This window comes from Caretta caretta, chromosome 2 (assembly GCF_965140235.1).
Source record: "Caretta caretta isolate rCarCar2 chromosome 2, rCarCar1.hap1, whole genome shotgun sequence".
Taxonomy (NCBI): domain Eukaryota; kingdom Metazoa; phylum Chordata; order Testudines; family Cheloniidae; genus Caretta; species Caretta caretta.
The window spans coordinates 212,188,216-212,260,304 of NC_134207.1; the positions used below are offsets into that span (position 1 = coordinate 212,188,216).

The window sequence follows — 72,089 nt, forward strand, 5'->3', positions numbered from 1 at the left end:
GTTTGGTTTTTAAACCTGCTTCCTATTAATTTCATTGGGTGACCCTTAGTTCTTGTGCTATGTGAAGGGGTAAATAACACTTCCTTATGCACTTTCTCAACACCATTCATGATTTTATAGACTTCTATCATATCTCTCCCCTTAGTCATCTCTTTTCCAAGCTGAACAGTCTGTCTTTTTAATCTCTCCTCGTATGGAACGGCTTCTGTATTCCTAATTATTTTTGTTACTCTTCTCTGAACCTTTTCCATTTCTAATATGTCTTTGTTGAGATGGGGTAACCAGAACTGCATGCACTATTCAAGATGTGGGCATACCATGGATTTATATAGTGGCATTATGATAGTTACTATCTTATTATCTAACGCTTTTCTAATGGTTCCTAACATAGTTAGCTTTTTTTGACTGCTGCTGCCCATTGAGTGGATGTTTTCAGAGAACTATCCACAATAACTTTACAATTTCTTTCTTGAGTGGTAACAGCTAATTTCGACCCCATGTTGTATGTTGGGATTATGTTTTCCAATATGCATTACTTCGCATTTATCAACATTTAGTTTCATCTGCTATTGTGTTGCCCACTCACCTAGTTTTGTAAGATCCTTTTGTAACTCTTTGCAGCCTGCTTTAGACTTAACTATCTTGAATAACTTAGTATCATCTACAAACTTTGCCACCTCACTGTTTACTTCCTTTTCAAGATCATTTATCAATATGTTGAAAGCACTAGTCCCAGTACAGACCCTTGGTGAACCCCCCCAATTTACCTCTCTCCATTGTGAAAACTGACCATTTGTTCCTACCCTTTGTTTCCTGTTTTTTAAACCAGTTACTGATCCATGAGAGGACCTTCCATTGTATTGCATGACTCCTTGCTTTGCTTAAGACGTGTTGGTGTGGCACCTTGTCAAAGGTTTTCTGAAAGTTCAGGTACACTATATTGACTGGATCACTCTTGTTCATGTGCTTATTGAACCCCCACCCCACCCCCCAAAAAGAATTTTAATAGATTGGTGAACCATGATTTTCTTTTATAAAAGCCATGTTGAATTTTTCCAACATATCCTGTTCATCTCATGGTGTTTTTAAAATTTCTATGCAGTTTACAGGCATTTCACTTGTGACTGTTCCTTTTAATTTCCACTTAACTAGTTTCTTCACTTACATGTAGTTCCCCTTTTTGAAGTTAAATGCTACTCTGGTGGGCTTCTCCCCTCCTCCAGTGTTAAAATTTTATTATATTAGGGTTGCTATTACCAAGTGGTTCAGCTAGATTCATCTCTTGGACCAGGTCCTGGACTAAAAGTGACTTCAGGCATATCCAAGCCTTGACACACAAAATGGTGAGTGATACCTATCTATCAATGCCACATAGGGTACTTGCTTGTATCTCTGAGAAATGGCATCTCAACAAATGGAACCAGGAGGGCAACAAGGAAATGTGACACGTTACTGAAAGGAAAGAAGCAGCACATGGATGCAGAAGAATATGCATTATGTACTTGCTAGCAATCAACAACTGATAACATTCTAGTGTTGTACAGAAATTAGAGAAAGTGATTTGAAGTTGGTGCATCATTGTGGATGAGAGGAAAAGGAGAAGTTGCCAACAGGAACAAAACAGCCTAATCCCCTCTCTTCAAACCCTCCTCCTTCTCAGTTGAGATGAGCCAAATCTATTAACTAGGGAAGTCTTATGCCTCCAACTCCCTTCTTCCATCAAGTACCTTGTAAGCACTTCTCTATTTCTAAAAATGCATTATTTTGTGTCTTTGTGCATTAATTTAATGAGCTAGTTTAGATATACTGGCCTTGTCTAGACTAGACCTCCCACCCACCCCCTTCAGCTTTCCCTGCCATTAGTTCAGCACCATCATTATTAATATCAGTGGAAACAAACCTTGAGACATGTAGGACTTAATATTTTGAGGTACACAGGATCTGCAGCTCTTAACAACTTCCCTCTACAGTTCTCTGCACTTCTGAAATAATCTCGCATTGCACACCCTCAAACTGAGATATTACAGATTAAAAGCCACCCTTGAAAATGTGGACCAGAGTGCCTTCTCTCTCAAGATACAACCTGGGCAATAAATAAGACTCTAATCTTCTGGTTCTTAACCCCATTCACTACCCACAGGACTGTTCTAGCCCAATTTTTTCATATAAAAGTCAGTAACCAATTATGTGGGTGTTTAGTAAAATGACCAGTCCTCCATTTGATAAACACAATGCCATTTTTATTTTCACTTTAATTTTTAAAATATATCTCAAAATATACGGCATTAAAAACAAAGTATGTGGAAAGAGGACTAGACAGAGGAGAAATATATTCAGTTTAGATTTGATAAGAATAAAAAAATTTGATAAAAATTTCAGATGGAGAAATACAGAAAGTCTGTTCCAGTAATGAGAGCTAATGACATGCTCTTGTCTAACTTTATTAGCATCAGTGAGAACTGTTTCTGTTGAAGAGGGGAAGAGGCCCCTTATAAACAAATACAGGCCTGAGTAAAGCTGGGATTAAAACCAGAGTAAAAAACTCAATTTGGCTCTTTTGGTAGGAATTCAGCAGTGATTTGTGGTTTATGGTGGAGAGGAAGGACTGGATGCAATTAGAGAAGGAAATGCACCTGTTCAAACACTAAACTCGCTAGTAACATATTCTATTTAGAATTCATTTACATAGTTAAAAGGGAGTAAACAAAACAGATACCTTTCTGTACTTACACCAAGTTACACACATCCGGTAAAGCACACTAACCAAGGAGTTTACTGTGAATATAGTCCCTCCCTACCTTAGTGCAGTTAAGAGAAAATCCTGTGAACTGTCTCTGTGGCAGTAAAATTCATGTTAATATGGGGTGCTCTTTGTCTCCTTCTAGTGCCTAGAGTTCAGGAGTCTGTTACTGAACCACCGGTCCCAGGTTCGGTCACAAAGATCAATAATCAAAATATACTCCACTTGTGCTCCCAAAATTGTGCTCATGCAAGCTAAAGAATAACCTCTCCAGAGATTTGAGCCCTGTAATTGGCAGATTGAACAGGGCACAAGACAAATGTGTAGAAAATATGCCACGTGCCATTGCTTAGCTTAGCTTTAGCCAAAGTACAATAAATTCTGATTTTACAGGGCACTCTAAGGACAACCAAGATTTTCATAAAACCAAGGGCTGAAATAATCAGGAGTTTCAGTCCTGCAGAGCTGCTAAACTCCACAGGGCAGGACCCTGAAAGACTTCCACAGAAAATTAGCTTCAGACCTGCAGAATTTAGGAAAGGTCAGATTATGACAGGACACTAGAAAACTCACTAGTTTCACTAGAAAACTGAGATGACATCTTGGTCGTAGGATTGTTACTCTCTTCTCTTTCACCACTTCCTGTAATTAAATTTGCAAGAAGGGTTGAGTGTTTACTACAGTGGCAAAATTCCACCAGAGGGCGGGGGGGGGATGAGAAGAAGAGGGAAACAGACACACCAGTACAACTGAGAACAGAATTATTAATTTCTATGCTGTTGCCTCAGTATAGCAAAGAGCAGAATTTGGCTGTATTTGAGGGGATTTTTTTCCCAAAAAAGCCATGTTCTCTATTTGTTGAGAAAGAAGAGATGCAACCCTACAGTGACAGAACAATAGGTGTGAGATAAAGGAAACAGTATGTTGGGAAGAAAACATGTTTTAGTTTTGAGTTGCCACAAGTTTATTAAAAATAAGTGAAAAAAAACAATTATGAAAGATGCTGACAGTGACCTTTTAATTACCTCTTACCATATGGAAGTAACAGCTTCTAAACAAAATTTGATTACTTCCCCCTACAGTTTTAAGTCAAAGGCATCTTCATTGAAAGTGTAATAATCCCTCTGTAGCTTGCATAAAAAAAACCTACTACATCTACTAAATCAAGATGGCTTATAAATAAATCTGTTATGGGTCAACTTTGCACTGACCTGTACCTGAGTTTTTCCCCAGTTATTTTTCAAATATTAGCAAAATACTAAGCTAGAGGCCCAGTGAAGACATTAAAATTGAAATAATTGGGCCAAACCATCCCCAGCAAGGAGTCAAAACTGCTCTATGGGTCCAGTTATAGAAGTATTCCTCCTGGGCAGGAGATTGCTTAGGTGGCATAGAGTCACAACAGCAACTCCTGTGCCATGCCTTTGTTCTTGGTGCAGACACATTACCCATAGGAGTAGGAAATTGTACTCAAGCAATCCTGGGGTACTGTGGTGACCCTTTGGCAGAAAAGGCAAATTAGAGCAGCTTTTTAGGGTCTTACATGTGCAGAGTGGCTTGTCAGGAGCAAGTGGGCATAAATATGTTATTTAAACCCACCGTTGCATTCATCCACTGCATCTGTTTTCAGTAGAGTTTGGTGAATTCCCTAAAGAAAATGGCTATAAAATTTCACCACAGTAAGTGTCTGAATTTTCTTCACTGTTTTTTGCCTTTCCTTCTCCTTTGTGTGCCATTTCTATGCCATTTTAGCAAATTTTGAACTGAACCGGTACTGCACCAGAAATGTGACTTTAAGAGAGCCACTCAGGGAAGGGGAACAGCCCACAGGAGTTATTTGACTAGAATTGTGGGCATTAAATACTTACGATGAACTACTCGCAAGTTATATAGAGATGAAGAGTTAGTTGCAGGAACTATCCAGCACATAAATTTGAATAGTGAATAAGTTTGGAAAAATGAAGCATTTTGTGAACACTTTATGGAGAGTAAGATAGAGTTTAAATTCTACGAATAATTTATTCACTCAATTATTTGTTCACCTGAAGCCTCAAGCCATTTGGTATACATGTGGCAGCGACTTTCAATTCAGTGAGCATGGATGTAGGGCACATATCTATGGAGAGGTAGACTTTCATACACAAGTTCACTTTTCCGTGGATAAGAGCAGACATAAATTAAAAATTATGGTAGCATGCATTAGAAAGCAACTGTTGGGCCAGAGTTTCTCCTGCCCCATACTTTGTCACCCTGTACACCTGTGTGAAGTGGGGACAAAATGCCCTTGTTCTGGTTATTTGGTAACATTTTACACCCATTTCGTGCCCACTTTGCACAGGTGATGATGCCAGGTTCAGGGCAGCGCAGAATCAGGCCCTGAACATATCTTGTGCCACCAGGCATCTCCCTTGTGTTTCTGCTTGAACATTTGAAGGCCAAAATGCAGCTTGCTGTACATAAATGTTGCACATTGAGGGGATCTGGGCTATACTCTCATTCCCCAAAATATAAATATTTAGCATCCCACTGTGTTAATCATAAAATGCTTAAGCAGATTTTGAATGAGATGCAAGGCTTGTAAAAAATCAGATGCATCTTTAAAGAACAGAAAACTACAGAACTGACGAGGCAAAGGCCTCCAACTAGACTATTTAAACCACTTATCTGTGTGGGTTTATAAGAAACTACCCAAGGTTCATTTTAAAAAAATTCTGTTATAATTTCCACGATCATTAAACTTCTATAGGTTTCTCAGCTAGAGAGATTTCCTGAGTTAGTTATTGCTCAGAGCTAAATGGCTACACTGTAAGCTATTTTATAGTGTGAACACAGAATGCTGTCTGAAACTGTAGCAGAGCTAGCTCCAAAACCATGTGCATTGGCATGACTTTAAGATGTACATGTGCATTTGGGAGCGTTAGACCACTTTATGCTCTGATGTTGAGTTTTGCTTTGAGACCTCTAAAAGCCTGAGTCTAACTGTGGATGAACCACTGAATTCCAGTCAACAGCTGAACCAACAATAAGGAACTACATTACAATACATGGTATTTGTTGGTTGCATGCCACCTCAGGTATACACAAAGTTCAAGGACCAAATTCCATCCTAAAATGACTATGCCCAGCACATGCTGAAGTCAGTGTGATCAGCTTGCCTGCATTCTGTGGCCGGCTTTGACAAGGAAAGAAGCAAAGACATGTCTGTAAAGAAATCCTTCTATAAATGTCATACAAAGATTATTCACCTGTCATTATAAACTCCAGACATTTAGAACCATTAAAATGATTTGTGTGTAACAGACATTGGAAAAATCCTGGCTTCATTCAAGTCAGCGGCAGAACCATCAGGGGTCTAGCTTGGGGCCAGGATTTCATCCCTTGCAAGGTTCCATATTTATTGTCAGTGACATCCAGAGAAGATGTGCTCATCTTACAAATCAAAACATGGTTTTTCTAACTGCCAGCTCAGTCAACTCAACCGTATCTGAAATACAAGCTGTGCTCTTCTCTGCTTCTTACATCATTACCTGTCAAAGCATCTGAAATTAGAATTCATCTGGCAATTTTGCTGATACTTGAGGCAGATAAAAATCCAGCTTGTTCTTCCAGATCAGTTTTGGCACTATATTGCCAACATAGCATGTTTGTCAGTAAAAGTAAGTAGATTCGACTTAAATCCACTTGAAGTCAAACAGGCCGGACTTCCAACAGTGTAAGTTCGTGTGACCGATTCACGCTGATGACACTTGATTTTTGTAAACCTGCATTTAGCCTTACTGCATTAGCTATTCCAATTTATAATCTGCCCAGTGGGAGTTCTTCCACAGCATTCAGTGAGCTTTGGATCAAACCCAAAATCCCTGATACCAAGAGAATCTGAAGACCAGATGCATAGAGACAGCAGTTACGTTAAGTACAAAGCTGACTTTTTCTGAACAAAGTCATACTTTAGAGAGACTAAAGTAGTACATCCATATATTTGTAAATATAAGCATTCACCAGATACCACAGGAGTCTTTGAGGGACCTTTGTATTGTTTATCGAACAGAGATGGAGGATCAGAGATGACCAATGAGCGACATCATGGTAAGCGAGTCAAAAAATATGAAATCCAGAAGAAAGACCAGATGGCCTGAATCCTGCCACGTTCCATGGTTTGGAGAGCAGGAAGAACCTTTCATCTTTTTCAGATAGTTCTGTAAATGTCAGTGGAGCTATGCTCATTTACACTGTTGGAGGATCTGGTCCCAGGACTTTTTTGGAGATCATAAAGTGAAGTGTATTCTAAAAAAGTCTTGTAAGACATTTACTAGGGTCTTATTACCTGACACTGGTTGTAAGTAGGTAGTGCAGAGTAGATAAAAATAGTTAATTTTCAGCCCGGTGATGCCTAAGAGCATCAGTTTGGTCCTGGATAGATTCCTCTGGAAAATGGCATTTGCATTCAATGGAAAATTTCTGACATCACATTTTGATTTTGTTCCAATTTGGAACAAAATCAAAACATTGAAATTTACCACAGAATGGAACTGTCAAGTTGTTATAATATTGTGGCCCTGATAGCATCCCAATGCAAGAGGGCAAGGGGCTCACTGGTCTCTGGTGGAGAGTTTCAGCTGGCCTGACCAGTTCAATTTACCCAAATTCCTTAATGTCATAAACTGTATTTGGCATACAGCATGTAAGGTATCACTGGAAAACTGATCACTAATATTCTTGTGTTGTGTATGTTCCGTAAACGCCCAAGGGAACACACAAATATGAAGAAAATGTGGGACTAAAATATGTTTACTAGACAAGCCTGAGGAGTGGATAAATAGGTTTCCCCAAGACAAAGTACAAGCTGATGCCTCCGGCCAGGTTTCAGAGCAATCACATGTCAAGAGGCCATTCATTTGCATCAGAGAGGGCAGCCACAAATCATTTTGCATTTTCGCAAACCTCATTAGGGGAAGAAACCAACATGGAACTTCCTTCACTAGCAGACTCCATGTCTCCTTCACAGTTTGAAATGGATTCTTCTGAAGTTCATTCAAAGATTCACTGGCCTGTAAAAGAGAGGGGCAAAGAACCCCAAATTATCTTTCACTTGGGTATCAGCACTGTGTACTTGTGTTGCAGATTCTAACAGAGACAACCAGCCTCATAGGCCAGAGTGATTGGTGAGAAACCATCAAACAAATACCTTGCTAGATTTTTAGATGCATGTTTTTCACTTTTATTTGCTTGTAACTATCTCTACCTTTATCTCTTTTTCCTTGGCATTGCTTAACCTATATCCTGCTATAAACTTGTTTTATTTTAATAAAAAAAATAAAAAACCCAGTGCTGTATTTGAAATGAAGTGATTTTCAACTCCAGTTAAGGTAGCAAGCTGATAATTGTTGTCCCTTTAAAGGGGAAAACAAACATTATTCCTCTGAATGGCCTAGGGAAGGGCTGGATATTGCAGACCACATGTTTCTGGGGGGAAAATAGAACTGGGGTGTGTGTTGAAGTCATCAGGCTAGTAGTAACCAAGGCTGGTGGATACAAGAGTGGGACAGGGGTGTAAGAAGCAGGGTGCTGGAATCAGAGTTGCTGAACTAGAGCTGCTTAACAGACACTCAGTGCATGCTGTCTGGCTGCTGCACACATAAAGAACAGTCTGAAAACTTGACAACCACTGAAATTGGGCTCTGAAGGATTCTTAATAGGTGGACAAAGATAAGTTGTTTTTTTAGTGTGAATATCTCCAAGTTCTTTAGAAAATGGGAGCTAGGAAAAAAAATGAAAACAGCTCATTTCTGGAGAAAGAAACATGGATTTAATTATTTGTATTTACATTCTACTATGTCATTTATTTGTATTATGATAGTATGTGGAGGACCCAACTGAGATCAGCACCCCATTGCAGGAGGTGCTGTACAGGCACATGAAACAGTAGTTCCCAGAGGCTTGATCTAAGTATACAGGTCAGACAGAGGGTAGGATAACAGAAGTATCTCCATTGAACATACATGAATGTTCAATGACTTAATGGGAGCCCAAGGGCCTGATTCTCTTTTACACAAAGACTTCTTTAGACTGCTCTGCAAATTTAGAAGTTATGCATGAAGCTGTAAGTTAGACATCACTTCCTTTCTCCCAGGCATGGTTCTTCGCTCTTACACCTGTTTGTACCACTGTAGTTTCAGCTAAGTTACGTCATCATAAATTAGGACTAAGAGGAGAAGGAGACTCCCTTCGACATCCGATGTCAACATATTTAAGTACAACTGTCTGCATAAAAGATCTTGCATCACCTCTGAATTTGCCTGTTTTTGTTAGCAGTGCCGCCAAGCTATCCAGCGTTTAATCTTTTGGAGGGTTTCACCTACCTACAGGAGACAAACTATGCTCATTTTAGCACTAATACAATTTGTGTAGTTATTAAACAATTCAAAAGGCTTGTTAGCTGAATTGCATGTAAGTGGCCTGTCACATAGCTGGGACATTAACAGATCCTTTTGGAATTGGACAGGTGTTCATTCTAAACCAATATCCAGAAAGAAAAAAAAATCTCAAACAATTTGAAACAAAGTTCAAAACAGATTCAAAACAAAAGACAGGCTGGCTTAAACAACAGCCAGCAATGTTGACATCCCATTAATTCCCCCATTGTGTGGTGACATCTTTACACCAAAAAGGAGAGGGAACTATAAATGACCAGAATACACATCCTCTCAGATGCAGTGCCATCCCCAGGGGACTAATGCTCTGACAGGCTGTTGGGAATGAAGGATTTATAGGATGTGGTGAGCCAGATAAAAGCTACAGATATACTGTAGCTAAAACCTAGGTTCAGCTGAGAACATTTTTTCAGGATCCGTTCTCATGACCCAGATCCTCAGCTGGTTTCAATTGGTGTAGCTCCATACATTGAAGGTACCCATATGTTCAGCGTTTAACCTAAGTCTCTTCTGGATTCTGAGAAATTAGAGTAAATTTGTTTACTTGATGCTGAAATAGGTGTGTTTAAGTACCTAGACATCTGACCACCCAAGACTTGCTCTTATCTACTCCTCATCTGTTTTGTGCATCTGTTGCATCTTGTCATGAACAAGATGAACTCTTCAGGGCAGGAACTATGCTTCTGGTCTATACAGCTATTATAGACCAGGCTCAGTCTCTCCCTGCACCCACCCCAGGCTGTTATAACCTAACCCAAATTTTGGATTCCCATGTGCTTTCAAACCCGCTGGTCTCGGCAGTGTCCACATACTCTCCCTAGCTTTGGGCTCTTAGGCACGTTCCCAGGGTGTGGACTCCTTGGGATGGTGGGGACCCCTGCCCCAAAGTCCAGATGATCTTGGCCTCAAGGCTGGTATGGAACACTCAAGTTTCCCCCGTAGCTTATGCACTTATTTCCTCAGAGATCCACCCACATGGGCACCCCCATGTGTAGCTCAACACTTCAGAGACTGTTAAAGTAAGGGGAGTACAGGTTTTGCAGAGGAACTTCTTAGACACACTTTACTCAGACAGCAAAAGAGATTTACAGATGTTGGGGGGTGGGAAGAAGGGGGGAAATAACATCTAAATGCAATTCCCTTCCTCTGAATCCTCAGCACTCCTTGGAGGTTGAGTCAACATACTTCCATGGGGCCAGGTCCATCCCTCCATCCTTCCACTTCTCCTGCTCAGTCTTCTCATGATGGAGTGACCCACTCTTTCTAGAGTCCCTGACCATTTTAAACACAGAGTTTGACACCTCTTCTTGATGCTGCCTCCATCCTTCCTGCCACTGAATGGAGTGGGTAGCAGAGGATCATTTATGCTCAGCCTGTCACCTCCACAGAACCATCAAAGTAAGATTATTCAATTTGTCGGTGGCCCTGTTTCCAGTCCACAGACATGTCTGTCTTCTGCCATAAAAATGGGTGTTTAGTGCCACACTGAATGTTAGTCACAATTAGAGTTCATAAAACTAAATGGAATTCATAAGTTTACATACTGTCACAACAGCATCTAGCACAATGAGGCCCTGATCCCTGACTAAGGCATCAAGCTTCTACTTTGATATAAATAATATCAACTTGCTAATGTTCTTGAACTAAAAGCTTTATCCCCAAGGGAGGCAGCAGTAGGTAAATATGACTGGCCAAAAGCAATCTGTGCTCTTCCTCCAGAGCAGTGTTGCGAAAGGGCCACTGGGCACCATTCCTAAGGCTGGTTGAAATGTCAGTTTCTTAAAAAAAAAAAAAATGCTTTGCCCTCCTTCTCCCCACCCCCCAAAAAAAGTTTCCAAAAAAAAAAGTGTTCAACACAAATGTCAGTTTTTCTGCAATTCTTAACACTTTTATGTAACTCATTTTTGAAATTGACATTTTATGTTTAACCCCCTTTTTTGGTAAGAAAACACTGCTTTTGGAAAATGAAAAATTTCAATAATGATACTAATATTCTGATAAAAATGTTGATAAAAAGCTCAATTAAAAGTATCAATAACAAAGTTGCAAAAAGTGGGTCTATTTCAAATGCAGAGGAAGAGGAAACTTGAAAATGTTGGCATTTTTCATAATCTCAATTTTTCAGCCAGCTCTCACTATAGTAGGCACAAAATAGCAATCAGGGTGCAATGCACAGCCACTTCTTACTGCGCTGTTAAGATATTGAGAACCTGGAAGCCATAATATAGGCACTTGTGCTGCTCTTATGAATAACAGTCCATGAAATAAGAAATGTAAAACTAATATGGGAAAGCACCTGGCTCATGCCAATGGAACTCATTTTACATGCAGATTTTAGAGTAACAGCCGTCTTAGTCTGTATTCGCAAAAAGAAAAGGAGTACTTGTGGCACCTTAGAGACTAACCAATTTATTTGAGCATAAGATTCCCATGAAGTGAGCTGTAGCTCACGAAAGCTTATGCTCAAATAAATCGGTTAGTCTCTAAGGTGTGACAAGTACTCTTTTTCATTTTACATGCAGTTCCTTCCATACCAAACCTCTGATGCATATCATCTTGCAGCAGTCACTGTTCATTTGCAATTTTAAAAGAAGAGAGCTAGATGCAAGACTAATTGTTCAGATCATTTGTAGGAAAGGCAATAGGGGTTCTTTTGAGGTGGAAACTTGTCTCTTAGAAGCCAATCTATTTTACTTTTAGGTAACTTGATTACCCATCTCCATGTATCAGAGTAGCAGCTGTGTTAGTCTGTATCTGCAAAAAGAAAAGGAGTACTTGTGGCACCTTAGAGACTAACAAATTTATCTGAGCATAAGCTTTCGTGAACTACAGCTCACTTCATCGGATGCATGCAGTGGAAAATACAGTGGGGAGGAAGCAGCCACTGTGCTATAATATACAGTTTTTGAGACGTTCTATATAATATCTAGTTTAGAGCTGGCCTGTATCAAAAGCCCCAAGCTTTGGGGAGTGGGTTTCACAATCCAAGGCCAGAGCTCAGTTTTGTGACTGTCTTGTTTAGATGGACCCATGCTAATGAAATAAATGGAGACTAAGTGAAGGAGAGAAGATTACTGTCACTTGATTGCTGGAGACTCTCTCTCTCTCTGTAACACACACACATGCAAATCAGTTGTTTCCTGCTAGTTGGTACTCACTGTTTTACCAGTGGAGCTAGGTATGTTATTTTTCATATATGGTAATTACTGCCAGATAGATGCAATTTAGAATCCATTGTTTGCAATGCTTCTCATGTCCTCAATATTGAATCCTGAAACAATTGAAGGTAAAATGCTTGCTCAGTTATTTTTCCAAAGTTGTACTTTTCCTATGGTTAAAACACTGGAGCTGATAAATCCAATCACTGTACCATTGACCTAAGGAGTGTAGCTCTTACCTCCACAGTGCCTGGGCATTTCTAATGTTTAAAGTTTGGTAAGAACGAATGAAGGAGAGATCATGAAAATTCAGCTCATTAACACCATCCTTCTGTAGCACAGATGGAAGTAGTATCTTGCTTCAGTATATTAGGGCCCCATTCTACTCTCACTTATACAGGGGAAAGCCACTGAGGTCAATGAGAGCAGCACCTGAACAAGGCTACATGGTCCAGTTCTTCTTTCAGAGGCATGAGAGCTGTTGCTGTAATCAGTGGGAGTCACAGGCATTGGGTCAGAATTTTTCCACTGACTACAGCCAATGATCCAGAACACCAAACAAGTAAAATTCAACAGGGCAATTCTACCGGTGAATGTTTCAGCTACATGGGCAGTGAACTATCCCTATCTTGTAAAGGGCGGGGAAGTATAGAAAACACGAACATTAATATACTGACCATTACATATATTCATACACAGTACCCACCATTAAAGAGTCCACACTGACCAAAAGGTGGCTTTAGATAAGTAGTTGGGTTATTGCAGTATTTACTAGTCTAGCAGAATATTTTGTGGTATCTCAACCACCACCTTGTAGAAGTGGTTAGTAAATGCTGAGATTTTAATGGCAGACACTGTATGCCTCCAGGGCTTAGTCCAGCTCACATTAAAATCAGTGGAAAGATTCCCATTGAATTGGACCAGGTCTCTGGATTTTTAATGAAACCATATGCTACAAAGGCTGACATTTTGCTGCATTAGTCCAAGATTTTCAAGCCAGTTTCACAAATCACTCTTCCAGCTCTATGCCCTGTGAGCTCACCATTTCGGTCTCCTTTTTCCACTTCTTCCAACATTCTCTGTACTGTGTGGCTTCCATAAAAATGATCACTTTCAGTTTGGCAGAACAGAAGACTGACCCGGGCACATACAGTTAAAGGTTTTTATTAGCCATTAATTCTCTTCTCTTGCCCCAAGTTAAGGCTGGGAAAAAACAGGAGTTGTGTCCTTTTTTCTTTACATTTGTCCTCCCACCACACATCACTCCCTTTTTTGCCTGGCTGCTTGCTGTACCCTGCTTTGGTCACACAATCACATCCTTCCTGTTTTATAATTGTGCACAATTATAATACCACAAAACAAATCAACATCCTATTTTAAATCTTCCCACCTGATCAACAGTTAAATTTATCCTTTGGGTTTTAGCATGTTAAGGACCCAAAGTCCCAGCCTGGCTGAGCTGTGCTTAACACAGTTCATCAAACCCAGCAGAAAGAATTCCTCATGATTCTGATCCAGACTATGTACCTTCACAGGAGCGACAGGGAAAATAACCCACCTTGTTCCACTGCACAAGCTACCTAGACCTTGAGCCAGGGTGCACAAGGATCAAGGGCTCTGCATTCATTTACTTCCCCCCACCCCTGAGTAGGTGGGCAGGGAATCATTGTAGCCTTGGCTCAGGCCTGTTCCCCACAATGCACCAGGGACCAATGGTTTTCTACTGCCCCATCAATCAAGATGGGAGCAGAGCAGAAACTGCGATTCTCAGAGAGCCATATTTCCGTCTCTACACTACTCCTGGTATGTTGCAGCAACACAAACCACCTTACTATAGGTTTGGGACACAACCTTAACCCCATGAGAGTACTTTCCCATACTTATCATCCCTTACAGATTCTGTTCAAAGTATGGAGCCAAATTCTCTCCTAATGTAAACAAGTGCAACTCTATTTTGACCTCAGTGAGGATGTTTTTTTATATATTGCTGTGAGACTTCCAGTAGCAAGTACACCTTGGGATGAATTCATTATGAACAGGAAACGGACACTGCACCCTTTAGAAACAATCAGATTTGCTAATTGTTCATATAGCGTACACCTTCTTTGTTGATGGCAATGCATTTGACTTCAGTAAAGGGAGCAAGTCCAGGAGAAAAAGGCCCAATGAGTTTGTATTTACCAAAGTAGATTAGTTGAGCTGATGTCAGCCAGATTACAAGGTAAAGGGATGTGCCACAGAGCTGTCAATGGGCATGTAAATACAGAGAAACAAAATAGCATAATATTATATAAATCAGCTCACTTGAAAAAAAAATATTCCTAGTTATTATACTTGACACTTCTGCAATATTCTAGCTTTTGAATATAAAGACATTAGTTGAAACTGTCCTGAATTATCTTGTCCATCTGATTTCAATCAATAACCCTTAAAACAAAATAAAAAAGATTTAGTCAATTACCTGAATGATCCTGACAAAGCTGAGGTGTTAATAGACTACTAACCTGAAGGCAAAAATAGTCTGATAATGCAAATAGTGGTGAGCGTACTAGGGCCTGATTTTATTTGACACTAAGGCCCCTCTACACCATTCTGGCAATGGTAAGTGGCTTGAAAGAATGTGTAAATTACATTTATGCCCACTTCAAGCCCCTTCAGACTTCCAAACTGAGAAACAGGCCCTTAGAATTCAGAGCTGTTTATTCAAAGCCCATCTCCCATTCCATGTCTTCCCAATAGGCTCAGCCACCAACCCCCCAGTGATAGCTGAGTAAGGGCCAATCCCTGGAATTTAGCACCTAGTCTAAGTAGCAGTCTGTGTGCTGTCTAATTTCTGGCAGGAGAGGAAGTAATTCTCTGCCAAGGCCATTGAACATATGGAGGCCCAAACCAATAGTACCTACTCCTACTGCATAATTTAGTCCTTATTCAGACAACACTACTACTTAAATAAATGTGAGCTTTGCTTGAGTAATGTCTGCATGATAAAACTCATAATGGCCCTGAATCAACACAGCTCTTAAGCATATGCTTAACTCTGAAAGTTTATTTTCTTCAATCTATTCCTATTTAGCAAAGCACATAAGCATGTGCTGAACTTTAAGCACGATTAAGTGTTTTTCTGAATTAAGGCCAATATTACTAAAACGTTAATAGAATATCATCCTTTCACCTGAATGCACTACTGGACTCCAAAATATCAAGGCAGCTCTACAATTTAGTGAGACTCCACATAGACACTTTTTTCATGGCACATTAGGTTTCAAACTGCTTTCTTATAGCATGTACCAATACAGAAAGCTCTGTACTGCATTCAGATTGGAAGAGTTCAATTAAACCTTGACTTAGTGAACTTGTGGGATATAAAGTTTATTTCCAGAAATAAAGTGAAGGCCACAGAACTCGAGAATGGCAGAGTGTCAAACGGGTTATCTAAATCATCTCTTTCTATAGGGAATTGAATTTAATGTTCTGATTGTTTATGCAACAAGACAGTAATCATATTCTCATTTTTGCTTTCCTTTTGCACATTCAAGGTTAATGTATGATAAAAAGTCAGGTTTCTGAAGATTACATTGAATAAATGGATCAGAATTTATGCTTGTGTCCTGTCTTATTTTAGATCCGTAGAGTAAGAGTTTGTGTCAGGTCAGCAGAGTAAATGGACTAGTTCTCTGCTTGCTAGAATCATGCTAACTCTCTTTTGAGAACTGCTCATTTTACCACAGAGGGCAACATGAAAAGGAGACTTCACCTTATGAAAATATAGATAGGCACTGGGTATCATAGGCACTGTGGGGCTTAGTTTCTTACCAGTTTCTGACTCAACATGTAATTGCCTCTCAAATTGCAATATGTTGTGTATGATACAAAAGCAGAAGTACTGTGGTCAAAATATGTTTGCCTGGCCATCCTCAGTCACAACCCAACACCCACTATGCCATCTGCAGACTATTCCAGCCAGAAGTCTGAGTGACCTTTGGGTACATGCTTGTACAGGCACTGCCTGGTAAGGGAGTATTTGTGTCAAAGCATTAGCTCCATGCTGTTTAGATCCAGAATGCCGCTTTATGGCTCCAGTCATGAGCGACCCTGTGGAATAGTTCTTCTACTGATTTGGAATCAGTGAGAGTTTTGCACAAAACACGCTAAGATAGGACTCATAATGTAAGTGTATCTCCACAGTTACAAAGAAGAGAAGTTAGAGCATAAAAGAGATTTACCACCTCCAGCAACAGATTCTGTCCTTCCTACAGTGTTTCCCTTTTTCAAAGGAACAAGCCACCCCACTGGTGCTTTTTCTTTGGGTTATTAACAAAATAACAGCTTAGCTCAAAACTTCAAGTTCCTGGCCCTCTTCTCTAGGTTCAGCAGTCCATTAGGCCCCTAAAGGGTTTTACTCCTACCACTCAGTGCAGGTGCTCTAGTCAGGCATTTTCCCCCAGCTGGCAGGGAGACCTTCTTCTCCAGTCCTTTCTGACCCAGGGTCCCCTCTGAGTCCAAGGCAGGGATCTCCCCTTTTTACCCTTGTATCAGGGCAAGAGGTTCCAGAGCACGCACACTCTCTCAGCAGGTTCACACTACAATACAGACATCACCCAAAGCCATTCCTGGTTTCCCTTCTCTCTCAGACAATAGACTCACTCAAACAAGAAGCCACACCTCAAAGATACCTACACATGATGCCTGATAAACTGCCCTGGCCCAAGCCCTAGCCCATCATCTGGGAAGTTGTTAATTAGGCACAGGTGGGGCTGAGCCTAACTTCCCATTAAGGGCCAGTCCACCCTGCAAGAGAGGGTGAATATATACCATGCTAAGTTGATGTATATAGAATGACTGTATACAGAGACCAAATATTTAGATGCCTAGTTTAGAAGATTACCTTGTAACCAATTGATGGCAGAGCAATCAGAAACACATCTTGGACTGCAGCAGCCAGAGCTGCACTCAGCACAACTGAGGACAGGGATAGTAAAGATTATCTCCCTGGAACTGCCAGAGGCCAATCATCTAATGTATGGCTCTGGGCTGCTCTAATTTACACCAACTGGAACAGACCCCAAGGCAGTACCGCATTTACCCTGATGCCATTTGCCGGGCCCAAGCTCAGAAGGGGCCCAGAGCACTCCCTTCCTCCCCTCTCGCAGAGCTGCAGAGGCTCTGAGAGCAGCAGGGATCCAGCCTGGGAGCTGAGAACCCACGGGGCCCTGGGAGCTGTAGTTCCTCGGCCAGCTCCCTGCCTAGAGAGCCAGCCCTTGAGCAGGGATGGAACTACATTTCCCAGCATTCCCTTGGCCGCTATCCACTGGAAAGGGAGCAGGAAAGAGTGGGGAAGCTGTTATGTGCTCCAGCTCTTTGCGAATGGGGAGCTGGTTGCTAGCTGGAGGTAGCACTGTGAATGGGGAACAAGTATGCCCAAGGAACAGAAGGCTTTGGCCCAGATATCACCCTTAGAAGACTTCCCCAGACTGGCTGGTGTGACCTCGCCTGGCAGCCCCCAAAGAAGGAACTGAGTGGAATGAATGGACAGTGCACCTCTCTGTCTGAAGCCTAGCAGGGGAGGTATGTGGACCCCACAGGAGAAGTTAAAACGAAAAGTAAGGGAGGGGTGGCTCTACTAGAGGTCCTGGGCAGCTTTAGGTACAGTACCAGGCACAAAGGAGGATTTCCACTTCTGAGCCATGGAAGCAGAAATTGACTTTTCCTTTTCAGATTTATCCAATATTCAGAAAGGGAATCTAGCACATGCCTTCCAGATTTGAACACCCTCAAAATTCAGGAGTGATCAAGCTCAATTTGGGCAGCTGTTACTTCATTTCTCCGAAATCAAATATACTGATCCACTGTAATTTGCTGTAGAAAAAGTAGGATAAAATTGAGCAACAATTGCTGGGGTCTTCCTAGTGCTAACTAGGACTGGAATTGTTATTTTCAATAGCCATTGCCTTTTTTTTTTAGTTTTGTTTGTTTAAAAAGAAGACCGTGATATTGCTTTGGCAAATTCCCCACAGAAATGAAGAGTGGAAGAAAAGAATAACAAAGGCACCTCAACTTTTCCTCATTTATGTAGGACAGTCTTTCAATATGGATCAGATATCCTCCAATCACACAAGCTGAAAATTGTTCCACTTCACTGCAATTCTGTAACCATGCGGGAACCCGTCCTGTCTGTGTTCTGTGCACATCCAAAATTTCTGCTGAATTCAGAAGTGCCTTGCTTTTGTAACTATACTACCTGATATTTTCAGCTGTGGTAAGCTAAGGACGAGGCCTCTCAGAAAAATTTAAGTGCTGTAGGAAGTATTGCTTATTTACTAGGTAATGTGAGACCTTCCTGTTACAATAGTAAACCAGTGCAGCATAGAATGCACTTTACTCCTAGAGTCTAGAACGGGGTCCTTTGCTTCTATGCGCAGCCTATTAAAGACAATGAAAAGAACTTACTTCAACAGACTTTGGACAGAATTGGTTATACACAGGGTAACTCCACTGTCTTCACAGGGTCTGGGTCCCACAGCAGAGAGGGGGGCCATCTGAGCTTGTTGCAGAGCGGCTGCTCAGGGATGGGAACCTCCTGGCACTCCAACCTCCAAAATCATTCATGCTTTCTGCATGACTATGTGCTAGCTGAGAGTGCGTGGAAATTGGTGGCCTCTGCTGCAGGTGATGGGCATCTCAGGTACTTAAAGCCATGGCCTAGAGGAGGGAAGTGCCTAACTCCAGAGTCTACAGCTGCCTAGGGCCAGCACTGAGAATTTAGAACCCCTAGTGCTGCCATTGCACGGTTCAAGCATGCTCAACCTTGGAATTGCCACCCCTCCCTTGTTAGCAGCTGCAGCTATAGCTATCAAAGGCTGGACTCTGGCAATTAGCCCATGGCTGTAGCCAGAGAAGCTGCAGGTCGCTCTGTGACTACTGGGGGGCCATTAAGCTAAGAGCAGATAAAGAAACTGGAGTTAACCTCAAGGAACAGAGGTCACCTGTAGGAAAGGAATGTCAAGGGGAGCAGGGAAAGAGGAAGCAGATCAGACTTGCAGGGGGAGAATAGCTCCAGTTGGCTAGGGAGCATGTCAAAGGTAGAAGGGAAACAAGCACAGGGAGAGGTGGTGGTGACCAAGTAGTAGACTAGCATGTAGATGGGAGGAGAGGGAGAAAGGCTTGTGACTTCAGGTTCCCAGGGGCCAAGTACTCACTTTGGGGAAATGGTGTTTGCAAGTGGCTTGCTCAAATGGCAGGGTGGGCGCTGAGGGAGGGATTTGTCAGAATTGTTCAGGTATCTGCTGGCTGTGAAACTTTATTGAGCTGGGGCCAGAACCACATACAGTGACTGGTGACGTAGGGTGGTACTGGAGACATGGCTACAGAAGTTCTGAATGAGGAAGGAGATAAATCTGGGGGGGAGTTTCCCCTGATCACTGTAAAATTACTGCTCACTGGGGACACTGGTAAACCCACATGGATATACAGCTTAATGAGAAAAACTGGGGGCTGAGGGAGCTGGGTAGGGCAATGCAGATAGTCATGCAGAGCTGTGTGATCAAAATGAAAAATGTCTCTCTGAGATTCAGCACCGGGTATACTATGGTACCCATGGCACTGCCGCACCAGGCCCACACTCAGAGCCCACAACGACTACATGGGGGCCCACAAATATGTTTGGCGCCAGGGCCCACAAAAGGTTACTCCGGCCCTGCCCCAAGGAGATGTTCGTCAGTGGGGAGCATCCTTTAGAATGGGTCCTCCAGGGCAGCCACTGCCTGCAGAAACTAGGTTGCCAAGGAGTAGTCTAGTGAGGAGCTGGGAACCAAGAGCTAGTGTGGAGGCAAAGGGCCTCTGTGGGGATCACACTTTCCGGCTGATCCCACAAGAACCATGCGGCTAGGAAAGACAGTCGAATTGACAGGACACTGGAGTCAGATCTGAAAAACCAGGGTTTGATTCTTGGCAAAACTACAGCCTTCCTGTGTGACCTTAGGCAAGCCATTTAAACTATCCTGTGCCTCATTTCCCTATGGTAATGTGAGGGTACTATCAAGGGTGTTATTGTAAAGATAAAAGCTATTCGTGACTGTGAGTTACTCAAGTATTACAGCAATGAAGGCCATATGAGTGCCAGGGAGACAGAGAACACATGAGATTAGTATAATCTCCCACTAGGCAGGCACCCCCACCCCAAAAGAGCAATTAGCAAAACTTTCCACCGAAGGAACAGTTTTTCCCATGGTTTAGGGCATCAGTTCTTTAAGCATCATTAAAATAGAAGCACATACAATCACAATCCCTCTAGCTTCTATTAGAATAAAATGCATGCCAAGTAATTTCATATTATGTTATCAACATAAATCTTTGCTATAAACCAGTACTTTAAGGGCTTGATCCTACCAAAATAGTTGTGACCTACTGGGCTTTGCAGGTCACAAAAATGTCACAGCTCCTGGCTTTGCTGGAAGCTGAACTACCTACTCAGCAGAAAGTCTGGCTGGCTGTGGAGTTTTAAAAAAATCAATCACAAAAAAAGCACTGCTGTATTCTTTCTGATTGTTTTTTGTTTCACACATTAGAAAGCAACACATGCTAATATGAATCAAGAATATGTTAAGGGGTACATTATGCCATGCCCTGAATGGGTGTGAAATAGAGAGAAGAAGGTTTTCCCTCCCCACCCATTGCACCTAAATAAACGGGCCAGGCCCAATGTTGGCTGTTTTGGGGATAAAATCAGTGGAGAGCTCTCCTTAACGTGATGGCATCATATCACCCTCTGAGCTTAGAGGCTGCCATTGGGGTGTTTCTTTAGGCTGTTTTTGCCTAGGCAAAACTTGGTCAAAATGTTCCAGGGGCAAACTAGTGAAACGTGGTGAGGTCAGCAAACTAAAAGCCAGTCCATTTAGTGCTCGTGGAAGGTGCCAGGTTCATTGACGGCCCTTGCAGGTCAATTTTTCCATTTAGCAATAGAATAAGTTCAGTAGGGGCTGCAACAGTGTCAGCTGCCTCATGCTTGCCCAGCCAACGTGCCCTAACCCGGACCATGAGGAAGCACCTTTAAGGGTGAGAGAGTAGTTCAGTTTCCAGGACCACTTGTTTTTCCATCTCTTCTCTTGAGACTACCACTTCACATCCTATCCATTCCTGGCAGAGATGTTCGCAATGAGAATTCCTGTCCATTAGGAACTGGGATGACTCATTTCTCATTTGTCACTAAGCAACCATGAGATTGTTATGTATTTTCATTTTTTATTCACTACTTACCTGGACTGGACAAGAATCAATGGCCTAAATATTACAGGCCTGATTCTCATTTACACTGTGGGCCCTTTATAGAACTCTGTCAGTGTTAAGTGCAATTAGAATGGGACTAAATTACATTTCATGCACTCTAAGGGTATGTCTACACTACGGAATAAGGTCGAATTTATAGAACTCGTTTTTTTAGAAATCGGTTTTATATATTCGAGTGTGTGTGTCCCCACAGAAAATGCTCTAAGTGCATTAAGTGCATTAACTCGGCGGAGCGCTTCCACAGTACCGAGGCTAGAGTCGACTTCCGGAGCGTTGCACTGTGGGTAGCTATCCCACAGTTCCCGCAGTCTCCGCTGCCCATTGAAATTCTGGGTTAAGATCCCAATGCCTGATGGGGCTAAAACATTGTCGCGGGTGGTTCTGGGTACATATCGTCAGGCCCCCGTTCCCTCCTTCCCTCCGTGAAAGCAAGGGCAGACAATCATTTCGCGCCTTTTTTCCTGAGTTACCTGTGCAGACGCCATACCACTGCAAGCATGGAGCCCGCTCAGGTAACCGTCACCCTATGTCTCCTGGGTGCTGGCAGACGCGGTACGGCATTGCTACACAGTAGCAGCAACCCCTTGCCTTGTGGCAGCAGACGGTACAGTACGACTGGTAGCCGTCATCGTCATGTCCGAGGTGCTCCTGGCCACGTCGGCTGGGAGCGCCTGGGCAGACATGGGTGCAGGGACTAAATTTGGAGTGACTTGACCAGGTCATTCTCTTTAGTCCTGCCTGCAGTCAGTCCTATTGAACCGTCTTATGGTGAGCGGGCAGGCGATACGGACTGCTAGCAGTCGTACTGTACCATCTTCTGCCGAGCAGCCATGAGATGTGGATGGCATGCAGTCCTTCTGCACCGTCTGCTGCCAGCCAAAGATGTAAAAGATAGATGGAGTGGGTCAGAACAAGAAATAGACCAGATTTGTTTTGTACTCATTTGCTTCCCCCCCTCCCCTGTCTAGGGGACTCATTCTTCTAGATCACACTGCAGTCACTCACAGAGAAGGTGCAGCGAGGTAAATCTAGCCATGTATCAATCAGAGGCCAGGCTAACCTTCTTGTTCCAATAAGGACAATAACTTAGGTGCACCATTTCTTATTGGAACCCTCCGTGAAGTCCTGCCTGAAATACTCCTAGATGTAAAGCCACCCCCTTTGTTGATTTTAGCTCCCTGAAGCCAACCCTGTAAGCGCCCCTCCCGGCGTCAGAGCAACAGCAAACAATCGGGCATCTGAGAGTGCTGTCCAGAGCAGTCACAATGGAGCACTCTGATGGGGCTAAAACATTGTCGCGGGTGGTTCTGGGTACGTATCGTCAGGCCCCCGTTCCCTCCCTCCCTCCGTGAAAGCAAGGGCAGACAATCATTTCGTGCCTTTTTTCCTGAGTTACCTGTGCAGACGCCATACCACGGCAAGCATGGAGCCCGCTCAGGTAACCGTCACCCTATGTCTCCTGGGTGCTGGCAGACGCGGTACGGCTTTGCTGCACAGTAGCAGCAACCCATTGCCTTCTGGCAGCAGACGGTGCAATACGATTGGTAGTCGTCCTCGTCGTGTCCGAGGTGCTCCTGGCCACGTCGGCTGGGAGCGCCTGGGCAGACATGGGCGCAGGGACTAAATTTGGAGTGACTTGACCAGGTCATTCTCTTTAGTCCCGCAGTCAGTCCTATTGAACCATCTTATGGTGAGCGGGCAGGCGATATGGACTGCTAGCAGTCGTACTGTACCATCTTCTGCCAGGCAGGCAAGAGATGAGGATTGCTAGCAGTCGTATTGTACCATCTTCTGCCAGGCAGGCAAGAGATGGGGATGGCTAGCAGTCGTACTGTACCATCTTCTGCCGAGCAGCCATGAGATGTGGATGGCATGCAGTCCTTCTGCACCGTCTGCTGCCAGCCAAAGATGTAAAAGATAGATGGAGTGGGTCAAAACAAGAAATAGACCAGATTTGTTTTGTACTCATTTGCCTCCTCCCCTGTCTAGGGGACTCATTCCTCTAGGTCACACTGCAGTCACTCACAGAGAAGGTGCAGCGAGGTAAATCTAGGCATGTATCAGTCAGAGGCCAGGCTAACCTCCTTGTTCCAATAAGAACAATAACTTAGGTGCACCATTTCTTATTGGAACCCTCCGTGAAGTCCTGCCTGAAATACTCCTTGATGTACAGGCACCCCCTTTGTTGATTTTAGCTCCCTGAAGCCAACCCTGTAAGCCGTGTCGTCAGTCGCCCCTCCCTCCATCAGAGCAACGGCAGACAATCGTTCCACGCCTTTTTTCTGTGCGGACGCCATACCAAGGCAAGCATGGAGGCCGCTCAGCTCACTTTGGCAATTAGGAGCACATCAAACACCACACGCATTATCCAGCAGTATATGCAGCACCAGAACCTGGCAAAGCGATACCGGGCGAGGAGGCGACGTCAGCGCGGTCACGTGAGTGATCAGGACATGGACACAGATTTCTCTGAAAGCATGGGCCCTGCCAATGCATGCATCATGGTGCTAATGGGGCAGGTTCATGCTGTGGAACACCGATTCTGGGCTCGGGAAACAAGCACAGACTGGTGGGACCGCATAGTGTTGCAGGTCTGGGACGATTCCCAGTGGCTGCGAAACTTTCGCATGCGTAAGGGCACTTTCATGGAACTTTGTGACTTGCTTTCCCCTGCCCTGAGGCGCATGAATACCAAGATGAGAGCAGCCCTCACAGTTGAGAAGCGAGTGGCGATAGCCCTGTGGAAGCTTGCAACGCCAGACAGCTACCGGTCAGTTGGGAATCAATTTGGAGTGGGCAAATCTACTGTGGGGGCTGCTGTGATGCAAGTAGCCCACGCAATCAAAGATCTGCTGATATCAAGGGTAGTGACCCTGGGAAATGTGCAGGTCATAGTGGATGGCTTTGCTGCAATGGGATTCCCTAACTGTGGTGGGGCTATGGACGGAACCCATATCCCTATCTTGGCACCGGAGCACCAAGCCGCCGAGTACATAAACCGCAAGGGGTACTTTTCGATAGTGCTGCAAGCTCTGGTGGATCACAAGGGACGTTTCACCAACATCAACGTGGGATGGCTGGGAAAGGTGCATGATGTTTGCATCTTCAGGAACTCTGGTCTGTTTCTAAAGCTGCAGGAAGAGACTTTATTCCCAGACCAGAAAATAACTGTTGGGGATGTTGAAATGCCTATAGTTATCCTTGGGGACCCAGCCTACCCCTTAATGCCATGGCTCATGAAGCCGTACACAGGCAGCCTGGACAGTAGTCAGGAGCTGTTCAACTACAGGCTGAGCAAGTGCAGAATGGTGGTAGAATGTGCATTTGGACGTTTAAAGGCGCGCTGGCGCAGTTTACTGACTCGCTTAGACCTCAGCGAAACCAATATTCCCACTGTTATTACTGCTTGCTGTGTGCTCCACAATATCTGTGAGAGTAAGGGGGAGACGTTTATGGCGGGGTGGGAGGTTGAGGCAAATCGCCTGGCTGCTGGTTACGCGCAGCCAGACACCAGGGCGGTTAGAAGAGCACAGGAGGGCGCGGTACGCATCAGAGAAGCTTTGAAAACCAGTTTCATGACTGGCCAGGCTACGGTGTGAAAGTTCTGTTTGTTTCTCCTTGATGAAACCCCCCGCCCCTTGGTTCACTCTACTTCCCTGTAAGCTAACCACCCGCCCCTCCTCCCTTCAATCACCGCTTGCAGAGGCAATAAAGTCATTGTTGCTTCACATTCATGCATTCTTTATTCATTCATCACACAAATAGGGGGATGACTACCAAGGTAGCCCAGGAGGGGTGGTGGAGGAGGGAAGGAAAATGCCACACAGCACTTTAAGCACAGCACTTTAAAAGTTTACAACTTTAAAATTTATTGAATGACAGCCTTCTTTTTTTTGGGCAATCCTCTGTGGTGGAGTGGCTGGTTGGCCGGAGGCCCCCCCACCGCGTTCTTGGGCGTCTGGGTGTGGAGGCTATGGAACTTGGGGAGGAGGGCGGTTGGTTACAGAGGGGCTGCAGTGGCAGTCTGTGCTCCAGCTGCCTTTGCTGCAGCTCAACCATACACTGGAGCATACTGGTTTGGTCCTGCAGCAGCCTCAGCATTGAATCCTGCCTCCTCTCATCACGCTGCCGCCACATTTGAGCTTCAGCCCTGTCTTCAGCCCGCCACTTACTCTCTTCAGCCCACCACCTCTCCTCCCGGTCATTTTGTGCTTTCCTGCACTCTGACATTATTTGCCTCCACGCATTCGTCTGTGCTCTGTCAGTGTGGGAGGACAGCATGAGCTCGGAGAACATTTCATCGCGAGTGCGTTTTTTTTTCTTTCTAAGCTTCACTAGCCTCTGGGAAGGAGAAGATCCTGTGATCATTGAAACACATGCAGCTGGTGGAGAAAAAAAAAGGGACAGCGGTATTTAAAAAGACACATTTTATAAAACAGTGGCTACACTCTTTCAGGGTAAACCTTGCTGTTAACATTACATACATAGCACATGTGCTTTCGTTACAAGGTCGCATTTTGCCTCCTCCCACCGCGTGACTACCCCCTCAACCTTCCCCCCTCCCTGTGGCTAACAGCGGGGAACATTTCTGTTTAGCCACAGGCAAACAGCCCAGCAGGAATGGGCTCCTCTGAGTGTACCCTGAAGAAAAGCACTCTATTTCAACCAGGTGACCATGAATTATATCTCACTCTCCTGAGGATAACACAGAGAGATAAAGAACGGATGTTGTTTGAATGCCAGCAAACATACACTGCAATGCTTTGTTCTACAATGATTCCCGAGTACGTGTTACTGGCCTGGAGTGGTAAAGTGTCCTACCATGAAGGACGCAATAAGGCTGCCCTCCCCAGAAACCTTTTGCAAAGGCTTTAGGACTACATCTAGGAGAACCGCAAATGCCAGGGCAAAGTAATCCTTTCACATGCTTGCTTTTAAACCATGTATAGCATTTTAAAAGGTACACTCACCAGAGGTCCCTTCTCCGCCTGCTGGGTCCAGGAGGCAGCCTTGGGTGGGTTCGGGGGGTACTGGCTCCAGGTCTAGGGTGAGAAACAGTTCCTGGCTGTCGGGAAAACCGGTTTCTCCGCTTGCTTGCTGTGAGCTATCTACAACCTCCTCATCATCATCATCTTCTTCGTCCCCAAAACCTGCTGCCGTATTGCCTCCATCTCCATTGAAGGAGTCAAACAACACGGCTGGGGTAGTGGTGGCTGAACCCCCTAAAATGGCATGCAGCTCATCATAGAAGCGGCATGTTTGGGGCTCTGACCCAGAGCGGCTGTTCGCCTCTCTGGTTTTCTGGTAGGCTTGCCTCAGCTCCTTCAGTTTCACGTGGCACTGCTTCGGGTCCCTGTTATGGCCTCTGTCCTTCATGCCCTGGGAGATTTTCACAAAGGTTTTGGCATTTCGAAAACTGGAACGGAGTTCTGATAGCACGGATTCCTCTCCCCAAACAGCGATCAGATCCCGTACCTCCCGTTCGGTCCATGCTGGAGCTCTTTTGCGATTCTGGGACACCATCATGGTCACCTGTGCTGATGAGCTCTGCATGGTCACCTGCAGCTTGCCACGCTGGCCAAACAGGAAATGAGATTCAAAAGTTCGCGGTTCTTTTCCTGTCTACCTGGCCAGTGCATCTGAGTTGAGAGTGCTGTCCAGAGCGGTCACAATGGAGCACTCTGGGATAGCTCCCGGAGGCCAATACCATCGAATTGTGTCCACAATACCCCAAATTTGAGCCGGCAACGTCGATTTAAGCGCTAATCCACTTGTCAGGGGTGGAGTAAGGAAATCGATTTTAAGAGCCCTTTAAGTCGAAATAAAGGGCTTCATTGTGTGGACGGGTGCAGGTTTACATCGATTTAACGCTGCTAAATTCGACCTAAAGTCCTAGTGTAGACCAGGGCTAAGAATCCTTTACACAGAGTGGTGTAAAGATGCCTGACTGAAAATATGGCCCACAAGCTTTTATTTCTCAGTGTAACAAAAAAAAAAAAGAAGACATTATTTATTAGGGAGTCTCATGGACTGTAGACTTTAAGGCCAGAAGGGACCATCATGATCATCTAGTTTGACCTCCTGCACATTGCAGGCCACAGAACCTTACCCACCCACTCCTATGGAAGGTCCATAACTTCTGTCTGATTTACTGAAGTCAGCAAATCTTAACTTAAAGACTTCAAGTTACAGAGTATCTGCATTTACTCTAGCTCAAACCAACAAGTGATCCATGCTCCACACTGCAGAGGAAGGCAAAAACCCGCAGGGTCTCTGCCAATCTCACCTGGGTGAAAATTTCTTCCTGAGCCCAAATATGGTGACCAGTTAAACCCTGAGCATGTGGGCAAGACCCACTACTCAGGGGAAAAACACCTGGGAAAGAAACCTCTGTAGTAACTTAGAACCTCCCCCATAGTGTCCCATCTTCAGCCATTGGAGATACTTGCTAATAGCTGTCATGGATGGTCCATATGCCATTCTAGGCAACCTCATCAAACCATCCCCTCCATACAATTATCAAGCTCAGCCTTAAAGAAGTTAGGTTTTTCCCCACATTACTCCCCTTGGAAGGCTGTTCCAGACCTCCGCTCCTCTGATGTTTAGAAACGTTGCCTAATTTTAAGCCTAAACTTATTGATGGTCAGTTTATATCCATTTGTTCTCATGCTAACATTGGCTCTTAACTTAAATAACGCCTCTCCCTCCCTGGTGTTTATCCTTCTGATTTATTTAGAGAGCAATCATATCTCTCGTGAACCTTCATTTTCTTAGGTTAAACAATCCAAGCTCCTTATGTCTCCTTATGTCAAGTAGGTTCTTCCTTCCTTTGATCATTCTAGTAGCCTTTCTCTGCACCAGCTCCAGTTTGAATCATCTTTCTTAAACATGGGAGACCAGAATTGCACACAGTATTCCAGGTGAGGTCTCATCACTTCCTGGTATAATGGTCAAATTACTTTTTGAAAATAAGCTTTGAATTATTTCAAGAAGAACAATTATATAAGATTGATGGTTTTTGAACAGAAAACACCACATCTTGATTATTTTACTGGTATATAAAAATCAGTTAAAATGGAAGACTATCACTTGGTATCTAATTGTATTTTGGGGTTCTGCTTCAGGTCTTGGCGAAGCCACGTGTGCTAGTTTTTGAGTTACAATTAAAAATTGTATTAGTATATTATTGTATTATTCTGCTGTGGAAAATACATATAGGAAAACCACAATAAAACATAGAAATATCCAAACAGTAAACAGTTAGATACATCCAAACTTGAATGCCCTGATGCTTCAATAATCTATACATATGCTTACATTTATGCGGGGGAAATAATGTAAAATTAATCTCAGGGATCAGGGCCTAAATAATGATGCAGCACTGTTGTACAAATAAATGAAAGCAGCTAAGAATATCTTTGTTTGAAAAAGGTAATGATTGAAATATATTTCCTTCCTTTCTTCATTTTAAAGGGTGGAAAACAGCGATTGCTCACTCAGCTCCAAGGGGGCACTGTTATGAACTCTGTTTCAGGTCTTGCCCCATTCTTTACTTCTCTGCATATGAGAGACCATGTACCTAAGGCTCCTCCCATTATGCCATTGAGCTCCCGCGTATATCCGGAGTCATATCAAGCAATCTCCAGCTAGGAATCACTTCTTACAAGGCCTCTTTCCCCCTCTTTTTCTGACAGCTTATTAAGACTGATGTGGAAATGTTATGTAAAGCAAGCTGTTCACCAGAAACGTTATTTATGTCATACAAGTGCTGTCCTGACATGACACATTCTGTATCTGGCTGTATGCATTAAACATATTAATTAAATACCTCATTATCCAATTCTCATCTTATCACCATCAGTTCTGATATATATATATATATATATATATATATATATATATATATATATATATATATATATGGAGAGGAAAATCACCTGCACCTTAGCAACACTGTCAAATGTATAATAATTTGACATGAGAAAGGCACCAGTATAGCAGAAATATCTTCCTACACCCGTGTGGGTGCTTTAAAATCTGTGCTTGCACCATCCTCCCACATAAGTATAGTAGTTTAAGAGCTTTTATATGTGCCTTGATTTTTATGATAACAGATGTCAGGTTCTATTTAAGACAGAAGATATGAGAAGCAGCAAGGGGACAATTTTGATTTTGCCTGCAATGTAGTTTTCCTTTAGGAAAGTGACACAAAATATTAGCTTGTCTGCTATTGTTTATTTGGGCAAGTGTGAAAAGATTTGCGGCAAGTGCTGTTCTAAGTGACGAGGTGATAAGATCTTATCAATCCTATAGCTATATATTCTTTCCTTTTCTCACTCTCTCTTTCTCTCTCTCTCTCGCATATGTCCTATTTAGATTGCATCTAGGTATAATCTGATCGCAGTGCAAATCTGGAGCAATTCCACCCATGTCAATATATATGTGAGATCTAGAATGTGGCCCATAGATGCTGGATCTGATCTTCTCCCATGTATATTAGATAGATAGATTAGATAGATGCATCCTGTTTTCACAGTGGGCATCCCGCCTCATCTCATGGCCATAGCATTATATCTCTTTTTTTCAGAAGAAAGTTTTGGAGTCTGAAAAAAGCAGGGTCTACCTGGTTCCTACTAATTTTTGGACTCTTGTCTCCAAATTGTATCATTTAAAAAAAGGAACAAGTCTAGGTTCTCCTCCTGCACCAAAAAACCTGGACCTGATGCATCTTGGCATTGTAGTGTTGGGACATGGATAATTCTGGTGGCTAGGAGAAGCTGCATATGAACTAATTTTATACAGTAAAAGAGAGAGTATGCAGCCAACAATTAGCTGATCCAGCAAAATACTGGTACAGATTAAGAGTATTTGCAACTATCTTGTACCAAGATGTGTTGGGGTCCACATTTTTGGGTGGAATTGTAAACACAACACTTAATGTCTGATTTGTTGGTACAATTTCCAGGGTCTAGATGCCAGCTCTGAATTTTTGCAGCACTGTTACACTGAGGCACATCAGGGTGTGGATTTTTAAGGTGCAATAGGAGTGGGTGAACATGCTCTTTATTTAAGCAGCAAAATGACTGGTACTAAAAACTAGAAGGATCCAGCAACATTCAGCTCTGAGTAGTTGTGGCTCATTTGCTCTGGGTTGCATTGAGATCTGGATTGCACTGGTATAACAGGAGCATTTATCCTAGTGCTCTATTTGGGCATGAGCACTAGGGAAGTAGGGGTCCAAAAAATGCCAGGATCCTGGTGCTGGATCTGAGTTTTTGCAGTGCTCTTGCTCTGAGGTCTGGATTTGATTGGTGCAACTGGAAGATTTACACTTGTTCTATATTGTGACAGCGTTGAGGGGGGCGGGGGAGAACCTTCAGCAGAATCCAGCTTTTGCCTTCCCCAAAAGTTTTTCATCAAGGGACTCTGCTGCCAGCACCACCACTTTCCTGCTCCCTTGGCAGCTGGGGCGTGGGGGTAGGGATGTAGGAGGTGTGTGTTGGGGGAATGGGGAGGGAGGGGGGGAGGGTTGCCTTGTGTTTGGACCCTGGGGCGGGGCTGCTATAGAGGCTCGCCTGGATATTGGTCCCAGATTCATACATAAATATAGCCAGGGTGGATTTTCCCCACTTCCCTCCCCCAAAAGAACCCACCCCAGTGAGGTCATTTCAATGGGAGTGAAGGAGGCGATCAGACAAGGTCGACTTTTCTGGAGGAGACACAGCCTGCGAGTGGAGCGTGGTGCTGAATTTAATCTGCGTTCCCCAGCCTCTGGGAGAGCGGGGGAGAGGCGCCGGAGTACAGCTCCAGCCCGGGGACAGCCGAGGGAGCCTGGGCCGGGCCCGTCAGAAGCCCCACTCCATCCCTGGGCGAGCCGAGCGCTCCGGTAGAGGCTGCTGGAGACGCCGGCGCGTGACCCCGGGGTGGGATCGGAAGAGGCGGCGGTACCTTGGAGAGCTCCGAGCCTGCCGCCTTGCCAGGCGCGCCGGAGGATTGGCCCAGCTGGCCGCAGCTGCGGCGGGCGGCGACTTGCCGGGCTCCGGGCATCTGCCAACGGGAGGATCCCTGTGTGCGAGGCTGCCTGGTGGGGAGGTGCGGAGGGGGGGGGGGGGGGTTCTCCTGTCCGGTGGCGGAGGAGAGCCGCCTTTGCCTTGGGGATGCCCGGCCCCCCAGCTGCGGATCTGACGCTGTGCCGCTAAGGAGGGGGAAGAAAAGTTTGGGGGAGCCCGAGGGAGGGAGGCGCCGGAGAGAAGGCGGATGGTTTGTTTTCCGGGCTGAGCTGGAAGGAACGATGACCCAGCGAGGATGTGCACCAGCAGCCACACCATTGGGAGCCTCTTGGTGCTCTCCGTGCTGGAGATAGGACTGGGGGTCTCCAGCGTGGCCGTGGGGGCGGTCAGTTTCAGCCTGGTCCTTGCGGAGCATAAGCCTCAGCTGGGAGACTCTTCTCCGGTATGGAGCGGGGTGTGTGTACGTTAGCCATTTCACTCTCTCTTTAACTCTGTGTGGTGATGATCCGTTTGTGTGAACAAACCCCCTCATGCAACCCTCCCCCCCCCCCCATGCATGCCGGGCTGGAAGCCTCGCTCTGTGCACTGGTCACGCACATGGGTAGGATTTGCACTTTCGGAGAGGTCCCCCCCTTTTTTTTTCTTTTCTCTTTGTTTGTATGCAAGTAATTGAACTTTCTCTGACCCTCCCCCCCCCCCCCCACGCCGTGTGAACTCCCTGGACGCTTGTGTGATTCCAGTGTTCGGAAGGTTGGGCCATAGCTTGCAAACCTGAAACCAACGGGGAGTTTTGCTTGTAAAAGCCAAAAGTCCCTGTCATTGGGCAGGAAGGGCTAAGGGCCCCTTTAGAATAATGGCCAGGGCGTTCCAGAGCTGCTGGGGGACCCAAAAAAAAAATGAAAGAGTTTTTGGAGCTTTACAACATTTTCTTAGGATCAGGGACAATCTGAGCTTCTAGGAAGCATTTAGCTAGAAAAATAAAAAAATCTGGGCAAGCACAATTACCATCCCCCCGTGTTCCCCCAATCCCTCCGACAGCTTTTTTATTGTAAGCGCCACCTCTCAGAACATATCTGATATATTTTATTTTCAATTTGAGCCTTTTGTCTAGTAAGTGCCCACCTCCAAAAACAGTATGATAACTGATGAAGCCAAGACTTGCAAATAAGGACTATCCAGGGTAAACATAAGTGAGCATGTTTAAACTCTAAAGGGCTATTTGATTATGATTAAACAACTATATTGCTAAAGGGACTGTTTACTTTTTACTTCATAAGAAGCAGGAAAACTCTTGATTACTCACCACTGATGAAGCCTCAGGTAATCTTTACAGGTCTCTTCTACCAAAAGGATTAATGTAATATTATCCTTGGCACTAATAATTATAAATAAATGTATGTACATAGTGCTGTAAATATTCCTGATATTGTACAAACATAGTAAGCCACAGTTCCTGCCCCAGACAGGAACAATCAAAAGACAATACAACACACCCGAAAACAGGTAAGAGAGTTACCAACAATAGCGCAGCTAAAGGGGGATTTCTGATTTAAAAAAAAATAGAGTGGCCAAGATTGCTCAAAGAGCTGTGGTTAAGGAGAAATTTGAAGACAGAGGGTGAAGTCAATGGGAGTTGTGACATCGATTTATATGGGGGCCAGGATTTCACCTCAAGTAATAAAAAATTACAATTGAAAATCATTTCAAAATAATGTATATTGCCTATACAATTGTCTTCTTTTAAATAGACTGTTTTTGCTTCTTTATAATATGCCTTTCAGCAAATTATTCTGCTGTCTGTAATGGCTAAAGGATTGTATTTATATTGCTTTTAATTGGAATGTAAAAGTAGAAATCTTGGGCCGGATCCTCCCGCTCAACTGCACCCCTTTAAGGCCCTCTGTAAAGATGGCTTAGCCAGCCTACTGAGGATTCCCAGGTCTAGGGGACGTAGCGAGGCATAGGGAAATGCCAGCAGTGTGGCAGATGAAAAGGGAGTGGCCAGAGTGCCACTCCTCTCTAAAAATCTCTGGCTGATAGAACATCACAAAGAGATGTTCTATCCTAACTAGACACAAACTAGGGCAACTGTAGTGGGTTTAGCCCTGGCAGCTGACCTGCCTTCTTGCCAGCTTCCGGACTGTGGTGCTCCAAAAGTGGTGTAGAGCTGTCTGTCCTCCCCATTGGGTCTCCTACTACGCATATCTTGGCTGGACCAGAGGTTCAGGCTCTTTGTATGTCACACAAAGTAACTGTGTTCTGATTCAGTGCTCGGGAATCAAGATTTTCCCTTTGTGGGGAAGGTAAAAGGGAGAAGGAGAACTATTACTTTGAACCTCCACAGGGTAAACCACTGGATATAAGCTGGATAATATCATGTTTCCAGCAGTCATGTTACCTGACTGTGCAATGAAAGACCTTTGACCCAGTTCTGTCCTCACTTACATAGATGTAACTCAGTCAAGGCCCAGTGAAGATGTGGTTACCATGGAAACCTTAACTCTAGTGTTTGTGGATTTTAAATCACACACATTATATCTGTATCTGTCTATCATGTTGTGTGAGATTTAAAATCCACAAACACCAGAATTAAGGTTTCCATAGTAACCCTCATTTTTATCAGCTTACAGGAGAAACTGGGCCTCCTCTGAGTGACACCTACATAAGTGGGGTCAGAACTGGATCAAAGGTCTTTCGTGACATTTTCAGGTAATATTATTACAGGAAATGTGATATTTGCACAGGTATAATGTACACATATACATGCAAGCAACTGCATGCAGCTGCAATCAAGATTAAAATGTGTTAATATTGAAATGACATTATCATTTCAATTATAGAATGTAATAATGTTGAGTCTAAAGCATATTAGCCCTCTTGTTAAAAAAATAGATTTTCTTGTTTAATAACAGCTGTCTTGTTTATGACCCCGATAGCAAGGTACTTAAACATGTGCCTAACTTAAAGCATGTCAGTAGTCCCACTGAGGTCAATAGGCTAGTCACATACTTACATCTAAGCATGTGTTTAAGTGCTTTGCTCGACTGGGACCAGCGTGCTCTGCACAGTGCAGCATCGAGCCCAGAGGACCTGAATAGCTGGCAATGAAGTAAAAGAAAGATGTGAATGAGCCTGAATTAAGGTACTCATCTATTTAAAATACATGAGAAAACATATTATAAATTTATCATCCCACCCATTTAATTACCCTGTTCTCATAGTTTATGAAATTGACCCTATTAAGGTAAAGAAAATTAGTAGAGAAAAAGATCCAAATGAAAACACCTCTGTCTATGACTGATCGTTCAATCTATCTAATTAATAGATGTTTATCGAATTTATTTACTACACATACAATATATAATGTATCTGTGCTCTTTGTAAAATATTATGGTGGCTGCAAGGTTATCAAAATCCTCTAATACAGTTGACATACTATTGATTTCTGGAGTTTTTTTCTATTTGTTTTGCATGTCTTATCATGATATATTCCACCTGCTATAGTTAGTTTCTCCAAGTGAGTAGAAATCATGTTACATTTCTGAATTCCACCACTTAAAATTCAGTTGTCTGACTTAGCATAGAAACAAATCAACCACTAGCATGAGCATGCCGAACTACTCTCACACAAGTATAATGAACCTGATAGCATGCATTGCAATGGCTGCTGCACAAAAGAAAAATCAAAACAGTATTGTTTCAGAAAATATTCCTACATAACACAACCAAATGTTAAATGTTGTCAAATGTACTATAGTCAATAAGAAATCTTAAGTTGTGTGTGTGTATATAAAGTATATTTATAACTATAATTCTCAAGTATATATGGGCCTGATTCTAATTTACATTAAGATGGTGTAAAGAGCTTTATTGTAAATCAGACTCAGCCCCAGTCCCAGCACCCATCCCCACCACACATATACACACACACACACATACCAGGTCTTCAGTCAAATATGCCATTTATCTTCACTCATGGTGAGACACCTAATGATGCCCTTATGCTACAATACTCAGGAATGATAGTTTTCTCACTCATGAAGACAAATGTCAAAACACCTGTAAGTGTTACGCATTCTCAAGAGTGTCAGTCAGTGGCTCTATAGAAACACAGGTAATCTTTCCATGTTTGTGATTATTGCACACCTAAGTCTTCCTTTCCATTAGGAACCTCCAATGTGAACCATTTATAATTTGTGGCACAAGTACTCCTTTTCTTTTTGCGAATACAGACAGGCTGTTACTCTGAAACCTGTCATTTATAATTTGGCTATAAGAATTTGCTCCAATTTGACACCTGGAATACATGATTACAGGGAGTTTTTTATTTCCCAGGTTTTCAAAAAAGCAGTTTAGTCAGTATGGAAATTTCACAGAGTAAGAGATAAGTTTGGACTGTTAATCAATGTTGGTGGTCTGTAATTTTAAAAAATGAAAGTTTGCCAATTTTAGTTGTCAGTGCTGACTACTTGCCTAGTTTATTTTGGAAAAGAATAGTCAGACTAAAGGGTTATTTCAAAGGAACACTCAAACAGTTCACAGTGTTATTTAACATGTGGACAAAATGAAGATGTGCTGCTACTTTATTTAAGCATGTGCATTACATTTTCATAGATTCATAGTTTCCAAGGCCACAACTGTGATCATCTGATCTAACCTCCTGTAAAACAAAGGCCATAGAACTTCCCCAAAATAATTTCTATAGCACATTTTTTTAAAAATAAATCCAATTTTGATTTAAAAATTGCCTGTGATGGAGGATCTACCATAACCCTAGGTAAATTGTTCCAGAGGTTAATTATGCTCATTGTTAAAAATGTATACCTTATTTCTAGTCTGAATTTGTCTAGCTTACCCTTCCAGCCATTCAACCTATTATACATTTGTCTGCTAGTTTGAAGAGCCCATTATCAAATATTTGTTCCCTATGCAGGTATTCATAAACTGTGATCAAGTCACTCCTTAACTTTTTCTCTGTTAAGTGAAGTACATTGAACTCCCTAAGTCTGTGTGTTTTCTCATTCTTTCATCATTCTTATGGCTCTTCTTTGAACCCTTTCCAATCCTTCTTGAGAACCTTCAATATCCTTCTTGACTTGTGGACACAAAACTGCACACATTATTCCAGCAGCGGTTGTACCAGGGCCAAACACAGAGGTAAAATAACCTCTCTACTCCTACTCGAGAGTCCCCTTTCTCACACTAGCCTTGCTGGCCATAGCATCACAGTGGAAGCTCATGTTCAGCTGATTATCCATCACAACCCCCAAATCTTGTTCAGAGTCACTGATTTCCAGAACAGAGTCCCCCATCCTGTAAGTATTGCCAACATACTTTGTTCCTATATGTATATTTACATTTAGCCATATAAAAATGCATATTGTTCCTTGTGCCCAGCTTACCAAGAGATCCAGATCAATCTGTATCAGTGATCTGATCACGTCATTATTTTTGACACTCTCAATTTTTGTGTCATCTGCAAACTCTATCAATGATAACTTTATGTTTTCTTCCAGTTCATTGATAAAAATGTTAAATAGCATAGGGCCAAGAACTGGTCCCTGCAGTACTCTACTAAAAATACAGCCACTTGATGATGATTCCCCGTTCACAGTTACATTTTGAGACCTATCAGTTAGCCAGTTTTTAATCCATTTAATGTGTGCCATGTTAATTTTATATTGTTGAAGTTTTTAAATCAAAATGTTCTGTGGGATCAAGTTAAATGCTTTACAGACGTCTAAGTATATGACATCAATGCTATTACCTTTATGAACCAAATTTTTAATCTCATCAGAAAAAGATACCAAATTAGTTTGATAAGATCTAATTTTCCATAAACCTATATTGACTGACATTGATTAATAAACCCTCCTTTAATTCTTTATTAATAGAGTGGCTGATACAGGATTCTATCTTCTTGCCTGGGATTGATGACAGACTGACAAGCCTATAATTATGCAAGTCATCCCATTTACTCTTTTTAATATTTGTACAACATTAGCTTTCTTCCAGTCTTCTGGAACTTCCCCAATGTTCCTAGACTTATTGAAAATCAATATTTTCATCAGACTAACCATGTTTTTGGCCTGCTCCTGTTGAAAAGAATGAGCTCAATGTAAGCAGAATCAAATCCTTAAGCTGAACACAGAATTCTGAGGGGCAGATGCTCAGCTGGGGTAAATTTTTAATGAAGCCATTGGCTTCGATGCAGCAATGACAGTTTACACCAGCTGAGGATCTGCCCCTGAAGATTTAACAGGTTTCCTTTTACATTCAAACCCTCCAGCAAGATTTTCCAGTAGACCATTCTCCTAATCTTCAGGAAATTACATACACCATATACTCCAATGGAACTTCAGCATCTATCTAAAGTTCGGCACATATTTAAGAACATTGCTGAATAGGGATGGACTTAAACACATTCTTAAATTCTTTGCAGATCTGAGGCCTTAGTTGATAAGCTAGAAATAATCTTCTGATTCTGTTTTTTTTTTTTAAAGGAAAGAAAAATGTACACAAGAACACTTACATACTCTGAATGAAACATCTGATGTGAAACAATAATAATCATGGTATACAGTGAAATTTATTCTGTCATTCAGTATTAAGGCCTGATTCAAACCCTGTTGAAGTCAATGAGAATATTTTTATTGTCTTCAATGAGTTTTAGATCTCGGCATTTATGCCCCTGGCAAGCAGGGTGTTTATTCATGACTGTGTTGGAATTTGAATCACCAGAATAGGTTCTTTATTTTTTTTTTTTAATTTTCTGATAGGGGGAGATTTTTAAAGACACAAATGGTAATTAGGCACCTAAGTCCCACTGAAAGTTAATGGGAATTAAATGCCTAACTACCAACTGTGTCTTTGAAAATCTCCCCATTGTATTCAATATGCTTTGCTGAGATCTTCTGAGAACATCTTTTCTTTTCTATAGGTTTGAGTTGGAGGGCAGGGTTGGTTGTTTATAATCTCCTGTTTTCTTATGGCTGACCTTTTTTCTGTTTGATCTGCCTACCTGCTGGATTCTCTCTCTCTCTCTTCCTGTTTTTCCTCTGACTTGATTTCCTTATCTGCTTGTGTGGATTTTGTGCTCTTCATGATCCACACTCTGAATGTTTTACCATTGCATTGCAATGTTACTCAAAATAGGAGCCCCTAGTGATTTCAGACCCTTTCTCTGGTCAGTGCACCCATCTGGAATTTCAGCTTCTTTCTCTCTTTTCTTCAGTTAAAAAGTCAAATCAGTTAAATATCAGGATTTTCTTTCTTTCATGTTAGTGAGTTCAGTTTTCTGGCTTTGCACATGACTGTCTACTTCAGACTGCCTGAGCTGATCAGGAAGTTTACAAAGTGAAAGTCTCTGCTGCTTCGCTCTTTGGAGGCAGTATATAATAACAAAAGCTCTTTTTCCTTTGTGTTTTCTAAAACCAGACTTGTATTTGTATTTATGGTTTTCATTTTCAGATATCTTCAAGTATGAGAATAACTAAATTGGGAGTATAGGCCTAAATAAAGCATATTTTTGTGCTGCTTACTTTAGCCTTTAGTTGTGGGGTAATCCTAAAAAATGTTGGTTTTTCTGTGCAGAATCTAGCAGGGATATGCAGAACTAAAGTGGGGGTGGCTGGGAAGAGTGCTGTGGGGCTGGGGAGAGGCTAAAGCAGGCAGCCACATACCTCTCAGTGCCCCTTGGCAAGGGGAGGCTATGGAAGCAAACTACATTTCAAAGTATTGAAAACTATATTTCAAAAGCTATGGAAGCAATCTACAGGATGGGGTAAGAAACTTCGACTATTATCGGCATGCTCAAAGGCTGTGGGATTTTGCAAAGGCATTGCAGGTGGGCGCGGGTCCCCTGGGACCCCTACAAAAATGGGGGCTGCTGGCTAGGGGCAGTGTTAGACACATGCAAGCCAGACAATTGCATCAGCTCTGAGGCAGCCAGGGTGACTGACTCAGTTACTTGTGAGAGTGGGACCCCAGAATCAAGCCAGGGGAGAGGGCAGATGGCAATGGCAGAGGAATAGCTGGTGCAGCTGCTCAGGGGCTCATGCACTTCGGGGGTCCCTGCAGACTCAGGGCTGCTCGACTGCACTATATATGTGGCACAGGCTGCTGCCATTGTCTGCAGCCTGCTGGAACCTCTAGGTAGAGCAGTGCTCTGCCCCCCACTGCCCACATTTGAATTTGCCCAGGGAGGGAGCCTCCAAAATGGTGGCTCTGCCATGAATTCTGATTAGTGGGATTGCCAATGGCAGAGCTTCCATTTTGGTTGAGGCCCCTCCTCCTCTCCTTTTGCCTGGGCAAATTCAAATGCGGGCAGCAGGAACCAGTGTGCTGCACTTTCTAGATGCTCTGAGTCTAGTTCTGGTGGCAGCAGCCGTGGTGGTTCGCAGCTTTGGTTCCCTCAGCAGCAGTTGTGGCTTTGGTGGGAGCAGTGGCAATCGTTCTACTGGTAGAAGCACTGGTGCAGGACCCAGGCCAGAGGGAGCAGAAAGCACAGCATGGACCTGGGCAGATGGGGCAACAGGGGAACAGAGCAGGGATGCAGAGGCAGGGACGAGTGGGGGGGGGGGATGAGGGAAGTTAGAGTTTATTTGAATGTGGGACATGTGATGGCATGTGCAGGCCCACAATAAAAACCTGGTCTAGGACCCATCTTTTTGTTCCTCTGCCACTGGCATGTGGGAGAAAGAGATGGGGGGCCCGGACCAGGTGGCGCCCAGTAAGCATTTGCTGACCTTGCTGACTGTTAAATCTGCCACTAATGCTGATTGAAGGTCCCTCCCTCAATGCCTGGCTACTCAGGTTGTTTTTTCAAGGCTGGTTCCTTTGACTTATCCCCATGAAAGATTTTATACTTTTCCTCAGCCTGAGATGTGTACATCTGGGCACTGAGTCATTTCATTTTTGTAAGGAGCTTAGGTATTATGGGGAAAGGCAATATATAAAACACTTTAGATTAAAAAAGGAGGTAGGTAGATAGGAGGCCTATACTATCATTGCACCAGTGCCCCTTTATGCATATTTCAACTTTAGAAACGCAAGTCCAATTGTTTGATATTGCCTTTGCCTCCGGGAGGATAAATTCTCTCTCCATGAGTATGTATTGTTGTACAGCTCCAGCCAATGATCTTACTGTGTTTCCACTGTAGGGGGCAATGCATTCTCTGCAAGTTGCAGTCTATGCTCTACAGGGCTCAATCAGTACCAGCACAGAGGGGTTAGTGGTGACGACACAATCCTCAGGCTAACCCCCATTCCCTCATGGGGCAAAGAAGTGTTTGAATCCTTTGTAGTGAATCAGAGAGGACAGCAAGGGGAAATGGTATGAAGTAGTTGAACGGCAAGTGCTGCATGGCTGCATCCGTCCTCTTATGGCTTATCATCACCGCTAGGAAATGTAATTATATCTAAACAGGACTTTTAACAATGGAGTGATCAAAAGGACAAGATGCTTTCCTTGCTGATCAGTGTAAACAAGGATGAGTCATGCTCAGCATCAGTCAGCTAGTTGTGGGAAACCCTGCACCCAGCAGCTCCACAGTTAAACATCCAGTTTAAACAAGATTAAATATCTTAGTGAAGATGAAGTCTTAGAGGCCAGCAATGGATGGACACAGTGTAGCAAGACAGAAAATGTTGCATTCCAGCTGGCAGTATTGTGAAACCTAAGAGTTCAAATGACAGATCAAAACAAACCCGTTAGATTTATTTCCAATCTGAACTGCACACAAGCCCTGCTTTCAGTACACATGACCCCAGGCCTCCCACGTACATTACACCACTATTGTCAGTAATTTTGAGTCCTCAAAAAAACCCAGAAAATATTTGGGAATACACCATAATTCCACGGTGGGGCACTGTCCAATTGTGTGTGCCTGGTTTGCCAGTAAGACAGCACTGGACAGAGTCAACTACATAATTTCCCATGACGTCCCATTCTCTCCAAAGCTTTCTGGGGTTTTCTGAGCTGGGTGAGGCAACTGAGTTCTATAGGCTAGAGTAGCAGTTCCCTGAGTAAGGTCCCTAAATCCCTCTACTCCCATTGTGCAGCAGATTTGCACCAGTTCCATTGGGTCAAGATACGCCACCATCAGACAAAAGAGGGATGGACTTAGTCATACATTTTCATAGGATTTTAAGTTGCCTGAAACATTGGACCAAATTCATCCTGGGTGTAACTGACTTTCATAAATAATCATTATTCTATTTATTGGGCAATCCCTTTCTCTGAAAATGTACTGAGCATGATGCACAACAATCCAAAAATACAATAATAATAATAATACTGTACACTCAGCAAGTGTTTTTCATCCCAGCATCAAAATATGCTTCATGAACCTTAGCAAATGCAGCCTCACAGCACGCTTGTGATATAGTCAGTAGACATGGCGTGACCTGTCAAAGGTCACACCAGAAGTCTGTGGCAGTACCTTAATCACTGCAGAGCTGACACCAACAACTCCTGTGTCCTGGCCCAGTGCCTTAATCACAAAACACTCTTTGCTCCATTTACGTTGATAAAACTCCCTTGATATGGTAAAAGACACTAGAGCTTAGGGCAGCTTAGCACTATTTAATATCTTTTTAGAGAACATCACAAGGGCTAAGGTAGACCTGCAGTGGTGGCTCATTTCTTAGTCATTGGACTGTCACTGAAAATTTACATTAATCCTTTGGTTCAAGATGAACTGATGCTACCATCACATGGTGGTTTGAGAAATAGCTTGCTATGTCTAGGAAGGACAGTAAATCAATAGCAGATCTTTCCAATTAATGGATTCCAGTCCACATGAGCAAAGTGAATCTGTAAGTCTTCTGTTACTCTCTTGGCAGAATGTAAGGCTGATATTACATGTTCAGGAAGCAAAGATGTTGCTACATTTTGCACTAGCTGCAAGCAACGGAATGGCTTTTGATTGTAGCCTGAAGTAAAGGGAATGAGGGGCAATCAGCAGGTTATCTCAAGTGCTTATATACGAATGCACAAAGCCTTGGAAACAAGCAGGGAGATCTGGAGGTCCTGGTGATGTCAAGGAATTATGACGTGACTGGAATAACAGAGACTTGGTGGGATAACTCACACGACTGGAGTACTGTCATGGATGGTTATAAACTGTTCAGGAAGGACAGGCAGGGCAGAAAAGGTGGGGGAGTAGCACTGTATGTAAGGGAGCAGTATGACTGCTCAGAGCTCCGGTACGAAACTGCAGAAAAACCTGAGTGTCTCTGGATTAAGTTTAGAAGTGTGAGCAACAAGAGTGATGTAGTGGTGGGAGTCTGCTATAGACCACCGGACCAGGGGGATGAGGTGGATGAGGCTTTCTTCCGGCAGCTCGCAGAAGCTACTAGATCGCACGCCCTGGTTCTCATGGGTGACTTTAATTTTCCTGATATCTGCTGGGAGAGCAATACAGCGGTGCATAGGCAATCCAGGAAGTTTTTGGAAAGCGTAGGGGACAATTTCCTGGTGCAAGTGCTAGAGGAGCCAACTAAGGGGGGAGCTTTTCTTGACCTGCTGCTCACAAACCGGGAAGAATTGGTGGGGGAAGCAAAAGTGGATGGGAATCTGGGAGGCAGTGACCATGAGTTGGTTGAGTTCATGATCCTGACACAGGGAAGAAAGGTAAGCAGCAGGATACGGACCCTGGACTTCAGGAAAGCAGACTTCGACTCCCTCAGGGAACGGATGGGTAGGATCCCCTGGGGGACTAACATGAAGGGGAAAGGAGTCCAGGAGAGCTGGCTGTATTTCAAGGAATCCCTGTTGAGGTTACAGGGACAAACCATCCCGATGTGTCGAAAGAATAGTAAATATGGCAGGCGACCAGCTTGGCTTAACGGTGAAATCCTAGCGGATCTTAAACATAAAAAAGAAGCTTACAAGAAGTGGAAGGTTGGACATATGACCAGGGAAGAGTATAAAAATATTGCTCGGGCATGTAGGAATGAAATCAGGAGGGCCAAATCGCACCTGGAGCTGCAGCTAGCTAGAGATGTCAAGAGTAACAAGAAGGGTTTCTTCAGGTATGTTGGCAACAAGAAGAAAGCCAAGGAAAGTGTGGGCCCCTTAATGAATGAGGGAGGCAACCTAGTGACAGAGGATGTGGAAAAAGCTAATGTACTCAATGCTTTTTTTTCCTCTGTCTTCACTAACAAGGTCAGCTCCCAGACTGCTGCGCTGGGCATCACAACATGGGGAATAGATGGCCAGCCCTCTGTGGAGAAAGAGGTGGTTAGGGACTATTTAGAAAAGCTGGACGTGCACAAGTCCATGGGGCCAGACGAGTTGCATCCGAGAGTGCTAAAGGAATTGGCGGCTTTGATTGCAGAGCCATTGGCCATTATCTTTCAAAACTCGTGGCGAACGGGGGAAGTTCCAGATGACTGGAAAAAGGCTAATGTAGTGCCAATCTTTAAAAAAGGGAAGAAGGAGGATCCTGGGAACTACAGGCCAGTCAGCCTCACCTCAGTCCCTGGAAAATCATGGAGCAGGTCCTCAAAGAATCAATTCTGAAGCACTTACATGAGAGGAAAGTGATCAGGAACAGTCAGCATGGATTCACCAAGGGAAGGTCATGCCTGACTAATCTAATCGCCTTCTATGATGAGATTACTGGTTCTGTGGATGAAGGGAAAGCAGTGGATGTACTGTTTCTTGACTTTAGCAAAGCTTTTGACACGGTCTCCCACAGTATTCTTGTCAGCAAGTTAAGGAAGTATGGGCTGGATGAATGCACTATAGGGTGGGTAGAAAGTTGGCTAGATTGTTGGGCTCAACGGGTAGTGATCAATGGCTCCATGTCTAGTTGGCAGCCGGTATCAAGTGGAGTGCCCCAGGGGTCGGTCCTGGGGCCGGTTTTGTTCAATATCTTCATAAATGATCTGGAGGATGGTGTGGATTGCACCCTCAGCAAGTTTGCGGATGATACTAAACTGGGAGGAGTGGTAGATATGCTGGAGGGCAGGGATAGCATACAGAGGGACCTAGACAAATTGGAGGATTGGGCCAAAAGAAATCTGATGAGGTTCAATAAGGATAAGTGCAGGGTCCTGCACTTAGGATGGAAGAACCCAATGCACAGCTACAGATTAGGGACCGAATGGCTAGGCAGCAGTTCTGCAGAAAAGGACCTAGGGGTTACAGTGGACAAGAAGGTGGATATGAGTCAGCAGTGTGCCCTTGTTGCCAAGAAGGCCAATGGCATTTTGGGATGTATAAGTAGGGGCATAGCGAGCAGATCGAGGGACGTGATCGTCCCCCTCTATTCGACATTGGTGAGGCCTCATCTGGAGTACTGTGTCCAGTTTTGGGCCCCACGCTACAAGAAGGATGTGGATAAATTGGAGAGAGTCCAGCGAAGGGCAACCAAAATGATTAGGGGTCTGGAACACATGAGTTATGAGGAGAGGCTGAGGGAACTGGGATTGTTTAGTCTGCAGAAGAGAAGAATGAGGGGGGATTTGATAGCTGCTTTCAACTACCTGAGAGGTGGTTCCAGAGAGGATGGTTCTAGACTATTCTCAGTGGTAGAAGAGGACAGGACAAGGAGTAATGGTCTCAAGTTGCAGTGGGGGAGGTTTAGGTTGGATATTAGGAAAAACTTTTTCACTAGGAGGGTGGTGAAACACTGGAATGCGTTACCTAGGGAGGTGGTAGAATCTCCTTCCTTAGAAGTTTTTAAGGTCAGGCTTGACAAAGCCCTGGCTGGGATGATTTAATTGGGGATTGGTCCTGCTTTGAGCAGGGGGTTGGACTAGATGACCTCCTGAGGTCCCTTCCAACCCTGATATTCTATGATTCTATGAATTGTAATAGTCAAGTCATGATGGGTGGGATTTTCAAAAGTGCTCGGTATTGGCTTAAATCTGCTCCCTTTGAAGTCAATGGTAAAACTCTCATTGACTTCAGTGGGACCGGAATTAGGCCAATGTTGCAAAAGTTTTGAAAGCCCATCCAATCTGATCTATACCGTGAAATAGAGTGCTTGAAAATAGAGGGAGTTTTGCTTTTTACGTAGTTAAAATCTGCTAGTTATATGTTGAAAATAATATTGATTATATTTTCCGGATCCTTTTTATAAGCTTGCTATAACCCATAAATGCTCTTTCTCCATGCATTATTTTCCTTTTACTCCTGTCGAGTCACCATTAGAAGGAAACAACATTATTTAGTCTGCTTACATTATTTAGTCATCAAGACTAGATGAGATTTATTACAATATCTTGAACAAAGAATTGTTTATATTTTCTGTGTGGATGCTGAGAATCACAAAACACTATATGTGAAAACTATGCTGTCAAGCAATTAAAAAAATTCATCATGATTAATCACATGATTAAAAAAATTAAGCATGATTAATCCCACTGTTAAAGAATAATAGAATACCATTTATTTAAATATTTTTGGGTGTTTTCTACATTTTCAAATATATTGATTTCAGTTACCACACAGAACACAAAGTGTGCAGTGCTAACTATATATTATTATTTTTATTACAAATATTTTCACTATAAAAATAAAATAATAGTATTTTTCAATTCACCTAATACAAATAATGTAATCCAATCTCTTTATCATGAAAGTGCAATTTACAAATGTAGAATTATATAAAAAAACCCTGCATTCAAAAATAAAACAATATAAAACTTTAAAGCCTACAAGTCCAATCAGTCCTATTTCTTGTTCAGCCAATCGCTCAGACAAACAAGTTTGTTTACGTTTGCAGGAGATAATGTTGCCCGCTTCTTGTTTACAATGTCACCTGAAAGAGACAGTAGATGTCTGCATAGCACTGCTGTAGCCGGCGTTGCAAAATATTTACGTGCCAGGTACGCTAAAGATTCATATGTCCCTTCATAGAATCATAGAATATCAGGGTTGGAAGGGACCCCTGAAGGTCATCTAGTCCAACCCCCTGCTCGAAGCAGGACCAATTCCCAGTTAAATCATCCCAGCCAAGGCTTTGTCAAGCCTGACCTTAAAAACCTCTAAGGAAGGAGATTCTACCACCTCCCTAGGTAACGCATTCCAGTGTTTCACCACCCTCTTAGATATTAGGAAAGTTTTTCCTAATATCCAATCTAAACCTCCCCCACTGCAACTTGAACTTCATGCTTCAACCACCCTTCCAGAGGACATGCATCCATGCCAGTGACGGGTTCTGCTCATATTCATTTTCTTCATCTGAGTCAGATGCCACCAGCAGAAGGCTGATTTTCTTTTTTGGTGGTTCAGTTATGTAGTTTCCGCATCGGAGTGTTGCTCTTTTAAGACTTCTGAAAGCATGCTCCACACCTCATCCCTCTTAGATTTTGGAAGGCACTTCAGATTCTTAAACTATGGGTTGAATGCTGTAGCTATCTTTAGAAATCTCACATTGGTACCTTTTTTGCGTTTTGTCAAACCTGCAATGAAAGTGTTCTTAAAATGAACAACATGTGCTGGGTCATCATCCGAGACTGCTGTAACATGAAATATATGGCAGAATGCAGGGTAAAACGGAGCAGGAGACATACAATTCTCCCCCAAGGAGTTTAGTCACAAATTTAATTAACACTTTTTTTTTTAATAAGCATCATCAGCATGAAAAGCATGTCTTCTGGAATGGTGGCCAAAGCATGAGGGGGCATATGAATGTTTAGCATATCTGGCACGTAAATACTGTGCAATGCCTGCTACAAAAGTGCCATGCAAATGCCTGTTCTCACTTTCAGGTGACATTGTAAATAAGAAGCAGACAGCATTATCTCCTGTAAATGTAAACAAACTTGTTTGCCTTAGCAATTGGCTAGTAGGACCGAGTGGACTTGTAGGCTCTAAAGTTTTACATTGTTTTGTTTTTTGAGTGCAGTTATGTAACAAAAAAAAAATCTACATTTGTAAGTTGCATTTTCATGATAAAGAGATTGCACTACGGTACTTGTATGAGGTGAATTGAAAAATACTATTTCTTTTGTTTAGCATTTTTACAGTGCAAGTATTTGTAATAAAAATAATAATATATAGTTAGCACTGTACACTTTGTATTCTGTATGGTAATTGAAATCAATATATTTGAAAATGTAGAAAAATATCCAAAAATATTTAATAAATTTCACTTAGTATTCTATTGTTTAACAATGTGATTAAAAGTGTGACTAATCATGAATAATTTTTTTAGCATGATTAATTTTTTTGAGTTAATCGTGTGAGTTAACTGCGATTAATCGACAGTGAAAATATGAAATACAGTATGCCATAAACTGAAGTTAATCTATAATGACAGAATTTTGAGTGAAATTCTAAAATCCCACGTAACATCTGAGTAAAAGAGTTTTATGCACGTATCCTGCTCAAGAGCTAGAAGTCTGAAATGCACCCCAACTTGAGGGGAAGACAGGCCTGGGGGCCATAGTGAATCATCTCACTATCCCTGCAATTGATGCCCCAGCCTATGGGGTTTAGTAACTTCTGCAGTCCCTCCAGCCATTGCATTAATGTAAACATAGATCCAATAGCTTGCTACTTGACCCACTCCACATTTCCCCTTCATGCCAGCATATATGGACTGGCATGAAGCCTATATATCCTGTGCTAAGTATACTAGTGAATAACAAACAAAATCTAGCTATTACTACTGTATGCAACTGATTCAGTGCAAAAATTAAGGATCTTGATTTTTTGTGCTCATCTGTGTGCAAACACCTAATAAAGGGTTGGGGTTTTTTTTGTTCCAACTGTGTATTGCAACCACTCAACAACTGAAATATTTAATATGCCAAAATTATGTGAGGGAATAAGACATATATGATATAGTTTATACAGACTCTAAAAGTTAACATTATTTTTACTGACTGTGTAGGGGGCCAGGTCTGTCTTGTGATGTTTTCATCCCCATTAAGGGCCAAATTAAGGTTTGCCATGGAAAACCCCACCAAAGTGCAAAAGCTGGGTGGAAATGTCCATGGCTTTAAACCTATGTAGTTTCTTCCCAGTCTTTCTGTGATGTAGTAGGGCTAGTCTCACTGAGCACAGAGAAGAAAGAATAGCCCTCTTAGCCCATGGGTGTGAGGAAAGCCAAGGAAATCTCTTAATGATGTTACGGACTCAAAGAAGGCCCAGTGCCTCTGCACGACTACTTATCCCACCTTACCCTTTGGCCCTTGTCAATTTAGCTCCCTCAGGAACTGTACTCCCATTGGTTCCCTGAGCAAGCCTGAGTTAACATGCACATATAGGGGGGCAGGAAAAGCCATTCACAGAAAGTAAAAGGGGCACAGACAGAGCTAAAGTAGATTCATTCAAAAATCATTTAGGAGCCCTAAATTTGCATAAAGAAAAAGAAAAGGCTCTTTTCTATGGTATGTCAGACAGCTACATGTCTGAAATATGCATGCCAAAACAGGCTATAAACAGTTGTCACTGTATATTCATTGCAGCTATTTCAAATGTTAGGCCAAGATTCTGCAATCTAATTCACACAAGTGAACTTCTGCTCCTGTGCTGAGGTCCACTGACTACAGTGTTACCCACATGGGCTCCCTGAGTGGTTCAATTTGTAGAATGAGGGGATAAGTACTTTATATGTTTTTAAAGTATCAGAATACCTGCTCCATATTGCTGATCACTGACTTGCCAAATTTAATATCTGAGCAATACGAGGGTAAAAGAAGCATCTTACACTGGTAACATTTGTCTTTCATTTTTTGTTTATCCTCATAGTTTAAAAACAGACATTATTTAATTTTTGCTATTTTTATAAGCCATCACCCTCAGACTGACTTCTCATCCTGGTTTCTTCCTGGATAAATGTGTTTACTGCAATGAGTTATAACTTCCTGAAACATAAAGTTTGTAATAAAAACACTGACAATGGTAACAACTGTATAACCTTCTGTTGTGGATCCCCACTGCAATAACGGAGCAAAGTTTAATCTAGCTCAAGACCTTAGACTATAAAATAATTGGTATTTTTTTCCTTGCAGTTTCTGCTTTGTGGTATATGTGGAATACTGTGTGCCAAAAAAAAATCTGGACTTGTCGTAAGTTTTTGCACTGCATGCATTATGCATAAGTACTTGAAATGTAAACTGCTGTAACTTGAACTCTTCACCATAGAATCATCCTTCATTTCCAAAATGTTGCTGATAAACAAAATTCAATGCAAAGTAAACACAGGCTGGCAAAGAAAAACAATCAGCCCTTTTGTTAATACAGCAAAAGGAGGACATTTTAAAATGGTCTATAAAGTCATGTCAAAAAATGTAGCCCCTGTAGTTATGCCTGTCTCATAGATTCATAGATATTAAAGTCAGAAGGGACCATTATGATCATCTAGTCTGATCTCCTGCACAACGCAGGCCACAGAATCTCACCCCCCACTCCTGCGATAAACCTCTCACCTATGTCTGAGCTATTGAAGTCCTCAAATCATGGTTTAAAGACTTCAAGGAGCAGAGAATCCTCCAGCAAGTGACCCGTGCTCCATGCGACAGAGGAAGGCGAAAAACCTCCAGGACCTCTTCCAATCTGCCCTGCAGGAAAATTCCTTCCTGACCCCAAATATGGCAATCAGCTGAACCCTGAGCATATGGGCAAGACTCATGAGCCAGATACCCAGGAAAGAATTCGCTGTAGTAACTCAGATCCCACCCCATCTAACATCCCATCACAGGCCATTGGGCCTATTTACCATGAATATTTAAAGATCAATTATTTGCCAAAATCATGTTATCCCATCATACCATCTCCTCCATAAACTTATCGAGTTTAATCTTGAAGCCAGATAGGTCTTTTGCCCCCACTGCTTCCCTTGGAAGGCTATTCCAAAACTTCACTCCTCTGATGGTTAGAAACTTCGTCTAATTTCAAGTCTAAACTTCCCGATGACCAGTTTATGTCCATTTGTTCTTGTGTCCACATTGGTACTGAGCTTAAATAATTCCTCTCCCTCTCCGGTATTTATCCCTTTGATATATTTATAGGGAGCAATCATATCTCCCCTCAACCTTCTTTTGGTTAGGCTAAACAAGAGCCTGATCCAAGTCCCATTAAGATCAATTGAACGATTCTGAATTACTTCAGTCGGAGTTGGATTGGGGCCTTTCTGACCAGGACCCCATTCCTGCGAAGTAATATGTGTGTGCAGGATTAGGCCCCAGGGTTACCGTGCCAAATTGATCCCAGAAATTTTAGCTGTTCACTGTTTTTAATTTCAAACTGAGTCATGAATAAACCAGTTCTAAAATAATTGCAGATGTTTTCTGTTTCATATAAGAATCTGAAGTATAATAATCTTTCTGACTGCAGACAGATGGTATAATTGCTACAAAAGCAACTGCAGAAATATTTTATCTGTTAAAAATATGATCCTATTATAAAGCCCAGTGTTAAAGCTTATTTATTGTTTAAGTTTATTTCAGTATTAAAACTGGCTTTAATTTTCTATAGGCCTGACTTTTCTCTTATGTACACAAGAGTGAATTGGAACTAACTCCATGGAGATATGCTCATGTAAATCTAATATAAGTGAAAGAAGAATCACTCTCTCTAAGGTTACTTTTGAGAGTCAATGAACTATTCAATTTCCTATAAGAGTGACTGTCACTTTTTAAAAAAAAGTCTGAGGACTTCTTTATTGTGTGGAGCATCCCAACCATGCCTGATCTTTATAACCCCCATTTCTTTTGTCAAATCTGGTGGGCTCATAGATCAAAAGAAACAATCCCTTACTGGTGGACCATGAACAATAGTTTGAGAACTATGTTCTTGTTAAAATTACCATCCCATTGGCACACAGCAATGATCCACTGAGTATTGGTGGTCCATGGAGCGGTTCCAGGAGCTCCACAAAGTTGCTTCCATCACTGTGGTAAAATATCTTTGTCTTCAAGCAGTGACACTTCCTGCTACTTTTAGCCCAGTTTAGATGTTTCTGGGACCCCTAGAAGAACTTTCTGACCAGCTAAACTTAAAAAGTAGCACTTCACTGCACCCTGTATGGTTGCTTCAGGTTTTTCTTTGTCAGTTTTTTCACTTGTTTAAATTCAACCATGATTACATTTGCAGATTGCACAAAAGCTGCAGGAGGAGCAAACAAGGAGGCCAGGACCAAACTGCAAAAATTGACCTGAAGAGATTAGAACAGGAGGGGTGGGTTGGGGGCACAGACAAGCAGGAGAGATTCAGTAACAATTCTACTAAAGCATTGCACTCAAGCAGAGGAAATAAATGGCACAGATATGGAGTCTGAGTCTGATCTCACTGTACTTTACTGATTTAACTAAGATCAAAATCAGGCCTTTGAAGTTTAGGCTAGAGTTTTGAATATACAACTGGAAGGAAATTAGGAGGCCTGAATCCTAGTCCAGTTTTTCCATTGATCAGCCATCACCTTGGGGAAGTCACATTACCTGGCTGTGCCTCATCTCTAAAATATGGATAATGCTTACTTCCTAGACGCAATCGTTATTGGGGTTAGTAATTAAGGTTTGTAAAGTGTTTTAAATTATGTGTGCTATAGAAGCACTATTTTTTATTATTATAGTCAGGCTAACTTTCAATCTGAGTGAACATGTCTGTGACGGTAATCTCTGAATGTGTCTGTGACATTGCCTCTCTTCTCTCTCCTAACAGATGATCCTTTTTTCAGCCTGTTGCATCTGCGGACTAATTGGAGGAATATTAAATTTTCAGTTCCTTCGTGCTCTGACAAAGAAGTCCTCCACGCTCTATTCTTTGCATCTTACTTCCATGTCTCTTGCATGCATTGGAATTGGAGGTTGCACACTTTCTTCCTGGCTCACTTGCCGGCTAGCCAGCTATGAACAAAGGAGAATGTTCTCTGAAAGGGAGCATTCCCTGCATCATTCCCATGAAATGGCAGAGAAAGTGAGTTGGGCGCCTTTCCTTATTTGGTCTGCTTTTCTTACAAAGCAACTGTATGTGTTAACATATGCAATTATATAGTGTTGTTATAGCTATGTTGGTCTCAGGATAATAGAGAGACAAAATGGGTGAGGTAATTTCTTTTAAGAAGTTGGTCCAATAAAAGGTACTACCTCACCCACCTTGTCTCTCTAACATATGAAATAATTGGCACTAAGTTCATTCAATTTTCAACTACATATGAGGAAGAGCTTCTGGGAAATAAAATGTTACCATTCTGTATAAGCTTTATTCTGTTGCAGTATATGTAGTTATTTTTAGGTGGTTCATCTTTGCAGTACATCCATTTCAGTGAAATACATCCATTTTCAACATAATTCCATTGTATAGCTATTCAAAGGCCTCGCTTCTAAATATAGCACCTCATAAATAATTGAAAATCTTAGTTATATGAATTATCATGTATTGTACTGGGGAAAAAAGCACAGAATGCTTTCTGCACCCACATCATTTCATGTTTCCAGGATTTAATCAATTCTTTCCTCTCCCTTCCTACTCAGTTTAAAAAGCAGGCTATGTAACCACAAAGGCCACAGTTTTCAAACCTGAATTACTAAAGTTAAGCACCTAGATCCATATTTAGACACTTAAATAAATAATCCTGTTTTCAGAGGTACTGAGCACTTACAGCTTCCACTGGTTAAAAGAATGTTGTTGTTTTTTTAATGTAGGTGCCTAAATAGGGATTTATGTGCTTTAAATTTAAGGTTGAAGATATTGGCCATGAGGAATATAGGATTCTTAAAGCAATCTAATTAGTGTAAGGATATGCTTCTTGCCCTGGGAGTGAAATATTCATTTTGATACTGGGGCTTCTATAAGGGCAGGGTGCCCTATTCCTTTCATTCCAGAGGTATAGTGTTTATAGAGCAGGGGATCAGGAGTCAGGAACACGGGTACTATGCATGCCTTTACAACTGACTCACTGTGTGACCCTGCCCAAATCTGCTCTGTGCCTGTTCACCTGCCTGCATTATATATACCACCTCCCGCAGAGGTACATTAATTCATATATGTAAAGCTTTGTGAGATTCTTAGATAAAATGTGATGTAACAGTGAAAAATATAATAAAGGAAAATGGCTACTTTTCAGCCTGATCACTATTCACTACTTTCTTAACTGAGATTAGATTCCATGCAGAACTATAGCCTGGACTCACCTAAAAATGGTAAGAAAATATTTGCTACATTTGCTACATTTTAAAAAATTGCCACAATTATATATTGCTTTAATATGACTAAACTTCATTATTTCTTTAGAATTCTGTATGTAACAGTCAAATGCACCTCCTAAATGTCCCAATTATAATAATAATCTCTAATGCAGTACTTTCTAATATGATAATAAAACATAATTTGACTCGAATAGTATCTTTCATGCACACTCTTTCACAAAATCTTTACAGAGTTAAATAGCGTAGGTACTACGTTAAAATAATGTACAGAGAATAAATTAAAGGGGAAGAAAAGATAAATTTCATACAAGACAAAGTCAATGAGGTAGATACAGGAAGACTGTTCAAGGTAGTAAGAGCTGCAAAGAAGAAGGCTCTTGCATCAACAGTGAGAAGAGGACAGAGAGGAGGCCCTATGCAAGATAAGAACAGGGAGAGGAGTAGAGAAAGACCATGCCTGAAGGACAAATCTTTCGAAGTACATTAAGCCCAGGGCATGTCTTTTAAAAGAAGGGAAGGCAATTTAAAAATTAATAATAAATTAGGCCCTAATCAAACATATATTTAAAGTGTTTTATATACAATAATATTTTGTATATTATATACTGATACAGTAATATAGACATGTACTGTTTGTGCTATATTTATTGTATAATTGTTATATTTATATTAGAGATTGAGGGGTATTGAAATAATCAACCTGCCCAGCTGCCCGGTGGTTCCCCCGACACCAGAGTTACCTCCAAGGTATGCTGAACTCTAGGCAGCTACCATGTTATGTCATGTCACTTCAGAAAGTCCCACCTCTAAGAGGAAGGCATAGTTTCAGCTAATCAATGTTGGCTGATGCTGTGATGTCACTCCCAGAAGTACTGCATTCAGGAAAGGTACTAACAGTCAGTGAAATAATTCTACATGGTGGAGTGCTGTGATTTGGAAGTAAGTCAAGTATTTAAAATATTCACTCTAGTTGTAGACATCCAAACAATCTTGTTTGGATGTACCCACTGTAAGTTCACATCACTTCTAATTTATATGCTTCTTCATGCCTTAAATCCAACACAGCTTTTAAACTTAACTATGGTTTTATTGTTTAGAATAGACATGTCAGGAAAATGATGATTGTGAATATTTCATTCTGAAATTATAAGTACATTCAAATAGCAAATGCTGGCAATAAATTAAAGTGATAGAAATGGGAAACAGAGGCTTTCACTTCGTGGGCACTAGCTCACACGTAACCCAACTGACAGAGCATTACTATCATCTAGATCTGTGAGACTCAGACCTCAGTGGTTCAGAAGCCAAATTAGTGATCAACATTACTCAAAAGAGCCACAGTAGTGTGAATTCATTGTTTCATTTACTATAGTACCATATATGCATATTTGAACAGTATGACTTGGAACTATTTAGTTTATATTATTTTCACAGCAAAATGACTGCCCATTTTATCAACTTTATTTATTATTTTATCAACTACCATTGGTTAATAGCCTAGTAAAAGCATCCTGATTGGCTCATAACTTAAATTGGTTAATAATCAATTCACACTGTGTTTTAATATCATGTGCTGCAAAGAACACATTAAAGAGCCACTTGCAGCTCTGGCGCCTCAGTCTGAGTATCACTGATCTAGAGGTTGATTGATGGTTTATGTGAAATGGCTTTGGTGACCTCAGCAGATCAGTATCTACATCACAATAACCACTTCCAGAGCTCGCATTAACTGGCACCCTTTGGGGGCATCTCAGCAGAGAGGCCAAGGTCTCCATGGACATGGAGACTTACCATTTCATTCCTGCTTAGAGTGCCCTCCGGGTATGAGTGGAAGCACAGTGGCAGGACAGTGTGAGGAAGCTTGCACTGCTGCCACTAGTGCTGCATATCTGTTCCGTGGATGAAGAATGCCCGTCTCTAGGGCAGTCAGTCTAGCACCTTTCGTAAGAACTCACGTGAAAAGAATGTGGTGATTTTTCTTTTTATAATGTGATTTTTTAAAAAAAAAAAGATAAAAGCTTCTCTGAATGTTGACATTCAGGGCTTGTTAAATACTTACTAGACCATGAGGTAAATACTTTTTCAAGATCAATAAAATAATTTTAATTTTGATCAGTCCTTTTTTATTCTTGTTACAGGAAATGACAGACAATATGAGCAATGGAGGACCACAGCTGATTTATAATGGAAGAGTGTATGAAAAGATTTAAAAGTTAAAGGGAAAAATATTTTTATGATTTTCTTCAGGACAAACAAAGACACCAGGAGACTGATATGAAATGGAAACAGTCTTGACTTTTATTGCTAGAATTTCAGAACTGCAGAACAGCACAGTTGCATTTAGAAACATACCTGAAATTTCTCTCCCAAGGATTTTGTGGATATACAGTATTTATTCACTCCACCTCTATTCCTTTTTTTCTTTTTGTCTGCATAATGTTCCAGAATTATTATAGCACTCAAGATAGACTTTTCAGACTCTTCTTCTCATGAAGACTTTTTTTAAAAAAACGATTTAAATGGAGAGGGTTTAACCAGAAGATTGTACAGTGGAGAGAGTGCAAATCAGACTTGTAAAAAGCTTGCATTACACATGCAGAGTCCAAATGAGTGAAAGATGAGAGTGCTGAAAACAACACTGATGTCTTTGTTTTGAAAGACAGAATGCTTTAAGAATTCCTTAAATCAAAACCTCAACAATGCCTTGTTGTAAAGAAATTGTAAATATTTCCAATTTGTGAATGAAGTATATTTCGTAATTTGTTCATAATAGATGACAAATAAAATGAAATCTAAAACTGAGAATAATTCATTTTTTCTTGTTAGAAAGATGTTAATCTGGATCATTGTATTTGCATATTTTCACAAAATATCAAAACGTCCTTAATAGGGGGTGGAGCACAAACAAGCTGGAAGACGGTGAGGGTGGAATGGTGGAATGGCTAGGGCAGAACTGCACCTTGGCAAGTCTGCATGCTTACAATTGCCCCTGGGGGCTATTGAAGCAATGGTACATCTCAAGGGCAGCACTCAGCGCTAACCTAGTATGTTTCTGGGACCAAACAGGTCCTCACAGACCCTTTATAGAGGAGGCATAATCTGCACCATAGCATGTATAATAGGTGTACATATATGGCAAGCAGAAAAATATACACAACATATTTTATAATATACATGTATACACACTTGGGTACTATACATAGACAGTGCATGATTGTATGGGGTGATGTAAAAATCCTCAGCATGAGTTTGATATGGTACATTTGTGAGTGGTGACAAAATATAAGTGAGTTATGTTGGGCTTCCCAAATGATGGCAAATGGAATTTTTAACCCACCCCAGAGCATATACTGTAGGTATCATGTGTTTTGCAGAAAATGAATTAAGGAATGTTTTAGCGTTTTTAGAAATTTTATTCATGCTATTTAAAAAAAATCCCTCCATTATAAAGCCAGGTGCCGTAGTTACCGGAGTGCATACATAAAAGGCTCAGAGGGAGCCATAAAAACCTCTGAAATGATGTAATATAGCTTTCTTTTACACATAAAAATATCACAGCCTTGAAGTCTCTTAGCTTGAGATATTCTAGGGCATGGGTGGCCAACCTGTGGCTCTGACTCCAGGGCTGGAGCTACAGGTGGGACCATTCATGTGCATAAAATGAACACCTGAATACATTTTTGCAGAGTAAGTGCCTAAATGGGCATCTCAGGAGCATCTCAGTGCAAAGGAATCCTGGCAGGCGTAGAACTAGAATAGATAGCTCTGCGGAACTCCCGCTGCACCCAGTATAAGGGGAGTTACTGGGGCAAGGTAGGAGGGAGATGGAGTGTGACAGAGGAGCCTCCAGAATAGGGTTGCCAACCTTCTCATTGCACAAAACCGAACACCCTTGTCCGGCTCCTGCCTCACCCTTTCTCTGAGCCCCCCCCCACTCACTTTCACTGGGCTAGGGCAGGGGATTGGGATGCGGGAGGGGGTGAGGGCTCCAGCTGGGGGTGAGGGCTCTGGGGTGGGGCCAGAAATGAGGGGTTCAGGGTACCCAAAGGGGCTATAGGCTGGGGCAGGGGTTGGGGTGTGGGAGGTGGTTTGGGGTGTGGGTTCTGGGAGGGAGTTTGTGTGTGGGAGGGCTAGGGCCGGGAGTTGGGATGGGAGTGGGGGTGCGGGAGGGAGTTTGGGTGCAGGAGGGGTTTCGACCTGGGGCAAGGGTTCAGGGTGCGGGCTCTGGCCAGGCAGCACTTACCTTGGGCAGCTCTCAGTCGATGGCACAGCGGGCCTTAGGCAGACTCCTTGCGTGCCCTGGCTCCGTGCTCTGGAAGCAGCCACCATGCCCCTAGGCGGAGGTGAGGCCAGACAGCTCTGTACAGTTCATGCTGCCTGTGCCCGCAGGTGCCAACCCCACCCGCAGGTGCCATCCCTGCAGCTCCCACTGGCCGTGGTTCCCAGCCAATGGGAGCTGCGGACGCAGTGCTAGAGCAGGGGCAGCACATGGAGCTTCCCTGATCGCACCTGCGCCTAGGGGCCGCAGGGACATGCTGGCCACTTCTGGGAGCTGCGCAGAGCCAGAGAAGGCAGGTAGCCTGCCTTAGCCCTGCAGTGCCGCTGACTGGACTTTTAATGTCCCGGTAAGTGACACTGACCAGAGTAAGGGTCCCTTTTCAACTGGGCGTTCTGGTAAAAACTGGACATCTGGCAACCCTACTCCAGAATCCAGATCAGAACTCTGTGACTTAGGCTTGTCTCTAGTTATTAGATTTGGGATGACTGCATTATTTAGGGGCAGCAGGTTCCTAAACTTTTTAGAATCCCAAAACAAAACCAACAACCATCTATATGAAGCAGTGACACAGTGAAGGTACAATATCTTGTGAGTCATCAGAACTAGAAATAAGTGCTTTATCCCACTGGAGAGCAGCTGGGAATTTCTTATGCTATAAGGTATTTTGTTTCAATCCCTGGAAGGACATGAGATCTCAGACGTTAAAATCATGTCATTATTTTGAGTAGAAAAGCTATTTACTTATTTTTGGAGGTTTATAAAAACAGAGCCACTGATCCTGCAAACACATCCACACACACTTATCTTCATACATGTGAGTAGGTCCAGGTTAGGACTGCAGTTATAATTTTTCTTTCCCTGGGACTGTCATTGTACTAAGGTAGCCTGGCTCTACGGATAGAGGATTACAAATAACTAAATAATAGTCCCACAAAGATATATTAAAACATCTTTAAAAATTCAGGAATAGATTTTCTGTCAAATATGCCACATAAAACCAAAAACAAGGAGGTTTTACTTATACTTTATGTATAAAGTATACTTTACTTATAAAAGTTTTTACTGACACTTATTTTCCATGTTTTGCAAAACTTACTTGGGCCGTTGTCACTTGAGAATAATGCAGCATTCTAAACTCATGCTCATAAAACCTTTATACCACATCACATTATTGTGCATGTGGTCTGTGTGTATCTATAAATAAAATACATGCACACACACAATTTGAGTTAGGGTGTTTTAGTATTGCATTTAAGCTGTCTAGTGTCTAAAGCTATTTTTACTTGCCGTCTAATAAAATTAGTTACAAAATGTGGGCTGCAGAACACAGTCACTGAGAAATTATATTACAGTTTTGTAATTCAGATATAATTCATAATGCCAGTCTTGCCAACCCCAGGCATTCACAAATCATGTGTCAGGCCTTAAAATATCATGAGATTGGTTTGAAATCATGAGGGTTTGAAATCATGAGGGTTTTTTTTTTTTTCCATTGCTTTCTAGTGTTTCAGCCTTTACCATTTATGTTTTCAAGCCTCTCTCTTCACCCAAGAGGGCTAGACACTTTCTTCACATTTTAACATAAAACTGAAATTCTTGAATAATCACATGACTACAGAAGGCTAGACTTTAAGAAAAGCACCAAAGGTTGTGAGACTCATGATAAAATCATGAGAATTGGCTACACTGCAATACAAAACCTTTAATCAGATATTATACACTAACTATAGTAATTAATTAACTAATTAATTCTTTAAGGAGAAGCCACTTGGTAATGGTTCTGTGAGAAGGTCCTGCTTATGACCTTGAAAAGGATTGTTTTAAACTTTGAGCCAAATTTTCAGTTGGGCCCTAACCTCGCTTCCACTAGCCCACAACTGTGCACCACACTTTGAGTACCAACAACTATGTGTGCAAGTCATTAATACACACAAGACTTGTGTGTATTAATCACCTCCCAGCCTGGTGGTGGGTAGTGGTGGTGGAAGATCTAAGGTCCCTAGACCCCAGAGAGCACCCATTTCCTCAAGTTTTGCACAGGGAAGGCAGTCCTAGAGGTTGTCAGCTATCTGAAGCCTGGATCCCAATCATACAACGGAACTGCACAGTTCTGCTACTTTGCAGGGCATAGGCACTTGCAGAGATGTGTGTGCGCGTAGGTTCTGGGAGGCGGGGGGCAGGGGAGTATAATTAAATTGCTCTTTCTTACTCTGCTGCCAAGTCTGTAGCATGTAGACAAGCGGGCCAACGACTACAATATGAGATTTACACTGACGCCTTTTATGAAAGCCTTTGAAATGCAAAACTGGTGATCAGTAATTGACTATGTAATTGAAAAGACTGCATCTGTCAGAGAAATACAAAGAGCTGCAAAATATGTTTAACAAGCTCTTTCTGATCATTTTTTTCTTACTGGTTGGCTCAGCTGACACTACTGACTGTTGTCTGGCTTTTCAGTACATGTGACATACTAACTAAGGCCAAATTTTTAAACTTGGGTGTCTAAAAGTTAGGCATCAAAATCCATTTTTGAGTTCCTAAATAAGTGGCATTATTTTCAGGGATGCAAAAGCACCCATAGATTTTGATTCAGTTATTCCCAATTAACATTGGTGTAAAAGTAGATTCAAGCCTAAGGTATATTCAACATGAAAAGCTCTTCCCCTTTCACAGCAATATAAAACTTTAGGCAAAGTTCTTAACCCCAGGAGGGTACAGGAAGTAAAGAAAACAGTACTATATCTGAGTGACTTCTATATTTGTCTTTTCTATATTCCAGTGACGTATCCTATGAGGCCCTTGTATACCTATCTTGGCCCCATAACATTCCAGGAAAATTGGACTAGGATTATCCAGACAGAACCAGTCTCTAAATAAAATACACAGTAGATTTTATAAAATAGAGTTTGATTAGAGTGAACATGCTAAATCCATCAGTTTTTATGAGACAGATTTTTGACCTCTAGGTGTATTTGAGAGGCTAGATTAAGGACCTCAGTTAGAGGGAGAAACTCCAGAGGAGATAGAGGAGCCCTTCAGCAAACTGGTGAGATGCTGCCAGAGAAAACTAAAGAGGAAGAAATTAGGGACTTTCAAAGAAGATGTTCCTAAACTCAGTAGAGCTAGAACTGATTAGCCCCTACTGTAGCCACACTCAGCCACAAGGGGGTGTTTGGGAGGCAACAGTGCCCTTTCTTCAGGCCCCCCAGACCCACTCACTCCACTGGGTTCCAGCTCAGAAACAGACAGAACCAGTCCTTCTCAGTCCCTAGCTATCCTGGTGCTACTTCCTACTTTAGAGTCTTCTCCAGCCTCCTGCCTAATTTCTTCCTCTTTGGAGCATTAATTTTCTCTGGCAGCATCTCACCAGTTTGCTGAAAGGCTCTTCTATCTCCTCTGGAGTTTCTCCCTCTCACTGAGGTCCTTAATATTTTAGGATTAACAGGTCCTTTCCTACCTAGTTAACCGCCTCAGTGAGTTAACTACTCCCAGGTGAACCCGAACTGCCTCATACTCCCACATGGACCCTGTCAGAGGTAGGTTAGGCCTCCGACCAGTGCTGAAGTTCAGCTACCCTCTGACAGGGCCTGATTATCCCCTCTTTCTAATTTAATGTCACTCTTCAGGAGCGCATGTAAGCATTTGCTTAACTTTAAGCATGTGTTAAACGCCATTCCTGATTAGGGATGCTTTCGTGAACTGAGGTCTAATACTGAGTAACAGTATGGACTTTACTAATTATTCCAGATTTGCACTGGTGTTACCTGAGAGGAGAATCAGGCCCTTTATCTCCACCAATGCAGCCCCAAAACCATTGCAAAATTTCAATTGATACTCATGGGAGCTGTGCACAGCTCAAGGACACTCTGTGAACCATGGTGCTGATCGATCAGGATAAGTTTAATATGTGACCTTGTCAAGGTTCCTCCCCCACTCTGAACTCTAGGGTACAGATGTGGGGACCTGCATGAAAAACCTCCTAACCTTATCTTTACCAGCTTAGGTCAAAACTTCCCCAAGGTACAAAATATTACACCCATTATCCTTGGACTGGCCGCTACCACCACCAAACTAATACTGGTTACTGGGGAAGAGCTGTTTGGACGCGTCTTTCCCCCCAAAATACTGCCCAAAACCTTGCACCCCACTTCCTGGACAAGGTTTGGTAAAAAGCCTCACCAATTTGCCTAGGTGACTACAGACCCAGACCCTTGGATCTTAAGAACAATGAACAATCCTCCCAACACTTGCACCCCCCCTTTCCTGGGAAATGTTGGATAAAAAGCCTCACCAATTTGCATAGGTGACCACAGACCCAAACCCTTGGATCTGAGAACAATGAAAAAGCATTCAGTTTTTTACAAGAAGACTTTTAATAAAAAATAGAAGTAAATAGAAATAAAGAAATCTCCCCTGTAAAATCAGGATGGTAGATATCTTACAGGGTAATTAGATTCAAAAACATAGAGAACCCCTCTAGGCAAAACCTTAAGTTACAAAAAAGATACACAGACAGAAATAGTTAGTCTATTCAGCACAATTCTTTTCTCAGCCATTTAAAGAAATCATAAGCTAACACATACCTAGCTAGATTACTTACTAGAAGTTCTAAGACTCCATTCCTGGTCTATCCCCGGCAAAGACCCAGCATACAGACAGACCCAGACCCTTTGTTTCTCTCCCTCCTCCCAGCTTTTGAAAGTATCTTGTCTCCTCATTGGTCATTTTGGTCAAGTGCCAGCGAGGTTACCTTTAGCTTCTTAACCCTTTACAGGTGAGAGGAGCTTTCCCCTGGCCAGGAGGGATTTCAAAGGGGTTTACCCTTCCCTTTATATTTATGACAGACCTATTTTATAGTTTTCAATTAATATAATCAGAAACATCTTAATTCTGAGCCTCTTACCTTTAGATGTAATGATTCCCTTACAGTTAACATTTTGCACAAGATAAAAGTTCAAACATTTGAATTTTGAAGGCTTGGTTGGAAAGATTTACTGTACTTTGTATTTATATACATGTGCATTCTGGGGACTTCCAGACCATTCATCAAGTTTGGCAAGGAATGGAAACACAGCAAATCCCCACCATCTTACTGGCAAAGAGGACGATGACTCTCAAAACAGTGCATTTATTTATAATTAAGAGTTGAATTGTCAGTACTCCCTGTTTGGAGATGCTCATTTTTGGCATCTATATTTCTATGTTTACACTGATGTCTTAAGTAAAGCAAAGTAGGAACTTTATTTCCAAATAAAGTTTCATATCTTGGCCGACATGTTCATTTTACAAATATAAGAACTCTAAATCCTTTTCCATGGAAACATATATAATAGATCATTCCAAAAGTGTACAACAGCCAAGAAGTTCAATTATTGTAAATCCACAAATCAGAGATTGCCAGTTACTCCTAACTACTGGATCAGAACATGAATTAAAATCACATCTACTTGCCAGGAAAATTATATTGAATGTAAGAATGTTCACTTAGGTTCTCTTGAAAATTACACTGAATACAGTTAATTTGAGACGTATGAGGAGACCATTTTCCCTTAGGAACCCCCAGCTTTCTCAACTGAGTTTGAAATAAGCAAAATACAGGCATTCACCACACAAACCAGCTATGTTTTTATCAGTGTGTATACAGGCAGGCGAAGAGAGAGACGCACTTGGCAGCTAGTGTTTCAGGTACTTCTGTTAGCTAATTATTTATGGAGCATGCCCAAGGTTCTATTCTGAACGGAGCTTACTTAGGCATGTTTCCTCCTACTCTGAGAACTAGAAAGAAAGGATCAGATTCTGTCACCCTTAACTCATTCTGAGTAGCCTCTTCCTACACGAGCAATCCCTACACTACTTGGACAGTGGAAAGTGGACTACAAGTGAGTCTAAATATAATTTAAGCCCACTTTAAGGTTTGTTTACATGGAACCTTAAGAGTTCAGGCCTTTGCTTCATCAGCACCACCCAGTATAGCTATTGCTTCTCTTTCTGCACTTCCAGGAGTGAACCTACTGAGAGTCACTGATCCCTTGTCTTTATCACTAGCATTCTGAAACAAACTGTTAAAAATGCCACTTCAAACTAACAAATATATCCCCTCCCCCCAAGGTCTTAATTTTCCCATTACTGGCTCTGGTGTAAATCTGGATTATCCCCATTAAGTCACACTGTTGTAAATCCAGTGTGAGAGAAGAATCAAGCTTTGTGCATCCATCACTAAGACACATCCAAAGTCCCACAGACATACAGTGCGTGCACAAATTAAATAAGGACTGGTAAGATTTGCAAGCAGCATGAACATTCAAGGAATGAATAAACTTGTTCCAGTCTGTGTATTTCGAGACTGTCCTTTCCTATGATCTACTAAAACAACAGTTACCATAATTTCCAATATCACATCTTAGTAAGACTATTACCCAGAAGAATTACACTGATCTGTTATAGTGATCAGGCTATGTGAAGAGTTGTATCATTCAGCTCAGAGTATGCTTTTAGGGAATTTTCTAATAACTACAGAAAATGCTGTTCCTGCATTGCTACTACTGTATTAATGGAAGAAATCATGTCATTATATAACCTTTTAATTTTAATATTTTATTATATTAAACTTGATGGAGTTACACCAATGATGTATTTGGCCTGGTGCATTTATACCAAATCAATCTTCATGTAAAGCTATTCAGAAGTCAGACAGCTCATGTATTATCTGCTCCAGACCCTGACTGTCTTTTGACTCCCATGGTGTTGGATCATATTAAAGAAGTTCTGTATTAAAATCACAAATGAGTTTGATTCCCCATAGTTTAAATTCCAGGGTATTACTAATTAAGAGGTCTCTTGGTTTTTGGTACTGTTTCTCTCCCTCTATGTGTGAAACTTGCAAGCTGCTAACTGCGTTAGTACATTCTAAGACAGAGTCTGTTCTCAAAGCAATTCACACAGAGAGAGACTCAAAGCAGTACTTTGTAACAACAGAAACAGCACCCAGAGACTCCCCGCCCTTTTGTTGTATTAACAATTGTGATTAAAATAGAGATAGAGGATGTATGTGGATGGATGCTTGGTGTGGATAATAACTGAATGATCAGGAAGGTGCCAGCCTAAGAATCCAGTGTCTATCCAGTGTCTAGAAGGCGTCAAGTGGAAATAACCAGAGGACCCCTGGAGGGCAGACTGGAGTCCACCCAACAGCCTCAATAATGGGAGAACCAAAGAACAAGATAACATCTAGCAGCACGGAACTGTCAGGAATGTGCTATCTGCTGATTGATTCAGCAACAGCATGATGAAGCAATTCCCATAGACTGGCATAGGAAAAAACTCCTATAAAAATGGACTCTAGAAAGTGAGAACTTAGGGGTCTGATTCTGCAAACCAACTTCCAGGAGCATCAGATGAGCATCTGACAAGGCCCTGCTCCCTCCTCATGTCCAGGCCACCTGGCTAGTGGCTTGGCATGAGCAACTCTAAGGCTGGTAACTATGATAACAACCTTGCAGAACCTGTGTGTGTGTGTGTATGAATGTGTGAATAAATATGAGATTCAATGGAATGTTATAGCTATAACTAACTGCTTACTATGATTCTTTCTGTATTCACAATAAATGTGGTATTTTGCCTTTTCCCCTTTAATAAGATCCTGCTGGTTTTTATTTTATTGGTATAACAATGGCACTAGGCTGGATGACCCCAGGATTGGTTGGCCTCCTACACAACCACTTTCTATAGCTATGTGTATCTGGGGCTGCTCCAGTTCCCACTGAAAGCAATAGCATCTTTGAAGGAGAACCTTAACACACTCCTTGCTGTATGTAACTTGCTCCTAGGGCTTTGGACCAAAGGAAAGAAAAGGATTTGTTGTGTTAATAGACATTTTAAAATGGCATGGCTATGATGACTTGGTAAAAAATGTACATTTTGATTACTTAAACAGTTTTTCCTTAATGAGGTAAGTTAATGGTAACATAATGATGGTGTCGATAATAACAACAATAACATTAATGCTACCATAACCTAATTTCTAATTGCCAACAAATGTGTATTTAATTGCTGCTTGTGATAATCTCTCAAAGGGAAGCCCTAACTATGCGAACCAGCTGCTTCCCTGCTGAGAGAGGGGGAGTGGCATGGAAAAAGGAAAATTGGCATGTTTCCTGCTCAGTGTGATGAAATAACATTAAATAATAATAATTAATAAATAATAATAATTAATAATATACAATATTTCTGAATTATAAAGCACCTTCCATCCAAAGATCTCAAAGCACTTCAGAACTGTTAGTTAAGCTTCACAACATCAGTGTGAGATAGGTATTATTGTACCAATTTGACAGATAGGTAAACTGAGGCAAAGAGGTTGCAGTAAAGCAACTACCCGAAAATCTCACATTCACTCAGTGGCAGAGCTGAGGGGTACAGCTCAAGAGTTCTGGCTCCCACTTTAACCACATGCACCCTGCACATGCACACACATGATTCCAAAGTCATGTCAAAGTTATTCTGTAAAAAAGCAATACTGAAAACTGTCCAGTACACATCAATTTTAGGGTTACCATACGTCCGTATTTTCCCGGACATGTCCAGCTTTTTGGTTCTTAAATCGCTGTCCGGGAGAAATTTTTAAATATCTAAAAATGTCTGGGATTTTGCCATTATTATTTTTCCCCAAAGAAGAGTTGATCATTCAAGAAAGAGAGTGAATGTTGATCATTCAAGAAAGAAAGTGAATGCTGATCACTGGAGAGAGTGCCCGCTTTTTCCCCCTAGCTCCCAGCTGTTTCGCGTGGCTGGGAGGGAGGGGGGACAAGGGGAAATGCGGTGCGCTCAGGGGAGGAGGCGAGGCCGCGGCAGGGATTTGGGGAAGGGGTCCAACGGGGCAGGGACTTTGGGGAAGGAGTTGGAATGGGGGCGGGGAAGGGGTGGAGTTGGGGTGGGGCCGGGGGCGGTGCAAGCAAATCTCCCCCCACCGCCCCCCGTGGAGTGTCCTCTTTTTTGAATGTTCAAATATGGTAACCCTATCAATTTGTTTGAAAAAGAAGGAAGTGAAATTTATCATATTTCCAGACAATGCAAAGTGGCTCTGAGAAACTCTTTAATGGCAGAAGCAGAAAAGAAAAAGAGGGTTTAATAGTAGTAATATATGGCTTTCTGATCATTACCAGTGAGAACCTCCAGCACACTTTGCTTCAACCGGCCATTAAATCCTCTAACCAGTTATTATCTGACCAGCAATGACCAGGAAAAAAAAAAAACAAATCATTATTCTGTAATTAATCACAACATACCCACGGTAACTGCAATCCGCGGGGAATACTTTTTAGTAGATTTCGAAAAAAGAATGTTCAAACAGTTAAAATGCATGGTTCAGTGATACAGTCCAGGAAATCTTTTAGCACATTTGGATCTTTTCTTTGGTGCTAAGATCTCAGGCATACAATGTAGTTGGAGATATTTATAAGCAGAGCAATTGACTTAAAGAAAAACAGAGTTATTTTCAATAGCATGCAAATGTTTTAATATTTTTAAAATATTTATAATTAATCCAATTGTTTACTTTGTGGTCAAGTGTCTGCAAAAGATTTTAGTTGTGCTTTTCAATCAAGCCTTCTGCAAATTCAAAACCCTTCTTAAAACTTACTAATTCCACAAAGCGTTTCAGTAATAACCTGTTAAGTATTAGATGTATAACTTCACCAAAAGCATGAAGATTCATCCTTCCCACCAATACCTCATCTGCCTTCTATGTATACCTCAGATGTATGGCTCTGATCCTGCAAAAATGAACAAGTGCACAGCTTTATGCACTGTGAGCAGCCACATAAGTTTCAATGGGACTACTCACAGTGTGTTTAGTTAAGCATGTATATAAACCTTTGCAGGATTAGGGTCTATGTGTGTACAATACTGTGTGTGGCTATGCTGTCTGTACACATAATTTAGGTCCCAATCCTGCAAACACTTAAGTATGTGAGTAACTTTATTTGCATTAGTGGCCCCATTGAAGTGCACTCGTGTGACCACTCATGTGAGTAAAGTTATGCATGTGTTTAAATGTTTGTGGGATTGGGGCCTTATATTTTAAATTCCTTGAGGCTGGAAAAGTTATTTCTTCTGTGTTCCCTACTGCACCAAACATATTATTTGTATTTGGTAAATAAATAATAATGATCACATACTGTATTCAGCAGGAGAACCCAGCAGAGCTGGAGGGTCACCGCATTTTTTGAAGATGAAGTGTTTTGAAAAGCTAATTACAGTTTGCAGACCTTACGCTGGTATGTTAGCTACTCCAGAAGGTATAGTGCAAATACATAGTAGTTGCGCTTTGAATTGTTCTTTCTATACCATACAATCGGAAATGTTACCCAAACTGTAGGTACACTGGTTGCTGTCACAGGGTGGCTAGCCTCTCAAAGGATGATGGGCCACAGTCCACCTATGACAAGCTCAACTTGTCTTCCCAGGTGTGGAAAATGGGTCATGTGACCAATTTGGTCCTGTGATAAGGGAGAGGCCTGGGTAGACAGAAGCTGAAGGACACTTGAGTGAAATGGCTAGGTGGGGCAGACGCCTGGGAAGCTACAGCTAGACTGAGGCACAAAGCAGCGTGGCTCCCTCAGTTACGCTGAGAAATCCGGGAGGGGCTAGGAGAGCAGCAGAGGGAGCTTGCTGTTGGAGCCAAAGAGTTGGACGGTGCAGGCAGAGGCCTGTGGAAGGATTTCGGCTAGAAAGGGTGGGAAGTGGCTCATTTTGGTAGTTCACTTTGAGGACTGTTTTGAACAGTTGTCACCCCCTCCCACACCCCAACCCTCTGCCTCAGCCCAGTGAAAGTGAGTGAGGGTGGGGGAGAGCAAGCGATGGAGGGAGGGGGGAATGGAGTGAGTAGGGGCGGAGCCTCAAAGAAGGGCAGGGGCCAGGCCTTGGGACAGGATGCAGGGTAAGGGTGTTTCATTTTGTGCAATTAGAAAGTTGGCAACCCTAGCTTTAAGGTTGCATTAACACAAGCCAATTTAGAAGATGTTTATTTGGTCCTTATTCAGGCAAATTCCCTTTGACTTCAATGGAATATTGTCTGTAGGAGGACTGAGTAAGCTGAATAAGAAATTTGGGACTTGGCCCATTGCCTTTGAATTTCACTAAACTGCAAAAAGAAGAAAAAGGAAAACCCTGACTAATCTCACAATTTACATAAATGACATATTTGCTTAATCATTCGCTTCAAAGAGAAGTAACACCACTGAGGCTCTACTTAGAGAACCGAGGGCAAGATTTCAATTGAGAGCAGGACTCTGCCCACAGTGCATTTATTTGATCGTTTTCACAAGTATAGGGATCACTAGGGATGTGTTTTGGGCACTGCTCTCACAGAGGATGCCATTATTCTCATATTTTGGTTTTGATTTGTTTTAATATAACCATGACATCTTGGGATTTTTTCATGTGGGTGGATCATGGATGTGATGGTAAACAGTTGACACAGTTTCGTTGAGAACCTTGACAGCTGCCAAGCTAAACCCTGAGTTGAGTGGGAAGCTAAGGAAAAAGCAGGAGCTCTGCAAACATCACTGAGATTAATGTGACCCTGAAGACCAAGCCAATGAACTCTCAGAAAGGAGTTTCCTGTCCTCCAGGGACAGTGAGGCTTCCATTGCCTCCAAAGTAAAAGGCATTACAGAGAGAGAGTCAAGCTGAGTGTCCATCTGGTAAGGTAATAGCTAGGCTCATAACTGTTCAGCTGTCACCACAACACAAACACATTTGTTCTAAGGACACAATCATGCACTATAATCCTATGCTATACACACTGCTGCCTCATGTCCAGGTGCCTGTCTCCTCCCTAAGCCCCAAGACGATCCACAAACCAGGGGAAGTTATGTACTCCTTTGCCTAGCTCACGTGTGGGGCCCAATTCAGTAGGTGTGCTCAGACGTTGCCTGCCAGATCAGGTCCTATTGAAAATCTGGCTGGAGGAGGTGTTGGTGCTCTGCATTGCAAAGTGTAAATCCCTTTGTGGATCAGGTCCTAAAAAATGCCATGATAAAACACTGTAGAGCATAGGTGCTGGAAGTATGGGTGCGGGCGGTGCTGCTGCACCGGCTGGCTTGAAGCAGATTCCATTATATACAGGGTTTACAGTTTGGTTCAAAAGCTCTCAGCACCACCACTGTACAAATTGTTTCAGCCCCCCTGCTCTAGAGATGACACATTTACAGTAAACACATGGTATGCAGCCATTAAACATGTGGGATTACTGAAACAGATGCAGTTGCTTCCATATCTGGAGCTGTCATGCCCCAATATGCATACTCTCAACGAAGCTACTAGTTAAACACTACTCAGACCAGAATACTTATCCACAACCTGCCTTAAAAGACTAAATTAGAGTCTATTTTCCCTGCAATACATATACCAAATTCTTACTGATGACAAATACATCTATTTTCATCTAGAGAATATAGGACATGGCCCAATTTACAGCCTTATGAATTGAAACATGGTTAAGGGCTCAGTTCTGCCAAGGTCAATCACATCACTGAGTCCCTAAAGCAGGGTTTCTCAAGCTGGGGGTCGGGACCCCTCAGGGGGTCAGGAGGTTATTACGTGGGGGGTTGTGAGCTGTCAGCCTCCACCCAAACCCCGCTTTGCCTCCAGCATTTATAATGGTGTTAAATATATACAGAAGTGTTTTTAATTTATAAGGGGGATCGCACCCAGAGGCTTGCTGTGTGAAAGGGGTCACCAGTACAAAAGTTTGAGAACCACTGCCCTAAAGCAACATAAGTCACCTATGCTAGCTCTGCAGAGCACCAAGATAATCAGTACATTGCCATCCCCTCTGTTTCATGTTTCTCTGCTCATTTGAGGACTTTGAAGAGAGAGAGTTCCTCAATAAACTCTCCAAACTAATTTATTTCTGATTTGGGCTTAAAAATTGACCTTTTCAGTTAACAAAAGTTGTTCTTGGGAAAGGAGCTGTTGACAGTCATGGGTAAACAGCAAAATGTTTAAAGACTTTTTTTTTTTTTAAATAAACATCCACATGTCTCGGTGTTTATCTAAACCTCTTTGTTTATAACCAGGATGGAACTCCCATAAAATTTCTGGTATTCCTTGATTCCTAGTAAATTGTAACCACAATGGATAACATGAGGAAGGTTATTCCCAGCAATTCCACTTTTGGTCCAAAATAAAACCATGGAGTGCAGTCAAGTGCCAAAACAAACAAAAAGCTAACAGAACTTTTTGAACCTCAGAGAAGATTTGGTTGTGGTTTCCATCAAGTTTTGGATGAAAGGTCAGGTTGATTCTTTATTTTCCTAAATTCTTCTTTAGACTGCATGAAAAATACACTCTTCACTATAGATGGAAGGACAGAGAAAAGCAAGCATAATAAAGTATCTCCATATATCAGGGGACTTTCTTTTTCCATTAAAGTCCATAGTTAATAAATTTAAAAAAAAATTATTTATGTCCTGATCCTGAAACCAGATTTACCTGTGTGCATAGCTGCTAACTCTGTGGGTGCTCTGGGGCTGGAGCACCCTCAAAAATAGTGGGTGCTCAGCAAACACTGGCAGCCCCGTGGGTCATCTCCTCCCCCACAACCCTCCCACTCGCCGACAGGCCCCGCCAATCAGCTCCTCCCCTTCCTCCCAGTGCCTCCCACCTGCTGTGATCAGCTATTCAGCGGCATCCAGGAAGCGCTGGGGGAGAGGTGGAGAAGTGGGGGTAGGAAGAGGGCAGGGGAAAGGGGTGGTCTTGGAGGAATGGGTGGAGTGGGGGCGGAGCCTGGGGCAAAGCGGGGATCGAGCAGCCCCAGGGAACTCTGCTTCTCTGCCTGTGTAGATCTTCATGGGCCCACTTACACAGATCAGATTGCAGGATTGGGGCCTTAGGGTGACATTTTCAAAGCAGTGTAAGGTGGGTGAGGTAATCTTTTATTGGTCCAAATTTTGTTGGTGAAAGATACAAGCTTATGAGCTACACAGAGCTCTTTAGGTGTGGGAAAGGTACTCAGGGTCACAGCTAAATACAAGGTGGAACAGACTAGCCATTATCTTTGAAAACTCATGGCGA

The 72,089-nt window shown here is 42.3% G+C and overlaps 1 protein-coding gene across 8 annotated transcripts; it reads left to right on the forward strand.

Annotated features, from left to right (window-relative positions):
• Window positions 1-31,031: 31,031 nt before the first annotated feature.
• Window positions 31,032-56,536, forward strand: TMEM196 (transmembrane protein 196). Of its 8 annotated transcripts, none has more exons than XM_048838345.2 (5): window positions 31,032-31,103; window positions 49,598-49,654; window positions 52,248-52,502; window positions 54,408-54,481; window positions 55,873-56,536. In XM_048838345.2, exons 3-5 carry the CDS (start codon window positions 52,248-52,250, stop codon window positions 55,877-55,879), a joined length of 336 nt encoding a protein of 111 aa, XP_048694302.1. In that variant the 5' UTR covers window positions 31,032-31,103; window positions 49,598-49,654; the 3' UTR covers window positions 55,880-56,536. The 8 variants fall into 8 exon arrangements, with proteins under 8 accessions (XP_048694302.1, XP_048694304.1, XP_048694297.1 ...); XM_048838347.2 differs by lacking the exon at window positions 31,032-31,103 and adding an exon at window positions 31,297-31,703; XM_048838340.2 differs by lacking the exon at window positions 31,032-31,103 and adding an exon at window positions 31,714-32,081.
• The last annotated feature ends 15,553 nt before the right edge of the window (window positions 56,537-72,089 follow it).

Excerpts from the sequence above, each read along its gene's own strand:
- TMEM196 (XM_048838340.2), top strand. The coding sequence starts at position 31,917 with ATGTGCACCAGCAGCCACACCATTGGGAGCCTCTTGGTGCTCTCCGTG. Across the intron at positions 32,082-49,597 it reads CGGTATGGAGCGGGGTGTGT|TTTCTGCTTTGTGGTATATG; the intron begins GTACGTTAGCCA and ends TTTTCCTTGCAG. Across the intron at positions 52,503-54,407 it reads CCCATGAAATGGCAGAGAAA|AGATTGAGGGGTATTGAAAT; the intron begins GTGAGTTGGGCG and ends TATTTATATTAG.